This window comes from Acinonyx jubatus, chromosome B3 (genome assembly GCF_027475565.1).
Source record: "Acinonyx jubatus isolate Ajub_Pintada_27869175 chromosome B3, VMU_Ajub_asm_v1.0, whole genome shotgun sequence".
Lineage (NCBI taxonomy): Eukaryota > Metazoa > Chordata > Mammalia > Carnivora > Felidae > Acinonyx > Acinonyx jubatus.
Genome location: NC_069386.1, coordinates 34,808,172 through 34,877,898, shown reverse-complemented (window position 1 = coordinate 34,877,898; position 69,727 = coordinate 34,808,172). Strand labels below are relative to the sequence as shown.

Below are 69,727 nucleotides of genomic sequence, written 5' to 3'. Positions count from 1 at the left end.
GTAGAAACCAGGAACTGTTCCAGGTACTTTCCATATGGTAATGACTGGCTCCTCACAAAAACTCTATGAGATGGATACTCTTACGACAAAGGAAGAAACTGAGGCACAGAGACGCTCAGCATGTTACCCAAGGTCTCCCAGGCGATCGCCGGGAAAGCTACCATCTGAACCCAGGCCGTCGGGCCATTGAGTCCGCGTTCGTAACCACTCGACTCTGCTGCCCAGAGTGTGGCCGTGTCCGAGCCTCCAGGGGCCCCGTGGCTCTGGGGACCACATGGCCTTCCTAATGACAGGGAGAAGAAGTCTACCCCTTCAGCTCAAAGGCCTTGCTGGTGAGGTCCAGATGGGCAAGTCCAGCATTGAGCCGTGGGCATAAAGAGGGAGGCTGCCAACCTGCAGGGAACTGTGTGGCCGTGGCTGTGCACACACTTGTTTGCACGTGTGTGTGGCTGTATTTGCAGATGTGACGCTCAGCTGGCACTAGGAGCCCTAACGTGGGTCAAGGATCTGGGCCTGTACTGTTTCTGGAAGATAAGGGCCAGGTGCGTCTGGCCCATCCCCTGGTGCCTAATCGCAGCGCACCTCGCTGTATGGCCCTGGGCAAGTTACTTAACCTCTCTGGGCTGGAGTCGTAGAAGGATCTGACGAGACAGTGAAAGAACCTCGAATGCAATCCGGCATCCCTCGGGCCCACAGAACGTCCAGGCACTCAAAGACTGGCACCTGGGGTCCTCCTGGCTCACCAGCCACCAGGGGAGATGGGACTTGTGATCCTAGAAACCAGAACCATCATCAAAAGAGAAGGTCAAAGGCACCGGAAAACCCGAAACCTGGGGAAGGTTGTTTACCGAGAACCCCTCACGAAAGTAATCGTTGTTTTCTGAGAAGCTGTTCCCCAAAGGGCACTTGAAATACCTTCCCAAGAAACCCTCCAAGAACAATCACCGGGACTTGGCTTTGAGGGCTGTCTCAGACAAAGGGACTCACAAACCTCGCCCCATCGAGATCTGGAGAGGTGAATGTGGGTCCAGGCCAAGGACGGGGCCAACTCCTTCCAGAGAGCTCAGCTTCAACACGCAGGCTTCAAGGCACTGAACCTTCTCTTTGTGAATGGATTCTAACACGTGGGGGTAGAAAAGTACCCTCCTTCGTCACCGAAGGAAAGAAACAGCATAGAAGCCTGGTGCTTAACATATACTAAATCTCAACAGATGTCAGCTATAAGAATAATAGTAACTATTATTTATGTGTTTTATACTTCTTTTTTTAAAGATTTTTAAAAAGGCTATTTATTTATTTTGAGAGTGGGGGTGGGGTGGGGCAGAGAGAGTGGGAGAGAGAGAGAATCTCAAGCAGGCTCCACGCTGTCGGGACAGAGCCCAACGTGGGGGCTCGAACTCACAGACTGAGAGATCGTGACCTGAGCTGAAACCGAGAGTCGACTCTTAACTGACTGAGCCACCAAGGGCCCCTATTATAAGTATTACTGATTTATAAATATATAAATACAAGTAATACTTCTTTATGATACTATTACCGTGCAATAAAAATGATGCTCCCCAGAAGAATGGAAGAAACAATCGGGTGCCACCCAAGCTGCTCATTTTGGACGTGAGAACAGGGCCTCAGAGAATGAGAAAGAATTAAAATTCTGGGGCCAGCCTGACGTTTCTCTGGGGCATGAGGGGGCCTGCGGAAAGCGTAGGACAGAGGGGTGTTGAAAATCGGTTTTATCTGGGTCCCTAGCAGGGGGCCGACAGATTCAGACAGGACTGGGGTTGGAAGCCGGGTGGCCCACGTACTGGCCGCTTGAGCTCGGGAGGTCCTGTAAGCTCTGGGAGCCTCAGTTGTCCCCTCTGGACAATGGGGTGACTGACGCCACTCCTGTAGAGGTGAGGAGAAGCTTCGACCATGCCCTTAGCACAGACTCCCAGGCACAGTGACGGCTGCCGGGTGGCAGGTGCCGCGATTCGTCCGGTGCCTATTGGCCAGACTATTGGCCACAATGTAAGCGGGCGTGGGAGGGGGGCGGTTATCGCCGAGGGGCAGGATTTCTGCCACTCGGATCTCGGTTCTTTTCCCTTTCTTTTTGCTTATCTGCCTTTTCCACAGACACCACAATGCTCCTGAACTCATTGTCCTTTGAAAATGGTGATAAAGCGAGAAGCACCGGGGCCGCCCCGGGAGCCGCACCCCCCCCCCCAACCCAGGAGCCCCGGGCGCGGCGGGGGGCGACGTCCCCTCCCCGGTGGCGAGGACCCCCCAGCCCCGCAGGGCGGGCCCAGCTCGCTCTGCTCACGCCGGGCTCAGACAATGCGAACACACAATCATTCATTATAACTCAATTACAGTGATTAAAGCTGGTGGCATGCAGAGGCAGGAGGGAGTGTTGCCAACAAAATTTACACTCCGTGTCATCAGCGAGAGATAACAGCAGCTGACGCGGCCGCTCGCCTCCCCTGCCATCTGCTCAGCGCGTGGCCGCCCAGGGCCGAGGGCCGCGCGCGAATGGCGGTGGCGCGCCACTGAGCGGCCACGACCCACGATGCCCGGATGCCAGGCGGCACTGGGGGTGGGGCGTGGGGGAGGGGGTCGCCTGGGCCCTCCCTGCCATCGGAAACCCCACCTCTATCCGGGAGGGGCAGGGGGAGGCAACGGTGCCCGCGGTTCTGGGGTCGTGTGGGTTGTGCCCCCGTGTTCCGGGTGAGAAACTGAGGCACGGATGCGGGAGGGATCCCACACAGTAAGTAAGCCTGGCAGATGGCAGGGGCCAGGCGGAGCGCTGAGACCCTGGGGGGCCCAGAGTGAGTCGAGGATGGGGCAAGGCAGGGGACGCTCAGCCCCAGGGCAGAGCTGCTGGGGGGATGCGAGGGGCAGGAGCCGGTCACTGATCAGCAGATCCAGACAAGGTCAGCTCTGGGTGAGGTGACCGAGAGGGACAAGAAGGAAGAGGGAGACAGAAGCCCATGGCTGCGGTCCGTGCCACCGTGAGGCAGAGGGGTGGCGAGGACAGAGCCTTTCAAGCGACAGCAGTGGCACCAGCCATCCCACAACACCACGCCCCCTTGTCGGCGGGACGAACCAGGACACCTGTGCGCCGGACCGGCACTCGGGTCACGTGTGTCGGTCCCAGATCCGGAAGAGTCTCCCTTCTGAGCCTCCGTTGACTGGCGGAGGGGGGAGGGGAACGAGGAGGGTGTGGAGGTAGGTCTCTCTTCCCCTGGTTATTCCTCACGCTCTCATCCAACGTGTTTTTCTGGCGGTGCCCACTGCTGAGGCCACAGTCACCCTGGTAGCGTCCCTGCTTGCTGCCTGCCATTCCCTCCCTGACGCCCTGTCCAGGGCTGCAATTAGAGCTCATCTCCTGAGGCTCCAATCCCACTGGAAGTGTCCTTGCTAAAGTGCCAGTGGCTCCCTGGCTTCCCCAGGACACTTCTTGACCCCTCGGGGGCTCTCCTTCGGGCCTCATCTGTCACACGCACCCCAGGGCCTTTGCACCTGCTAGTCCACAGATGTACCGCCCCTCTTCCTTTGGCCTTCCTCATCTCTCTTGTCCTTCAGAGCCCAGCTGAAACATCCCCTCCTCCACGAAGCCATCCTGACCTCGAGGCCAGGCGGACACCCCTCCTCTGGGCTCCCATACCCCCACGCGGGTGCCCTTGGAGCCCTGGCCATGGAATATCGGGGTCCTCTGGGGACAGGCCCATGCCCTACCTTCAACCCTGGCAGCCACTTGGGGGCAAGGGTTGGGCCCTCTTCCTCTCTGAAATCTTGGAGCTGCCTTGGATAGATGCCGCATGTGGATCGTGGATGCATGGCCCGGGCGTGAGCTACTAAAATGAGCTGCTGGGGCGCCTGGGTGGCACAGTCGGTTAAGCGTCCGACTTCAGCCAGGTCACGATCTCGCGGTCCGTGGGTTCGAGCCCCGCGTCGGGCTCTGGGCTGATGGCTCAGAGCCTGGAGCCTGTTTCCGATTCTGTGTCTCCCTCTCTCTCTGCCCCTCCCCCGTTCATGCTCTGTCCCTCTCTGTCCCAAAAATAAATAAAAAACGTTGAAAAAAAAATTTTAAATGAGCTGCTTCGTGAGGACGGGCTCAGGAGAGCACAGAACCCAGCCACAGGTGGGCCAGAGATCAGTGTCCTCAAAGTGGACAGCAAGGGAGGGAAGATGAGGAGACACGAGCTGTACCCCCAGCCAAGGCCTTTCCTATATCCCTTGGAGGTCCCTCCCCGAGTCCAGGCCTGACAAGCCCCCTACCCACTCCCTGGCTCCGGCTCCCAGCCCGGTCAGATGTGGCAGGGCTGATGGCCCAGGGTCGGCCTTGGAGATGCTGACCACTGAGGCCCGGGACAGGGAGGGTGGGGCTGCTGCCTTCTGTCTCCTGCACATCAGGTACCAGGACACCTCCAGGGTGGGGGTGGGGGGGGGTCTAGCCAACCCCAGAACACGTGGCGACACAGTACAAGAGGGTGCTCTGCCCTCGAAGCACGGTCCTTAGAATTCCCCCGTGAAGAACCGAAAGGGAAAGTTGAGGCCCGGTGGGGGAGTCTGGCCCGGTGGGGCCTCTTACTCGAGGCCCAACCCTGGGTTTTAGTTTCAATCCTGACTCAGGGCTGTGGGAGGTTATTCATTCGTTCATTCAGCGAACAGAGCTAAGGACACAGGGAGCCCAAGGTTGGTGGTGGTCCTGCCTCCACTAACTTCTATCACAAGTCGCTCCTGCCGGCCAGGTCTCCGTTTCCCCATTTGCATTGGGTGTGTTACATTAGCTCTGGATTCCCAAAGATGGGGTGGGGAGGATTTTGTAAGTAAGACAAGGAGTCATTAAAAATCATTGACTCACAGCAGGAAAGCTGTTCTGTTTCCTGTTTTCCATCAAATACGCTGATCAGACCAGGAAGCGAGTGTCATGTGGGTGCTGAGGGGCCCTCACACCTCTCAAATACTCCCTTGTGTAACAAAGAGGGAGTAAGGAGGACGGGAGACACAGCCAGCAAGATTTGTTCTCGTTGCATGTACTTGTATGGAGATTTTTATTTTATTTTAACATTTAGTTATTTTTGAAAGAGACAGAGACAGAGCATGAGCAGGGGAGGGGCAGAGAGAGAGGGAGACACAGAATCCGAAGCAGGCACCAGGCTCTGAGCCATCACCATGGAGCCCGATGCGGGGCTCGAACTCCTGAGCTGTGAGATCATGACCTGAGCCGAAGCCGGACGCTTAACCGCTTAACCGACTGAGCCACCCAGGCGCCCCCAGAGTTCCCTTTTAAAATACTTATCTTTAGGCTTAAAACGTGAATTTATTTAAACAGAAACTACGAATTAACTCAACAGGCAGGTGGGTTTTAACATACCAAGGCAAATAGCCCTAGGTGATGACTTACAAAGAACTGAATTCCTTTGATCCTTGGGTTCAGGGACCATTGCTTTTGGAGGGTAGTGCTGTTCGCTGTTTGTGTTAGGGGACAGGACTCAGACCTGACAGCCAAATGACTCCTGGAACTGGGCCAGCAGGCCCAGGGGAGGGTGTCCCACCCTGATGAAAAGGTGACGACGACAATGACAGTGAGTCAACTGGTAGAGGCTTAGGTAACGTGTGGACACTTGGGGCTTCCCAGGGACTAGGGAGTAGGTCTCCAAACAAGCCTGAATGCAAATGACTGTCATTGACAAGCTGATGTATGTCCTGGGCGCGGCAGCAGTGGACAGCAGTTTCCAAACAGAGGGGCAGCCTCTCTGTGTTCTGAAAGTGACTCAGACCCTGGGGCTCGACTCCTCCCTTCCTCTCTCACTGTCCCTGCCTACCGTCCTGCACACCCTTCAGGGGAGACACCGGGGGTTCTCCAAGAAGCAGCCTCCAGCCCCAGCATAAAGGATTTGCAAAATCTTCAGCCATCCAGGCACAAACTAGCTCAGCACTACAGACTTCGGCTCAGGTCATGATCTCGCGGTTCCTGGGTTCAAGCCTTGCATTCGGGCTCTGTGCTGACAGCTCGGAGCCTGGAGCCTGCTTCCGATTCTGTGTCTCCCTCCCTCTCTCTCCTCCTCCCCATTTATGCTCTGTCTCTCAAAAATTAAATAAGTATTAAAAAAATTTTTTTAAACTAAAATGCCTTTCCTTTTCTCAATCTACAACTGCGATGCATCCTTAAACACCCAGGACAAACAAGATTTCTGCAAAGCCTTCATGCATACCTCTCTTTCTTTCTTTCTTTTTTTTAATGCTTACTTATTTTTGAGAGAGAGAGAGAGGAGAGAGAGAGAGAGCGCGCGCACAGGAGCTGGGGAGGGCCAGAGACAGGGGAACAGAGGATCCGCAGCAGGCTCTGTAATTGCCAACACAGAGCCCGATGGGGGCTCGAACTCATGAACCGTGAGATCATGACCTGAGCCAAAGTCAGATGCTTAACGCACGGAGACAAACAGGCGCTTCAGATACCTCTCTTTCTGCCGCTTGTAAAAGTTACCGGATCCTCCCTTTTCACAACCCCCACAACACGCTCTCCAGCACACTATTTATTCATAACATTGTTTTATAGCTGTTCTACTAATTTGAGTTTGTTTTCCCTACTTGAGTGCATTGCTTGAGGGCATGGACCATTTATCTCTATATCCCTCGTCCCTAGCCTTCAACACTGGGTCTGAGCTGTCTGTTTCTGTTGAATTAATGGATGGGTGAATAGCCTTGGCTCAAATTTCAGAGCTAGTTTTCAGATTCCATTCACTCTACTCTTCTCTTTAAGGATAGTTTTCATCAAAAGCATCACTTGGGGATTCAGTAGCTATTCATTAAGCACCTAGCATGGGACAGTTATTCCGTTAGGAGCCAGGAGCACGGAATGAATCAAACTTGATCTCTGCCCTCAGGAAGTTCACAGTCAGGTTGGAGAATGAAGCAAACAGCAAACGGTAACAACAAGAGGTTTGGAACTTCATTGTCACTTAGAGATAAACCATTCAGAATTTAATCAACTTTGTGAGGAAATTCAGATAGAAGATCAATGAGGTTAAGCAAAAACCTGGAACCCTGAATTTGAATTAGAAATACTGGAGAGCGCCTGGATGGCTCAGTCGGTTAAGCATCCGACTCTTGGTATCAGCTCAGGTCATGATCTCATGGGTTTTGAGATCAAGCCCCGCGGTGAGCTCTGCACAGACAGTGGGGAGCCTACTTGGGATTCTCTCTCTCCCTTTCTCTCTGCCCCCCCCCCCATATGCTCATGCGTGTGCGCACTCTCTCTCCCTCAAAATAAATAAAGTTAAAAAAAAGTATCAGTAGATTTCATGATGTAGTTCATCTTTAACAAATACACACACACACACACACACACACACACACATCTTTGTTCTGCTACTGAAGGGATCTAAAAACAATGAATGACCAATCCATTAGCACCAAGCACCCCTAGCCCACAGATTATGGTCTCTAAATACCACTTCCCACTAAAAGGAACTCCTTGGAGAAATGGCTGACTCCAGATCTAGGACAGAAAATGTACAAGATGAGTCAGGAACATGATCTTATGTCAGAAAGCAACGAAGTTATTAAAACCTACCAAAGTCATGTCAAAAAAACTTAGGAGGCATCTTGAAGAGGTTTTCTAAAACAGGATGATTTAAGAAACAGTAAGGCTAACTCCACGTGACTAAAGCATATCAAACATGTTTAAATCTACAAGTTCATAATGATATTTTTTAAAAATGTCAGCTGTTGAGGATACTAGTTTAGTACTTTAAAAGCTGGCAGATAAAGCAAATGAATCAAACATTTTTCCTGCATTTAAACTCTATTTCAGGATAATCACCTGGTTGATGAGGGGCAGTTTCTCCTCATACTAGCATTCAAGCAAATAGACGAAGGAGTGACGGAATTAACATATCACCATTTTGTAGCCCCTAGTGAATTCATGAATCCGAACAATGATCATCAGTGGCTGCTAACATATAAAAGGGGAAACATCTAGATAGGACGTGCTTCCTAATGAAGTATTCTTGAACCCCCAAAAATCAAGCCATGGGTTAATCAAGCTCCAAGATCTAACAATTTAGCAATCAGCAAAATTCAGACTGTGAGAAGCTCTAAGGACAAATAATTTTGTTTCTAAATAAATAAGTGTGTGTGTGTGTGTGTGTGTGTGTGTGTGAGAGAGAGAGAGAGAGAGAGAGAATGAGACACAAAAGAGAAATCTAAAAGACCTATCAATTACAGTTGCTTTGAATGGACCTTACTTGGATTCTAATACAAATAAACAATTTTTTTTTTTAAAATTATGAAACACTTGAGGAAATTTGAGTACAGATTAGGTATTTGATGACATTGGAAATTATTGTTCACGTTTTTGGTGGGTTAGCAGAATTGGTTATGTTTTTAAAATAGATCTTAGCTGGTGGAGATACTGAAATCGTTACTAATTAAATGATGAGATCTCTGGGATTTGCTGCATTAACACCCCACGGGTGGCAGTGGCCGGGTAGAAATGGGCACTGAAAGGTGAAACAGGATAAGCCCTGAGTTGGTAAATGCTGAAGCTTGACAATGAGCACATGAAGATTCACCGTGCTGTTCTCTCTAGTTGGTATCTGTTTGGCATATCTCATAATGAAAAGCCAAACTAATTTAACTCCTGTTGTCTCTGCATGAGATAGTTGCCCTTGCGCCCCTACAAAATCATTAGAATCACAAACATCCAGGCTGGAGAGGGGCCAAGGATTGCTTATCCCGCCTCCGAGCATCGGTCCATAGATGAGAAGACCGAGGTCTGGAGAGGCCCAGTGACATGGCTAAGATGACATGGTGAGCTTGGGACTTTGCTCCCACGCCACCGGGCATGGGTACCCCGACCTGGGCCCCGGCCCCCACCGCCCCCAATGCAAGGTGGTTTCTTTCTTTTTTTTTTTTTTTTTTAATTTTTTAAAAATGTTTTTATTTATTTTTGAAGGAGAAAGAGAGACAGAGCATGAGCGGGGGAGGAGCAGAGAGAGAGGGAGACACAGAATTCAAAGCAGGCTCCAGGCTCTGAGCCATCAGCACAGAGCCCGATGCAGGGCTCGAACCCACAAACTGTGAGATCACGACCTGAGCCGAAGCCCGGACGCTTAACCGACTGAGCCACCCAGGCGCCCCGCCACGCAGATTTTTAAAATGGGAACATTTTAACATTTTCTTCAGATTTCTTTAAAGGTAATAAAACGCGATAGGTGTAACTGAACTCCCACCTGACCCCCATTTCCCTTCCGTCCCGCCCCACAGGTAACCACTGTGCTGGCAGGCCCGGTGTGTGCTTTCCACTCATGCTTTTATGCCTGGATTTATCTACTCAAATTTAGAATTTTATATTGATAGTTGCCATGAGTAGTATCATATCATATATTTCCTCCTGCGACTTGCTCTTTTCACACGACTTTGTGTTTCTGAGATCTAGCCAAGTTGATACATAAAGATCTAGCTCATGTATTTTAATGCCCACATACAATTTCATCATAGGAAAATGCATAGATTTTTTTTTCTTTATGCATCCCCCCCTGCCCCCCAATAAAGGACAGGTTCTTTTCAGCTACTCCTGCTACTTCAAATAACGGGGCAATGAAAATTTCCATGTACATTTCTTTATGTACTTGCGTAAGAGTTTCCCTAGGGTATATACCTGGAAGTCGAATCACCAGGTCGTAGGGGCGAGTTGCTCCCATTTTACTATCGCCAAAGGCTCGGCAAAGTGGGTGACCCGACGGTGCCCCCACAAGCGGTGTTTGACGTTGCCAGTCATTCCTCATGAGTGTTATCAGACTCAAAGACTTGCTGATCCCTGGGGGATGAATTCCTCTGTGTCACTTTGCTTTTTGCATTTGCGTCGGTTGATAGCTAGAGAAGTTTTCACAGGTTTCCCGGCCATTCATTTTGTTTCTTTCCCGCAAGTTGCCTGTTGCCTCCATGCTGTCAATGTAGAGCCCAATGTGGGGCTCGAACCCACGAACCGTGAAACCACAACCCGAGCCAGAGTCAAGAGTCGGACGCTCAACAGACTGAGCCACCCAGGCGCCCCTTGTTGACCTTTCTTTTTCTTCATCATAGCCTTTACTTTCTGCGTCCTGTTCAATCATCCTTTCCCTCCTCGCCCTCCTCCCCTCTACTATTTTATCCCACAAGTTTAAAGACTTTAACCCCCTCTAGAATTTAGTTTTGGGTAGTGTGTGAGGTAGACAGCCATCTTCCCTCCATGAAGAAAGCCCATTCCTAGCACTACCTGCTGAATCCTCTTCTCCACTGATACATAATGCCACATGGGTCATAGTTGGATCATTATTTATAGGAGGGTCTGTGTATGGATTTTATTCTGCTCCATTGGTCTGTCAATTCACGCACCGACTACTGACTGTAGCTTTTACTTAAGTCTTGATATCTGGAGGGCAAGGTCTCCTTTCTTATTCCTTTCCAAATTTATACTTGTTACTTTTGGTCCTTAACCCAGTGTTGGTGTCTCAAACTATATAGAAAATACCCTAGTTGGATTTTGCTTAACACTGTATTACAGGTTTCTGGGAAAGACAGCATTTGAAATACAGTTGGATTTTCTCACCAATGAATGTGGTATAACTTATGATCCATGTAGGTCTTTTTCAAAAACATTTCCTTCAATGAAACTTTATATTTGTCTCCATAAAGGTCTCGTGTGGCTTTACTCAGATCTATTCGTGGGTAGCCTTTGTTGCTATGGTAAATGCATTTTTTTTCTTCATATTACATTTTCCTGATTGGTCGCGGCTTATGAATAGGAATGTTATTGATTAATGAATGTCGATTGTGGATCCAGCCACTTGACTGAACTCTCATATTTGCTTTGCGTGTACATTTTCTAATGTATATAGCCATGTTATCTGCAAATAATTACAACTTTGTGTTTTCTCACTGCAATCATTGTACCTTGTTGATTTTTTATTTTGTCTTATTGCATTGGCCGGGGCCTCCAGAACTATGTTGAAAAGCAGCAATAGTAATGATTATTCTTGGGGGTTTTGTTGGCTGATTTTAAACCAGTACTCCTAAACCTTTAAAGTTTTTAAATTTATGACATTAAAGTATTTCCCTTCCTTCCTTCTTTCCTTAAGCTTATAAAATGGTTTTAGTTTCATCTTGTCCAAGACGTCTCTGTGTCCACATGGTTAAAGGGAATCGAACCCTTGCACAGGACAGCTATAATACCGAGGAGAGACAAGGTCCCAGCCCCATCTGACTTTCATCTGGCCTCTGCAGTCCAGGAGGTCCCAGGAGCCCACTTCTGAGCCATCACCTGCCCTGTCTCAGCTGCCTGGGAGAGAGCTGAGTCAGGGTCAGGGTGAGCACACCGTAGATTTTTCTGGGCACCGACTGAGGTGCCCTAATGGACGTGAGGAAGGCCTGAGCTGGGCAGGGGTGGAGTTGGGAGGGGGCTTCTTCTTTCCTTTCTCTCCTGGGCCCGTCCCTTTGAGATCACGTATCTCCTCCTCTGCCCGTGGGATCCATTCCTTCCCACCTCTGGCTGAGAAAGTTCTGTGAGGACAAGCACTGTCTTATTGGTTTGAGCTTTGCACTCCAGCACTTAGAACTATGCCTGGCATATTAGATTTGCACTCCGTAAATGTTGGTTGGATGGATGGCTTGACAGATGGGTGGATTGGTGAGTTCTAGGTTCTCAAGGCAGGAGCCTGGTTTCCATGACTTTTCTTGGCCATCTCTTTCCATAAGCAATTTTTTTTTTTTCACCAGTACTGTTGAAGGGGCAGGAGCCCTCATCCTCTGGATTCAAAACGTCGTTCAGTCCTGCCCACCTCGAGAGTATGCTAGTGATTTAAGGGGGAGGGAGATGTGATTTGTAATCCAGTTCAGGCTGTGTGACTTACTTGCCCTTTCTGGGCCTTAATGGTCCCATTTAATCAAGGGCTCAGTATAGATACCTCTTCAAATACAAAGGGTCCAATTTTAGCGTAATGTTTAAAAATGCTTCATGGGTACTGGAACAGAGCACATTTTATATTAGCATAAGAAAAATAAAGCGGTGCCTAACTGTGCAAGTTTTCAAAGGGTTCATCAGGTTTGTTTGCTATACTTCACGTTAAAGATAATGTTCTTTTTCAAGTACCGTGTTCTTGAAAAAAAAAATACACTTTGTCATCATGAAACATTTGATGGCCAGTTTCTAATATTTAACAGTCTTGCTAAGGATCTTTCCAGCTGCAGTATCCAGAGGTCCGTATCTCTGAGCCTTCTCATGGACGCTCAAATTCAGAGACTCACTGCCCATGCTGGGGTTGAGCACCTTGGGGGTGGGGAACCGGGATGGGCAGTGGCTCAGAGGGACACCAGAAGGGCTGGCCTGGTCAGCTGTGGCTTGGAATGGCCTGGGCCCACAGACTAAAATCATGAAAGTGGCCTTTTGACAACCATACTCTCCCCACTTTTAAATACGGCTCTCCTTGGGGCACCTGGGGGGCTTAGTCGGTTAAGCGTCCAACTTCGGCTCAGGTCACGATCTCGTGGTTCGTGAGCTCGAGCCCCGCGTCGGCCTCTGTGCTAACAGCTAAGAGCCTGCAACCTGCTTCGGATTCCGTGTCTCCCTCTCTCTCTGCCCCTCCCCTACTCACACTCTCGCTCTCAAAAATAAGTAAACATTAAAAAAAAAAAAATTAAATGCAGCTCCCTTGCTTCAAGCAACAGCAGAGCTTAAAGAACTCCAGAAGTCAGTTCACGTCTTGGCTTCAGTTCTGAGAATCTAGATGCCCAGCTCACAGAGAACTAGGGTCCCCTCCAGCAGGTTAAGAGCTCACCATTTACTCACCGGGGCTGCCCTGGGCCCCTGAAGCCCTGAGTGCTGCCCTCCAGGGAAGCCGGTCAAGCCGGACAGGTGTGGTGAGGTGTGGCCAACGCTAAGACTGCACGGGCCTGCGTCTTTGCAGGAAAAGAGCAGTTCCGGTGACTTGGAAAAGGCCAGGAAATTGGCATGGAGACCTTCTGCCGCCCTGTTGGAGAGGGGGCAGGGGCAACCTGGGGGTATTGAGGAAGGGAGGCGGATTATTTGCTGCAAGCAGTCCCCTCTGCACAGACTAGAATCTGAGCACCTCACAAAGGTGCCAGCAGCAGAGGGGCCCTCAAAATGCAGTTTCAGGGGCCCTTGGGCGGCTCAGTCGGTCAAGCGGACTCTGGCTCAGGTCGTGATCTCACGGTCGGTGAGTTCGAGCCCACAGAGCGTCGGGCTCTATGCCAAAGGCCTGGAGTCTGCTTCCGACCCCGTGTCTCCCTCTCTCTGCGCCCCTCCCCCACTCGCACTCAGTCTCCTTCTCTCAAAAATAAAATAAAATAAAATAAATGCATTTTCAGCTGCTGCTGGCCTGAGATGCTGGGTTTCCAACAAGCTGGGTGGAAAGCAGAGGGGAGCGGCCGGTGAGGCAGCACGCAGTGTGACAGTCGTCAGGGAAAAGCTTGGAGAGCTGGCAGAAGGGACAGCGGCGGTGACCACAGGCAGGAAACAAGGCGCCAGCGGCTGGTGCCCAGGGATGTGTCGCCAGCAGGGCTCACACAAATGAGGAGCTGTGCTGTCCCCCGACCTGAACTGTGAGCGTCCGTGGCTGAGACTAAATCTTGGTCGGCTCTCCATCCTTGACTGTGCCCAGGACGTCTGGGTAGGGCAGTCTTTCAGTCTTGTTCCCCTTTTCAGAAACGGTAGTAACCACCTCTGCCAGGGCAAGACGGGAGGCAAGGATTCTCCGACAGGCGTGTCTCATGGGGCCTGCAGTCCCCAGGCGGGTCCGGGGCACACGCAGAATGTTCTGGCCAGATAGCCCTTGGCTTCAATGCACAGACCTGGATGAACAAGGTGGGTGAGCTTTTACTAAAGTCCATGCAGCTCCGATGAACATTCCTCCAACCTGCTGGAAGCTTCTCCTCTAGAAGCCCGAGGGCATCCCTCTCCAGCTGGCCCACCCCTCTGTGCCTGCGGTCCGTTTGTCCTTCCTAGGCTAATAAAGACTGTGCTGTATTCTAATTGTAAACTCCTTTTAAAAACCGTTAAGTTCTTCCTTTTTTTGTGTGCAGTGACAGCGGGCCGTTGTGATTTATTTGGGACAACAGTGATGGGACGATTGTGACCAAGTACGGGGTTGGAAACCATGCTAGTCCCCAGCTTGAGGAGGAAATCCCAGAGCCCAGGAAGCACCGTCACCCACCCCCGCCTCCCTGGGGGCACTGGCCTGCATTTCCTACCCCGGCCCTTCTGCAAACCCTTCCTCTCAAGCCTTCAAACACCTCTGTGAACCAGACTTCAAGTTCACCGCCCGTAACATCTAACTTGAAGCTTAAGAAGGACGGCGGAGGCTTTCAGCGTCCAGATGGTCCTAGAACCTTGCACATGAAGTTTGCGTTGCATTTTTTGCCCCAAACTTTTGCACTCACCGCTAAGACTTTGGTACAGATCTGTAGTCCTCCCCTAAGGAACTCCGTCCCGCCCCTGTGTGCAAAGGAAATCCCAGCTCTCACCCATCACTCCCTGGTGCTGAGACCCGGGAGGTATGGAGCCCACGCCCTTTCACTGTCCTGCAAGATGGGACTTTCAGGGGTTGGGGACAGCATGTGAAGTGCTCAAAAATGAGAAGAGCCTATGTTCAGGGAGGACAAAGGGCATCACCCAGAACCCAGGGCATGAGGAGGGACAGTGGCCCCCAGTGGCTCTTCTTGGGGAGGACTGACAAACGGGTGGGTAGGGGGCGGGGGGAGGAGGCAATTAAAACACAACAATCAAGCCAACCTTTAAATAGCAACTTTTAAAAATATAAAAACAGCTCATTACAATGACTTTTCATTTTCTTTTTTTTTCTTCAGGAAATCAGCTTTTTCTACCCTCGCCCTCCCTTGCGGCTGGAGCCTTCACAAGACGGCAGATGAACCAGAGAAAGAGAGAGAAATTCTGTAGACGGCCCCTCCCCCACCCTTAGAAAGGTACAGGGGGGGCCTCACCAGTCTCCATGGCCCCTGGGCCCCCCCCCCCCCCCCCCCCGTCAGGGGAGCTGCTCGCCCAGAGCAAGATCACTGAAGACCAGAAGTTTCCACTGGAGCCCCTCCTTCCTTCTCACCAGACAGAATCACACATTATAAAATAATCCATAAAAATGCAATATCAAAATTATCTTCCATATGCTACATCCACGGAGAGCCCACCATCAGGGCTCACATCGGCCTTTACCTTTTCCTTAAGAGACGACGACGAAAAAAAAAAAGACCAAGGGAGGGAGGAAAAAAACCAAACAAAACAAACCGACAAACCCAAATCCTAATACCTCAGAACATTCTGGTACCAACATGTGGTACCTGCAGGAGACCACTTGCTACCTGTCATCTGTTGGGGCTCAAAAGAGAGAGAGACTGCAACCGCGAGAAGTCGCCACAGTGTCGGGATCAGGGTCCCCACCCGAGCCCTGGTCCCCCAGCCCTGCTGTGCTGCCCAGGGTGGGGCTGGGGGAGCCGATCCCTTCGGACTCCCAACCCTGCAGGTGGATTACACTTTGCCCCTCTAGGGAGAGAGGAAGGGGTCAGAGGCAGGAAAAGGGGGAGAAGGCGTTTTATAAAGGACGTCAATTCTAATTCTTTTTATTCAAATAAAAAAAAAAAAAAGCACCCACATCAGTCGCTATTTTTCTCTGGTAGCTCCCTGAGCTGAGTTGCCATATGCTTTCCGCTTTTTGTCCTTTTTAGGTCGTGTCCGAAGATCAAGGACCAGGGATGGGGCTCCTTTTGAACCTCCATTTCTCCTCACCGTAACCAAGTGTGCACCAAAGAGAGAGAGCGAGGCAAGAGGGAAAGACAGAGCAAGAGTCGGACCCCTGAGAGAGAGGGAGGCGAGCGCAGGAGGCCACAGAGAATCAGACCTTTGTCGGCCCAGGCTGCCACCAAGCGCGCGCGGCCCGGCCACCGCCGGTGGGTCCTGCCGGCCTCGGGCAGCTCCCAAGTCCACGGGGAGGCGCGCTCGGCCCGGGGGGTGGGGGGGGCCCTTTCCGGTCAGTCTGGTCACCGGCTGTGGCTCCCTTCCTCTACCCCCTCCACTCCCTCTCCGTTTGGCTCCCCCTCCCGGCCTCCCCTTCCCAAATGGGGATGTCCCTTTAAAAAAAAAAAAAAAAAAAAAAAGCCACCACCACGAGTGGGTTACAAATACAGCAGGCGAAGTACACGGCTAGCGTTTTCGGTGGGAAGGGGCCCCCTCCCCCACTGACCAGTCCAAGATAGAGGAGTCTGTTATTTACATTTTTCACAAAGGTTGTGCGCTGCACAATCGGGAACAGGAGATTCCCTCCCTCCCCCAGCATAAACACGTGGTCCGCTCCAGTGTCCCCAACCCAGGGCAGGGGGACCGAGCAAAAGAAAGGGAAAGGAAAGATGGAGATTCACGAGGGTGTCCGCGGGGGTGGGGTGGGGGGGGTGGGGCGCTGGGGCCCCGAGCCTCCAAATCAATCTACTTGTAGCGTCTGCCAGGGTCGCGGAGGGGGAGGAGGAGGGACATCCATCGGAGTCCGTGAGACATGGGAGCCCGTGCCCAGGAGTCCAGACCGTGGCGGGTGCGCCCTCTCGGCCTGCCGGAGCGCAGCCCTGAACCGCTCGGCTGCCCGCCGCCAGCCTCTGCCAGCCTCGGGGCCCCTCGCGGGGTCGCCCTGTCACCGCCGAGTCCGTTTCTCCCAGAGTCTGACAGCCCTGTTAGAGTCCTTGTTTAGTAGATGACCTCATAAACCGTGGCCTTCTTGTCACCAGAGCCCGTTACAATATATTTGTCATCCGCCGAAATGTCACAACTCAAGACAGACGAGGATTCCTTGGACTGGAGGAGGAAGGCAAGGACAGGCGGGAGGGAGGGAAAAAAAGGCAGAAATTCACTTTCTTGGTACTCAGCACGACCGCAGGGCTATCTGCACGGCACCCCCTCTCCACGGCCCTGGAGCTCCAACCTCGGCGCACCCCGCGGGCCCTCCCAGCGTAGCCCGGAGAGGCACTTCCGGGGACAGATGCCCCTTCCCCCCCGCCGCCCCCCAGGAAAAGCTCATTAACAGGGTCCAGCACGATCTCGAAGTGGAATGGCTCGAAAGAGAACGCTGGAGCGTGAGCTTCTCCTCGGAGGTTACAGACAGGAAGGAGCACTTCTGAGCAGGGTGTGAGCATTCTGAGAAGTGCTCAGAAGGAGCACTTCTGAGCGGGCCAGAGCCTCAGCCTGCTGAGCTGGGGAGGGGTCCACACCCAACCTGAAGCGTCCAGCGTGACTGGGGAGACTCTGAACGTTATGCCGGACACCAGACCTTCCCCAGCACGGATCCTGGAGGCGGCTTGACAGCTGGGAGCACGGGAGCACATTGTATGTGTGTGCTGTGTGTGTGTGTATAAGAGTGCGCATGCTGTGCGTGTGATAGTGTGAGTGAAATGTGTGCTACGTATGAGTGTGCGTGTGTGTGTGCTGTGTGTGGGGGCAAGAGTGTGTATAATTGAGAGGGCAGTGCGTTGGAACCCAGATCTTCAGAAACCAGGAAAAGTCCCTTCCCCCGCTCGTGTCTTTGCAGACCCTTCTTCCTGCAGCACCTCTTTCCTTACACCGAGGTGTCGACATAAAGGACAAAGTCACCTGAATGCGGGCTAACGCTGCTCTGGAAAGATCTGTCCAGTTTGCTCCATTGGCCGGTGCACATCCTGTGACCGCCCAGCGCAAAGGCCAGAGCCAAGAGCATGACGGGACTCCCCCTGGCTCTAGAGATCCTATGAGAACCCCTGCCTAAAAGCCCTCGCCCTGCAGGGTATGTCCCGCTGCCGTGTCCAAGGCCTTGCCTCCGGGGAACCCGTCCTGGACCGCCATCCGGTGGGGGCTGGAAGGGGCCGGGGCAAGTCCTGCGTTGCCTCCCACCAGCCCCATCCCCGTGGGTGGGTCCCAACTCTGGGCAGAATTCCGGGCGCTCGGATGGCGGGCAGTACCTGGAATATGCTGGCTCCGTACGGGGTCCTCCAGGCGTTGAGGAGGTTGTCCTTCCCAGTGCTCACGAACCACTTGCCTACGAGAGGGAGGCAAAGGGGGCGTCAGCTTGTGGCTTGCTGCCCCGGATGGAAGGCAGGACCCACCCCAGACAAGGCTGGCTGCCATGGGAACGCGGCGTGAGCGGCCAACCAGTGCGTGGTTAGACCCTCGGCCGGTGGGGGGCATTCGGTCAGCGAGACCCGTCACCGGCTCACACCCATAGAACACCTTTCTCTGCGGTCAAGGGCGGGCGAGGGGAGCAGCTGGATGGGCAAAGGTAGGATATGCAGTTAACTCCAGACATCACACTTCCCCCAAAAGATTCTTTTTAAAGCCAGTAGTCGGCTGACCCTTCTCATTTTTACTACGGGAAGGCGGCAGGAAGTACCAGAAATGGCGAGGCCCTGAGGTCTGGAGACCCAGCTGAAGCCAGTGGTCAGCGGGCACTCTTCCTCTGCAGGCCGCCCTGCCAGGGCCCTGCCCGTGCTAATGCCAAAGCCACGCAGGGGCCCCAGAGAAAGACCCGCTGGGGTTCAGAGAGGATGAGAGGTGTCCAAGGCAGCAAAGCTAGTCGGGCGCGGGGGAAGCAGATGTCCCAGTCCGGGGCCATCGGCCATCGCAGCCCGCGGTCTCAGACGCCTGGAGGAAAGGCTCACGAGGCTGTGAGCATTGTTCCTCTGGCCCACAGGCCTGCAGGGACTGGCTCTGGCCGGGCGCCATGAGAGCTTGGCACCCTGTGGCAGTATCTGCATCCCCGGGATAAGGATGGGGGGGCGGGGGGAGGGACAGTGGTCGCGATCAGGAGGTCCGATTCCAGGACGTGGCTCACTCCAGGGCTCTGACTTTCTATAAGCTTTAGGGGCCCTCCTCTGCGCCGGGCTCCCGGCTCCCCGAGGCTCACCGCAGTAGGCGAACTTGAGGGAGAGCACGCAGCTCTCGTGCAGGTGCAGCTGGTACTTGTCGGGCTTGGTGTGGTGCAGCACCTCTACGTTGCTACTCTCCATGCCCACGGCCAGCCACTCCCCGGTGGGGCAGTAGCCCAGCGAGAAGATCTGCGGGGGGGAGGGGCCAGACTCGGTTCAGCTCCTCTGCCCTTGGGGCCCCAGGGGGCTCCCCAGAGGCCTGCTCGGGGACCCTGAGGGCAGGAGCCCAGCACTCCTGCTCCCATCGCCTCCCCACTTGCGATTTATTTGCGAGGCGGAGCCCCTCTCCCTCGGCCCTGGAGTCCCTTTACAGGCGAGGAAGTTGAGGCTCAGAGAGGCTGCTGACTCCACAAAGTGGTACAGCCAGCATTCCGGCTCCGAATTTCACTTTCAAAGTGACTCTGTCTCTGGGATTCCTGCCTTGCCTTGAGAAAAAAAAAATGAACACACAGGGGCGCCTGGGTGGCTCAGTCGGTTTGGGCGTCTGACTCTTGATTTCGGCTCAGGTCATGATCCCAGGGTCATAGGATTGAGCCCCACGTGGGGCTCCACGCCCAGCTTGGGATTCTCTCTCCCCCTCTCCCTGCCCCTCCCCTGCTCGTGCGCTCTCTCTCTCTCTCTCTCTCAAAAAAAAAAATAAACAAGCATCAACAAGTAAAATTTAAAAATTGAAATAAAACACTAAAATAGTAAATATATATGGTTGAAATATTAAGATAAGTAATACAAGTAACAATGGGAAATTAGGATACCTGGCATTTATAGAGAATTTTCTAGGAGCCAGGCTGTGGCTAGGCTTTCAGAAGAGGGACCACTTTCGCTGCCCACATCAGACCTATGAGGTTGCTACTGCTGTGCTCATCCCATAAGGGACAAGACCAAGGCCAAGGTGCTCAACAAAGTGCTCAAGTGAGAACCAGATCTGAGCAGCTGGGTCAAGTACGTCCAACTCCAAGGCTCTGTCAATTCTATTTTATTGCTGCTTCCTCCAAGAAGCCTTCCAAGGCGGCTCAGGTTGGTCTCAGGTCCATTTGCAACGGTTGCCTGTGAGGGCTCCCTTGTCCCCTGACCCAGCCATTCGGAGCCCGGGAGGGAAGGGAGCGCGCTGTCCTGGGCGAGGGGGAGGAGAGCACACACCTGGGAGGTGAAGTCGTGCTGCTGCAGCTGGCGGCCCTCCCGGAGGTCCCAGGAGCGCACAGTGTTGTCCAGGCCTCCGGTCCACAGCTTGGTGCCATCGTGGGAGATGTCTATGCAGCTGGCCCCGTCTGTGTGGCCCTGGAACTGCCTATGAAAGCCAAGTGGGGAGAAGGGGAGAGCCACTGAGTGCCAAGCGGGCAGCTATCCGAGGAAGCGGGCCGGCTCCGTCTGTGCAGAAGGGGAAATTGAGGCCTAGAAGGGGGTCTACCACGCACGCATGGTCCTTCGCTGAGCCGCCGGGCTGGGCTTCCGCCTACCCAAGAGTCTCCCCTACAGGTGGGTCCCGGAGACAGGTGCATAACGGCGGGGGGCGGGGGGGGCAGTGGGGGGGGCAGGGGGAGAGGCTCCTGCTTCGTTCTTTATCCACATTCTCCTTCCCCTGCCTGAGCTATGGGGCTGAGGCCATCAACAAGCTGCAAGCTATCAGGACCAACACACACAGCCAGTCCTGCACTGCACTCTTATCTCCGAGGACGGGCTTCACCATGCCCGCTTCACACAGGGGAAACTGAGGCACGGGGTTGAGTGGCTTGCACAAGGTCATAGCGGGGGCAGGATTCACACCCAGCAGCGGCTCCCGAAGCCCCATAAGAACCACCAAGTGACACTGCTCCAACCTTCTGGTCCCGAGGCCTCCTCCTTCCTCAGTTCTCGCCCTCTGCTCACCTCTGCCGCTCTGAATCCCCCGTTCCCTGACCTGCTCCAGCTCCCCGCTCCCCGGAGCCTTCCGTGGGGGGTGGGGGGATCCTCTATCCTCTGGCACAAGGCTGTCCCCTCACCCGCTCTGCCGTGGCCACCCCACGGAGCCTCATAGCACCTCCGACGAGCCCGGTTACGACCGGCGCAAAGCTTCCCGAGGGGGAGGCTCCCCTGGTCCGTCCCGCGGCCTCACCTGACCAGGGTCTGGTTGTGCAGGTCCCACACGGCAATGTTCCCGTCACTGCAGCAGGAGAAGCAGACTTTGGCATCGGGGCTGATGGCCAGGGCGTAGCAGGCAGGAGCCGAGGAGGTCAGCTCGGCCTTGATGCGGGGTGTGGGGGAGGCCAGGTCCCAGATGGTGAGCGTGCTGGCCTCCCCGCCCACGATGAGCGTGCGCCCGTCGGGAAGCAGCTTACAGGAGCGGATGTAGTTGTCCCTGTTCTGGGCAGAGAAGGGACAGTGTCGAGCTCCGTCCGCCTCCCCTCGCCAGGGACCAGAGGGGTCTCGTTCAGCGACGCTGAGCGCCCTTCGCCACCCCTGCTCACGTCCCGCCCTCACTCGTTCACCACCCTTCCATCTTTCATGCACCTCCTCACGAACCCCAGGAAGCCCGGGATCATCGGCACGTCGGGACGTTAAAACCGGGGCTCGGGGACGTCAGCCAGCTCGCTCGGTGGCCCGGCCAGTAGAGGGCCGCGCCAGGCTGCCCCTCCGCCCGCTGGCGGAGAGGCCTACGGCCCAGGGTCCTCACCAGGCAGTCCAGCTGGGAGATGGGGCTCTTGCTGCCCGGCTGGCTGATGTCCCAGATCTTCACGCAGCCCTTGCCGCCTGTGTAGACGTGCCGCGTGGGGTTGCTGATGGTCACGGCGCACACCACCTCCCCGTGGCTCAGCGTGTTGATCTGCCGGGCGTGCCGTGGGATGCCGGGGCCCGCCAGGGCGTCATGGGGGAAGGGCACAGGCTGCATCTGCCCATCGGCGCTCACGTGGAACGAGTAGGCTCTGAAAGGGAGACGCGGCCCTTCCGTCAACCCCCGCCCCCCCACCATCCTCTCTCTGTTCCCACGAGTCCTGCCCGGGCCGGACGGCACCAGCCCGCACACGCTCCCCAGCTCTCAGGGAACCCAGTAACACCCCCCAACCTCCTTGGTTTGGCTCTACCAAGGTAGGGGATTTACTCAGTATCCCAACCTTGGCTTCCGCTCCTGGTCACATACCCTCAGCTCCAAGCCAGGTCACCAGCACCCCAGCCCCCCACCCCGGCCCTCCCTGTGCCTCAGAATGCCCTCTCCTACCATTTACCAGCTTGGATGTTACCTCCTCCTTTAGAAGCCCCGGGATAACACGAGGGGGGACATAGGTCTGCCCCCGCTGCTGATGCAGCTCCCCTCATTTGGTTATGGAGGCCCCCTGGGCTCAAGTGCTCCCCATGCAGTGGGAGCCCCAGGGCTGAGCAGGAGCTGTCTCCCGGGCTGCAACCTGATCTATGAGTGCCTCTAGAGGGGAGACCCTTCCCAAGGGGACATCTGCCAGGGCAGGGGATAGGGGCGGGGGATGACGTGCTTTCCCCAAGAAGCATGCGACACACATAGCCAGAGCGTACGGTTTTCCACCAGGAATGGAGGCCAGGCTTGAGGGCAGGCCCGTGGCCCGCATGGGAGGGTGAGGGTCAAAGCCAACCTGAAAGGCAAGACGAGGTCAGCTCTTAGTGAGGGGCGCCGCCACCCATCCCCCTGGCCTCTTCCTTCACCACTTCCGACGTCCTGCCCACACAGCACCGCCCCTTCCCAACCCGGAAGCCAGCCGCGCAGAGCCCGCTCTTTCAGAGGAAACACGGGCCCAGCGGGCCCAAAAGTCTTGTCCAGGACAGTGGCAGGGACAGGGTGACAGTCCAGGCCCACCAACCCTGAGCCAGTGTTCTGGATCCCCCCCCACCCCACCCGCTCTCCCGGCTCCACGAGGCACAGTCCCACTCCATTCCCTCCCCTGGTGTCCGACGGGCCCGTCATGAAGACAGGAGGCCATCCCAGAAACCCCACTGTCCCCTGAAAAAGCACCCCTCTCTGCTGACCCCAGTCTGAACCCATCCTCGGTACGGCAAACAGCCTCATTCACCAAACCCATGCCACGCGGAAGCCACTGGCCTCCTTTGGGGATTCCCATCCCCCCAGGGCCCAGAAAAAGAGGTAATCGCCCCACTTCCCAGATGGAAAAAGACGGCCCTCGGAGGCTGAGCTGCACAAGGTCACGTGATGACTAATGGGCAAAAGGAGGCGGGAACCACGTCTGCTGACCCCAAAGCGTATGTTCCTTCCGCTTTCTAAGAAACAACCCCACCGGCTCCCCACTCCTGGCCTACTTCCACCCCCCAAAAGGAGCCAAAAGGTCTACGTACAGCTCCAAAGCTCACCATTGGCGATCGGCCATAGGCGGCGGCGGCCGCGGCCGCGGCCGCACTCATCTGGGGTGGGATGTTGTGGAGGCCGGCGTAGGCGCTGGGGCTGGTGAGCGAGCCGTTCATCTCGTGGTGGCTCATCATGGCAAAGGGCGCCGCGTAGGAGCTGGTGATGGAGATTGGAGTGCGCAGGGCTGAGGCTGCAAGGAGGAGGAAGTCAGCTGGGGGAGACCCTCAGGGGGAGACCCTCAGGGGGAGGGGGCCCCCCTCCCCCCCTCCGGGACAAAGCTCAGGCCACCAGGCCGCCTTGCTTCCTGCATTTCCTGCATTGGAAAGCTGCCGGCTCCAGGCAATCCTCGGGGACTGAACCCCCCCCCTAACTGGGATCCTGGTCTTCACGGCCCAAGAAGGTTCAAGCTGAGAGATGCGCCCACCTCTTTTTATAAGGCAGGACTCAAGAGGCCCAGAGAAGGAAGTTTGTTGAGAGTCTCACAGAACTAATGACAGAGGTGGGGACGGACCACAGGTAACCTGACTTGTCTGAAGCTCCTCCCATGTGCCGAGTCCAACAGGGGCCCTCCCAGTAAGCCCTGCCATCAGTGTGGACGCAGCCGGCATCCATGTCCTCCTCTGACCTGACCGCGAAGTCCCCCTGGAGGCCCGGGGAGAGCCCCAACTCCCACACGCTCCCTGGTGCTCTGGCTCCAGCCCCGCCCCGGGGCACACGCCTCCCCTCAAACACGGTCGACCCAGCCTCATCGTGCCTACCCATTATACCTATCGGGTCCATGCCTGGAGGTTTGCCCGGCATCGACCGGAGCCCTGGGGTGGTGCTGGTGCCTGGAGTCGGGGCATCGTTCCTCGGAGTAGGCGTGTTGGACTTGAGCCCAGGGGTAGAGGATTTGTCATTCTGAATAGGGAAGACATGAAGATTCCTTTCTCCCCAGAGCCGGGCCCTTGGAGCTGGCCACGACACCCAGCTGCCCGACAGCCCCTCAATTCTTGCCCCACCTTGTGCGGCAGGGACTTGGGGTGACTGACTGCTCCCATCGTATGGATGCGGCAAGCAAGGCTCAGAAACATTAACTGGCAGCCCGAGGCCCAGCCGGTAAGTGGTAAAGCCAGGACTGGCACCGGGGCCAAACCCCAATCCATGGTCTTCGTACTCCACCCCTCTGCCCTCCAGTGATCACCGCTCCGGCCTCTTTTCCAGAGACTTTTGCCCCCACCCCCACCTGCCCCAGCCCCCTGCTTCTGGGGTGCCAGTGGCAGGCCCCACATACATGACCAAGGTCTTTGGTCTTGGAGGAGGGTGTGCTGCTGGACGAGGCCACTGAGGCGGGGCTGGTGGGGGCATCCTTCTTCAGGCCTCGGGCCTTGTCCAGCCCATTCTCAGGAGGGGAGTGTGCCGGGCTGACCCGCGGCGTCGCTGGGTCCTAAAAGCACAAGCACAGAGATGCGTGGAAATCAACAAGCAGCCTGGAGTCCTCCCTGCTCTGGGAATGGGAAGGGAGTGCGCCAGCTGTTGGGGAGAGGAGCTTGGCTGGAAGAGACTGGGGGCCTCAAAGTGGGGGCGACTCGTTCTTAACGATCTGGTCTCACCCCTTCATCTCACAGATGGGGAGACAGGGGCCTGCGCGGGGGTGGGGGGTGGTGACCAGCCCAAGATCAAACACAAGTTCAGGACTCATATTTGGGCGGTGGGGTCTCCTGGCCTCGGGTAGGTCGCTCCAGTCCTCGTCCCCTGCCAAAACTGATCCCGAGGGGCTCACGACCCCCTACTCTCGAGATCCCAGGGGTGGTGGGGATAACAGATCTGACCTCGAGGACCTGGCCCTCCCCTGGGATCCTTGGGGCACACCTGCACTGTCCAACCGAGGTTCCCATCCTAAGGAACCCCAGCCACCCGGCAGCAAAGCCCTGTCCTCCTCCTCCTGACCAGCCTGGTGCCCCAGCCCCGGAGGCCTCGGTGCCCTGCTCGGGGCATGTCAGTAATGTCTGTGCAGCAGCTGAGACACAACAGCTCCTAGGCAGGAAAAGGGTTCCAAGCCGAGCACGCTGCCACCTGGGCCTGTGCTCACCTCATTGGAAACATCCACCACCAGATCATCACTCTTGTCTCCGTCACTGTCCTGCAAGCAAGAGACAAGCCAGTAAGGAGGCCACCCCCGCCACACCCCAGTTGGGGCGCGAACCACCGCTGGTTTCCAGCATCCAGGATCTGAACCTGGGCCAAACCCCAAAGCCCAGGCTCTTGTCTCCCAGCCCAGCCCCCCAGCCCTGCTCCGGGTCACTCTGCTCCGTGCCCACTGGCAGCCTGACCGATACCTGCCGATACCTGTTATGGTATTTCTAAGCCCCCCCTCCAACGTGTCTCTCTGGAGCCACACAGCTCCTTGCAGCCGGCTTCATACCCACCATTGTGGACAAGGAAGTATGCTAGGCTCATTGTATCATTTCTGCTGCTGTGTGTGTGTGTGTGTGGGGGGGGGGGGGGGGGAGGGTGATCAGCCTCTTGCCCGGAAATGTGGGCGACATATCCAAAGCCACAAGCAGCAAGGTGACCAAGTGGAGCCCAGCACCGCACGGCCCCCTTCTGTCGGTCCCAGCTCTCATCCCGCACAGCTTGGCCCGGAGCAGATACCATGACCACGCCGCTCGGCCAAAGTGTGGGGGTGCCAGCGAGGCCCCCGGAGCAGACCGAGGATTCTGGGAAGGCCGTGATAGCAGCATGGAGTCGCTGGCCCGGCTGTGGGAGGCGCCTCTGCTCTCTTCATCCATTCCCTCCTGGCTGTGGTGGCCCATGTGCACAGCGTGTGTGTGTGTGTGTGTGTGTGTGTATGGTCTCCACCCCCCCCACACACACACCAGACAACCCAGCCTGTCCCCACCTGTGCCTCTGAGTCACCCACAAGTCAGGCCTGTGTGTTCTCCCACAACCCCAGCTCCCAGCACAGACCCAGTGGTGCCCACTAGGCCCTTAGACGTACGTATCGGCTCAGACTATCCTTCTCCTCTGCTTTCCGCTTCTTGGATTCCATGCTGTAGTCTGCGGAGCCCCGGTGCTTCTCACTGGCCCGGAGGCTTTCCGAGGGCGACACCGAGTTATTCTGGGAACGAGGAGATTCAGCGTGAACGTTTCGTGCACACCAAGACATTAGCTGAGTGCAGGTGGTTCAAGAGGGCAATGTCCTGCACCAATGGCCAGGCCCTCGAGGTCAGCTCTGTTCCATCGGGGCCTTGCCAGGGAAGACTTCCCAGCTCTCCAGACTGGGTCCCCCCCGGGAGAGGCCCGGGGAGCACAATTCCCTTTTGGAGCCGTGACGCTGCTAGTAAGTAAACAGGCTCGCACGGAGCTGTCTGCGTTCCGGCCTTCGAGACTGTGCGTTCCATGAGGGCCGGATCACACCGCTCTCCGTCCACACCCATCCTGGGCCGGCCACGTACATTTGCTCAAAGAAGGGATAAGCCAAGTCTGCACTGAGTCTTGAAAGACGGGTCTCAGCCGACACACAGGGGCTGTGTGCAATACGTCATCAGCTGAACCCCACTGGAATGGGGGGACTGACCCGGAAGGAGAATGTTGGGCTGCCGACAGGCCTTCTAAGGGTACGTGGGCAACCTGGCATTTTGTGTGAACACCCTACTCCTCCACTGCAGGGCCTCCAGCAACTTCTGAGAAAGAGCAGTGTTTTAAAGAAACAAAAATCGCAACATCGGGAAGCCTTTCCCTCTGAAAGGTGGGAAAAGGTAGGAGGGCAGGTGGAATCATCCTTTCTGTAACGGTGGGAATGCAGGGGCCCCAAGGGGTTGGGAAACGTGCCCGAGGTCCCCCACTGGAGGCAACATAAAGGAAACCAAGGTTTCTCAAGCTTGGAAGGGCCTGATGAGTTCTCCCTTCAAACTCTAAGGTGAGAAAGCACAGCTATAGCTTGAAATTCCAGGCCTGGGAAGAGGGCCAATCGGCAAAGCGGGAACAGCACAGGCAGACAGGCCTGGGAACGGAGCTGTCCCAGGGGCGGGAGGGCGTCCTGCAGAGGAAGGGATCCCTCGGGCGGGTGGGCGGGCGGGCGGGCAGGCTCGGGATGCTGCCTGTGGCCACGAGCGGAACTGGTTCGGTGGCTGTCAGCACCAGGCTGGGAAGCAGGGAGGGAGGAGCTAACCAGCAGGGGTACCGGCCAGCAAACCTGTGCCCTTGCCCTCCGGGGGGCCGGGACAGATTCAATGTCCCTCGAGGGGGCTGCCGAGTTCACTCCTTTCCGAGAGACCCTCCTTCACTCACCACTCACCCACGCTTTTCTGAGCACCCACCCTGGATCAGGCCTGGGGCTTGGAGGAAGGAGCAAGACTCAGTCCAGCTACAGGCCGGCCCATCCACGGCCCACGCATCAGACGCGCAGGCCACACAGGGCCACGCAGGGCCACGGAGGGACCCCCGCTCGGCAGGGAAGGGTATCCCAAGGCGGAGGCCGGGTGAGCCTCTGCCTCACGTCTCCCCACTTTTCTGGAGGCCAGTGCCGGCGTTTGGGTTGGGGGGGGGGGGTGGTGGCGGAGGGGCCGGGGGCGCGGGGCACGGCGTGGGGACCAGCCACAGAACTTAATTTCCTTTTCCTAAGCCGGTTTCTGGGCAGCCCTTCCCTGCCAAGTTTCTGCCTGAAGCAAATTAAAATGGCAGAGTTATCAAGCCTTGGAAGGAAAAATGGAGGTTATAATGGGACTGCAGCTCAGCCTTCCCCACAGCCGTGCAGGAGCGGCGGCGAGGCGCACACGGCCGCAATTCAATTAGCCGCTGCGAGCGCCGGCAGGAAAATCACCGCCATTTCATTTCATTTCCTCCGACGGCGGCCACCCCGTGCTAAGCAGAATCGCTTCCAGCCCCTCTCCTCTCTCGGGGCGGGCGGGGAGCGGAGCCGAGGGGGGGCGTGCGGCGGCTCGTGTTTCTCCTTGCGACCCAGTCCGTGGCTCGGAGAACAGCGAGCTCTTTCTTCTCATGCAGTCAGGCTGAAAACCCTCGCTGCTACCGGAGAGAGTCATGTCAGGCATTTAGCGGCATCGATCCAGCCCGCCTCTGGCTGGCAGGCGGCCAAAAAACTAAGTATTTTTTATTGCTTCGGCGAGGCAAGGAAATATGAATGAAGCTACCTCTAATTGGACTCCAGACTAAGCCCTCTGGGACGGCTTCCAGCCCGTCCAGCCGGCCCCCTTCCACCCGGCCGCGGCCCTGTCCTTCCTGCGGGGGCCTCATCTGTTGACAACCTGGTCCGCAAGGGGCCGCACACTTCCTCGGACGCCGCGGCCACAGGCACACGGCCCTACGGCCTCGCCCGCCCTGAGCCGGGCGCCCGGGCCCCGGGCCGGATGGCGTCTCGATTCGTTCCCACCGGACTCTCCCGGGGCCGGAGCGTGCCCCCTCTGCTCGGAGTCTGCCGTGCATGCGTGTGGGTGCTGCAGGGTGAAGAGCTCAGCTCTTGGGGGTCCCCCCGGGGAGCTTCTTTGCGCAGAAAGCTTTCACAGACGGGGGCACAAAGCCAAACGCAAACAGCAATGGGGAGGAGGACAGAGGGCGTCGGGCTTCAAACCCTCGGTTCACGCCGCGGCAGGTGCCTTGTTCACCGGGTCATCTCCTCGATGCCACGTTCTGTGCCGAGTGGGCTTCCTAACCAGGCTGAGAGGCTGACTGGGCGGGAATATGCCCGTGTCACAGGTAGAGAAACTGGCGCCCAGAGAGGCCAAGAGAGCTCCCCGGTGTTGCGTGAAGCCAGGACCAGCCCCGAGCCCTGAGGGGTCCAGTTCTATCTAGACAGACCACCTCTGCAAAAATGGCCACCTTTTGGAGGATCAACACTAAAGCAATCGAGACGGATTTTCAGCTTTAGTTGTTCCTTTCTGAGGTAGCCAGCCGTCACTGGGCCCAAATGTGGACCCAGAGCACACGGGCCAGTCGCGGGGGGCCGAGAGCACCGTGGCAAATTGGATGGTTTATAAAGTCAGCCGGGAGGAGGGCCGGGAGGGAAGGGGGTCGGAATGGAGGGGCTGCCCGAGGAAGCTGCCGTCTAGATGGTTAGTTAACTGCCTGACCTTCCAAGTCCTACTTAACACGAGGTAATAACCAAAGCCATCCTAACAGATTAGATGGCCCCAGATACAAGGACAGCGATGAGGAATAAAATAGCTTTGCTAATCGCTGCAGGATTTTTTTTATCCAGACTCCACTGCGCTTATTCAGAAGGCTTATTCACTTGAAACAGAACCTCTGAGCCTCAGTGTGATCAGAAAGATTTACAGCAAATCTCAGAGCTGGCAGACACGCAGACAGCCTGGCCCTGATGCCTGCTCGCTAGCACTTTCTTAAACCGAGTTAAAGCCCAGAACAAGGAGAAACCTCAGGCGTTCGGAGGAAGCAAGGAGAATACAGGATCAGGTGGGGGGGGCGGGGGCAGCCAACCTGGGAGGAGGGAAGCAGCCCAGCCCAGGACGCAGGACCCCCCCCCCCCCCGCCCCGGGGTTGCCTGTGGGGGGCCCAGTAACTCCACGGGCTGGCCAGCTGACCTCTCTGGTTAATCACCTCTCATAAAAAAGAGAGTTAGAGCTCACTGAAAACTATTCATCTGCCAAATGATGGACAGGAAGGCTGGAGAGATGACAGCTTCCCCAACCGAAGGTCACTCTCAACAGGTGCAACTCCTGTTTCGTAACAACAACCCCCACCAGGATCCCACGTGGTCCCCTCCTCCTCCCGCATTACCCCCCCCCCCCCCAGCCCAGATGCCAGCGTGCTGACACTTACCGCGCTGGATTCTCTTTCTTCAGGGACGGAAGAGCCAGACGGGAGGAGGGTCAGGCCCCCCAAGACAAAGAGACAAAAAAAAGGGAGAAGGGTCAGTCTCCTGCAGCTGGTTTTTAAGCTTTGCTAGTTCACAGGTTTTAAAATGGGCCGCAGGCCTGGCTCTCTGAGTCACCGTGGGTCAGCCAAGGCAGGGCCATGAGGTGACATCTCTCGCTTTGAAAATTAACCTCCCCGATTCCAATGCTCCCCACTGGCCACCGGTCCCGGGTGGGGCGGGGGCTGTGGCCCTGCTCTCCCTGATGTGCCAAGGAGGGCACCGAGATTCCTGCTCAGCAGTTTTTAAAGTCACAAGGTTTGGAAGAGGATCCTGCTATGCAGGCGACCTAGCGGATCTGGGCGTTGAGACCATCATTGTTTAAAATGAACAAGCAAGTAAATAAAGGAACTGTGGGAGCGGTTTTTGTTGTGTTTCAACTAACACCGTTCTCTCTGTGTCTTTGCACAGCCAGGCACTAGCTCCCTGATTCTCTTCTCTGCTGTGAGGAGACCCGCCTCCTCTCCCAGGTGGGGCATCCTTCTGCAGGGACACACAACCGTGCCTCCGTCCACTTCCCACAATCTGCTACCACCCTGGCGCCCTGGCCCGAGCCGGACGGCGTGGCGCCCGGGGAGGGCTGGGAAGGCACTGGCCATACGCCCTGGTAAACAGCTAAGAGCAAATCAGACCACGTGTATACCTTCGACTTACACGATTTTGTACGTCAATTGCATCTCAATAAAACCGGGAAAAAAACATCCAAGGGCAGAGCGCACGAGGCGGCGGTTTTTGAAAAGGGTCTGCCAGGGAGCCACGACTCTTCCTTTCCCGACAAACTAAGCCCTCCTGAATGAAGCCCGGGCTGGGTGCAGCTGCCGGGGTCCTCACGGTAAGGGCTGGTGAAGGGGGGGCGGGGGGCGGGTTCTCGTTCCAAGTCCTTCCGGTGATCTCCCTCAGTAGTGTGACAGCTACCTCCGCTTAAAGACAGTCTACTAGGGTGCCACTGTGCACCTTGCCCAAGGCATGTGCGCTAGTGAGACATACACGCTAAGTTAAAAGCCGGGGAACCTGGCCCCTGTTCTCGAAGGACTACCGATCTCGGTGAGGACCTAACATTCTCCAGGGGGAGGATTAAAGAGGACAGCGACCAAAGGGCTCCTTCTTGGGACCCCAGCTCTCCAACTCTCCTGGGAACTGGAAAAAGGCCCCCAGCCCAGACTGGAAGGCACACTTTTGAAGGAATGGGACTGGGGCTGACCCTTGAAGGATGGGCAGCTTGTAGCTAGGATAACGGGAGGGTGCCTGCACGACAGGCTTCCCAGGGCAGAGCACGCCGGGGCCACGTCAGGCATGGGGGGGGGGGGGGGGAGGCAGGGTGGATCATGTGGGGCGGGGCTCTGGTTGCCACAGACCAGGAATTCAACAGATGGCACCAAAGCTTTTGCTAACTCCTGACTCCAGGGTGACGACGTTTGCCGTGTCCACGCACAGTAGGGCCCGCGGGAACCGGGAACCCCCCCTCCCCCAGCCCCCAGCCCAGCCCCGCCCCCTGCCCCAGCTCTGGGCCGCACCTCTGTGGTCCAGCTCATGGTGATTCTTCTCGTCCTTCACCGTCAGGTGGGCCTGGCCACCCAGGGCCCCGAGCGCCAGCAGCCCGGAGCTGCTCCCTGTCACCGGGGGGATCCCTGGAGGCTGGAGGCCTGACGGGTGGGGTGGCAGCTGGACGGGGGGGCCGTGCGTGGCGTGGGAGAGGTGCTGGGCCTGGAGCTGCTGTTGCTGTAATGAAGCGGGTGGTGAGCGCGGGGGAGCGTGGACGGCGGGGGAGCGCCCTCCGAAACCTTTACCCCCAGCCCGGTCCACACACGCTGTCCGGATGAAGGCAGTCTGTTAACGGACCCGCAACCGAGGCACCAAGATTGGGGTCCTCAAACTCCCCGCCCATCCCCCCCCCCCCCCCCCCAGTTTCAGGACAGAATTTCCCACAGTCCATTTGCGAGCCCGGGATCAATAAAAAAGCACGCATTTAAAGACCAAGCAGCCCTCGGGGCTGCCTCTCTGTTGAGCAGGATCCACTTTCAAGCTGGCGGTCATGTTTGCTCACGCCTGCACGCCTTCAACATGAGCAGCCGGTGGCTCCCACCCCGAGCCCATATCCCGGGAAGCCTCCCTCGTTTCTGACGAACTCGAGGCTGGCTTACTGAGCCCGGGCAGGCCACAGCAGAAAATCCCCGGGCAGGCCACAGCAGAAAATCCCCGAGATCAAGAGGAGGGAGCTTGGGGCCAGTGGAATGAGAGCTAATGGCACGGGGACGTCAGGGTGGAGAACGGTTAACAAGGACTTGGGGCTTTGGGACGTGACAGACCAGGTTTCGAATCCCAGCTATCATTTGCCAGGGGGCTTACAAGGGGCTCCCCGCTGTTCTCAAATCTACACCTGCTCATCGTCAACAGCAGTGGTAACAGTGCCCAGCCAAGGGTTCTGCTCCCTGAAACCCCAGACGTCCCCTGCCCGGACTAGCCTCAGGGTGTTCTCTTTCCAGTCTGCATCCTACGCCCAAGGGACCGGTGTGGGTAGCCTAGTTCCCTCCCCAGCAGCCACTACAAAATGCCCTTTATCTTATCATTCCAAACTTTGCGCCGAGAACCACAGGAACTGTGGGGCGGGCTACACCACGGCCAAATATTTCTGGAGAGTGGCTGGGGCCTTGGCTATGCGGATACCCACCTATAAACACCTCTCCTCAACTAAGCACAAGAGAAGGGAACCAACGTTTACTGAACGCCTGGCACTTTCCAAATCTGACCTCTGACCCTTCCAACCAGGTGGCAAAGGAAGGGTCAGGCCCATTTTACAGAAGGCAAACTGATACTTGGCGGGCTGGACTGGGCAGCCAGTGGCTTGCCAACTCCAGCCAATAGAGTGCCATCTGGACTCCGCTCTGTCAACCGCCGGTCTTATCCAAAGAGTGTCCCTAGGGAGACCCTCAAGGCAAGAAGGGCCAGCGGGGGCGACAAAGAGCAAAAATCTGACCAGCTCGCCTATCAGTATGAACTTGGCTTTCGGGCCACAGCTGGCAGTCAACAGAACACAGGGGGAAGGTCTATGGTTCTGGTTGGAGGCCTCAAGAGGCAGTAAACGTGAGCAACCGGGGCTTAGGGGCCCTGCTCTTCCCCAACGAAGCTGCAAATGGCAAACCGGGCTCACCCCAAAGTCAATGGCAACCAGAGCCACCGCCACGCTGGTGGCCCCCGAGGGTTTGTTTCTCAGCTCTGTGTGAAAGGCTGGGATCCACTGGTGGTCACATCAGCTGGATCATCTACTGGTAGGTGGCTCATGGAAGCTGCTGGTGGGCAGTGGTCCCCAGTGCAGCCTAACCCCAGATGCCCCGAGATGCCAGAGCAGAAACAAAAGCCCAGGGGTCCCCATGCGGAGACCCAACCCGGCTCAGCCCGGTGGCTCGGGCTCTTTTAAAACACGGGAGCTCACAGCTGATCTCCCCTGTCTTTCATTTTTAAAGAAATTATCATCGTTAGGCCTTATTACGAGGAAAAAAATGATACATGGTCAGAAAATATTAAAAATGAGTACGGATTTACAAGTTTTTCTTAAAAGATTACCCTTCAATCCCACTCTCTAGAAGATTCCACTCTGAGTCGCTTTAGACTTTCCTTAATGGAGATCTACAAATTGTGACTCTATTCCTAAATAAATAGGCTCTCGCAAACCTTACTACTAGACAACTGGATTTTTAATCTAAGACTGTTAGGCACAAATCAACACATCCCTTCCAATGGCTACCCACCGTTCCCTGGTGTGGGCCAACGATCCAACTGTATCTACACGCCCAGTTTTAAGAGGAGTCTGAGCCAGCAGCCCTGTGGTTTTAGACCAGTTGCTGGCAGGCCCTTTAATTCTGCCAGCGTTAACTATTTAGTAAAATCCCAGAAAGCAACGCGTGAGGTATTTAATCCACTTTTTACAGTGCCTGGCCAGTAAGATCGCCGGAGGGAGCGGAGAGGAGAGAAAACGGCTTCAGAGAAGGAGCTGCGTGGGTACAAGGCTGGCTCCTGCCATGAGCAATTCGGTTTCTGGAGAAAGAGCTTACGAAGGATCTGTGCTCGGGAGAAGAGGTCGTTGAAGAGCTCCAAACACCCTGATTCGTACCTTACCAGGTAAGCTCGGCCCTCTTACCGAACCTTCTAGGCTGCCCGGCCAGTTCAAATACCACCTCCTCTGGAAGTTTCCCCCAGCCTCCTGGTCAGGACGCATGTCTCCCTTCTGAGTTCTAACAGCTCAGACACCAGGGCCAGCGTGGACGTCCTGAAGGGTAGAAGCTGGACGTCTACCTTATCAGCCATGAGACCTTGGTTGAGTCAGTGGACCTCTCTGGGCCTCTGTTCGTGGTCTCATCGTGCAAGGACCCCATGCATTACACTACGTGTCAAGGCAAAGTAGGTCCTCGAGAAACGTTAGCAAGAACTGTGAATGGATCACAAATACAACCATTTCGTTCGTCTTTATGTGATGCCTGGCAGCTTGGGAGCTCCAGGAAGACAGGGACCTGGTGTTATCCGTCCCCGCACCGCTGAAGGTGCCCGGCAGGTTGGCTCAGTGCACAGTTGCTGGGTAAATAAGTGATAATGTTGAGTAGACATGCAGAGGAAGTCAACCGAGTGGCTCTGTCCGAACGTGACCACCTCCCAGATCCGCGCCTCCTCTCCAAGGCCCAGTGAGAGGCAGCTGGAACGGTTTGTGGGGACAAGGAGCACCAGTGGGGTGCCCTGCTTCCTGGAAGCGTAAACCAGTGAGCCAGCATCAGAAACAAAGGCTATGGTGGCTGCCTGGCGATCTGCCATAGCACGTCAGGCGTCAGTGTCTTCTCTGCAACAGAGGAAAGGAGATTTCCATAATACTTCTCATCTTTGAGTACAAAAGCACTCTCTGCACAGCCAGAAAGTCGCGCCAGGTCTCCTCTGCATGGTTTGAAGGCACGGTCAGGAGTGGTCCAGAAGGTTCCGGGAAGCAGGGACTTCAGGAGCCGACCTCCAAGGCTTCTCTCGCAGGGCGAGGGCAGATGTCAGCGCTTGCTGGGCGTAGCATCTGCTAATGGCAGTCTCGGTTGCAACAGAGAGCGAAACGAAATTCTCTCCCCAACATGGCAGGGGAAGCTGGCTGGCGGTGAGCCACCTGCCTTGCCGTCCCGTGTCGCAGCCCCAGACCCTCTGCAGGCGGGACGGCAGGCAACACTTCTGTCCCCTGTGGCATGTCCCTGACTTCAGAGGACGATGTGCTGAAATACAGTGCCCCGTGAGTGGAAGGGTGGCGGCTGGGGAGAGAAGGGAATCAAGTCCACCGTCCAAGAAGGGACTGCGCTCACCGCTTTGCTGCAGCCTGTCTCCAGTCTCTACCATTCCTTCCCATGCCGAGACTTCTCCATCTGGGATGTGAAAGGAAGTTAGCAATCCCCCCTCCACCCCCAGCCCCGAAGAGGGACTCAGCGTCTGGAACCAAGCCCACTCAGGGGTGCTCGTTCACGCCAGAACACGAGCCCGTCACAGAACGCGTCCCGCGGGCTGTAAGCGAATCCCTTGTTCCACACGTGTGTCACGTGCCCGCGCCCTGGGCTCAGAAGGTATGGCCACTTACAGGACAGGCTGACAGGGAAGCTCGTCCTTGTAGAGGATATGTAATTGGATTATGCACATCACGCTTTAATGCCTCTGCTGGCTGATTTAATGCTTCGCTTCTCAGGTTCACGGTTTGGGTTGAACTTAGTGAAGTTGTCTAAGCACCTGCTGAGCCAAAGCCCACGGAGGACGCCCACCAGAGGAAGAAGCACAGAGGCCGAACTGCATTCAATGAACGCTTGGCACCCTCCCAGAATTGCTGGGAGAGCAGCCCTGGGCCTTCCCCCTTCCTTCTAATCGCACACGGCCGGTGGGCCCCAGGGCTCCACGCCGAATTGAGCTTCCGTGCTCCGTGATAGCTTTCAGAGCCCCCAACAACCCTTGTTATCCTATTTCAGAGATGGGGAGGCAAGCAGAGCCAGGACTCCGAGCCAGCGTGCCCTCTCCCCACCGCGCCGCCGGGCCGAAAGAAGCTGATGTATTCTAAAGCACGATCTCTGCACCTTCTTCCTCGTGGAAAATTCAGTCAACTGAATCCTGCACATCTACATCCTGGAGTGAATGCAAAAAACCTCAGGTATGGCTTCCAAATGCCATGTCGTTTGTGACAGGCTACAATCTCCCTCTTCGTCCTCCCCACCGCCCACCCACCCCCCCAGCCCCCCCCCCGCCCCGCCCCGCTGAAAACAATAAAAAAAGTCAACGCTTTATCACATGCCTCCCACGAATACATTTCCAAAGGAATGTAGACCACGCTGTCAGCGTGCAGATGAACCCCCTCCGCTCGTCAGGTTCCATTACCATGGGCCAGTGCAGAACGTAAAAACAAAACAGAACCACCAACAAAAAAAGGAGTCTGGGAACGGTTGCTAGGTCAGCTCACAGGGTCTTTAATCTGCCTAGGGATGCCTTCTGCAGGATACTGCTCAAGGGACAAAATCCGCTCCCCACCCCGCCCCGTGCTTAGGAATCTTGACCCTTTCAGCAATTTGGATCCAAGAAAAAACGGGCCTGTAACAGAACGGGGTCTACGATAACTGGGTCCTGCCAGGCCCCGGCTGGCACAGAGACATCTTCCGGCCCATCTTCCCTCGAGGATATCTGAGTTCCCTGGAGAGGGGGGTGTGCTGAGCCAGCAAGCCTGGGCTCCCTCCTCCGCCCCTCTGTCCCCTTCTCCCTTTACAGCAGCCCGATGTTGGATCCGAGTCTCTCTCGCCAGGAGACCTAGAAATACTCTACTCCGTGCAATAAATCTGCCACGACGGACACCCACCCACGCCAGACACATTGAACTGTCAAGCCAAGACACAGACTCAGAATCCTTCAACTCCATGCCCAAGAGAGCCTCTCACACCGCACTGAAGCAGGCACCTCACAGCACACTTACCTAGCCCGCCTCCGTCTTTTCACAAATGGAGAAACTGAGGCCCGGAGGAACCTTGCCCAAAGCCCCCCTAATTCCCAGACCAGGGGGCCGGGCTACTTCTCCCTCCAGATGGGCAAATCGGACGGCCCCACGGGGGTAGAGCCACCAGTTGCCCTTCACTGCTGGGCCCAGGACCCCTGGCGGCCCCTGCGCCCCCGCCCTCCCCCTCTACCTCGCCTTCCCCAGTGTGCTCAGCTACCAGCCTGCTCTGCCCTCTCCTCCCTGGCGAGACGAGCCGCCCCTTCACCGGAGTGCAGTCAAGCCCAGCTCCCCAGTGCGAGCATGCAGCGGCCGTCCTCAGCCGTCCGTAATTCCTGCCTTGTGACGCTCTGTCAGGCGCAGCGATTAGACGGCCGCCTGCTTAATGACAGGGCGACGGCTGCATTCACTGAGAGCCGGAGAAGCAATTACCTTGAAAATGGGGGTCACAGGCCCCACTCGTTGGCTTTAATTGAATTCCAATATCTGCCTCGAGCTGCCTTGACCTAACTTGTAGCTTCCTAAATACTACTTAAAGGAAGTGGAGCTAATCCAAGCAGCGTTTCTTCCCCAATTTCGCTCTTTTCTTAGAATTTAGGAAAAAAAAAAAGTTATTTTCATAAGAGGATTTTCGATGCCAAGGAGGGAGGCGGAAGCGGGGGAGGGGACCCACTGTGGCCCCGGTGCGGGCCGGGAAGGCTCGGCCTGGAGAGGGGACAGGACGCGAGGGGCTGGAAGAGGAGAAATTTCGGAGGGCAGAGCTCACGGTGCACTCCCCGTCCCCGCGTCCCCCTTCTACCACTATCAGCCACTGAGCCGTGAACGGGTCACTGAGACAGAGGCCCCAGGCCCCAGATGGGCTGAGCGGGGGGAGGGGTGACACTCCCGGACACTATGTGACCATCCATGAATCACTTCCCCTCTCTGTAAACCAAGGCCGTTGGTTACGCCGGTGGCTCCCCACCGGAAGCCATCCCACCGCCCCCAGGGACATCTGGCAATGTCTGGAGACAGTTCTGGGGGTCACAACTGTGTGGGGGGGCTGCTATGTGCATCCAGTGGGTTTGAAGCCAGGCGTAGTGCTCAACGCCTACAGTGCCCAGGACAGGCCCCCCAACAAAGTGTCTGGCCCCAAACTTCACAGGTGTCAGGGCTGAAAAACCCCCCGCCGGCTGATCTCAGAGAAGACAGCCACTTTACGGTGCTAGGATTTCACCCTCAGGAGCACTGCCTCCCAGCTCCACGGCTGAAGGCACTGACCACTTCCCCACAGTCCCTCTTCCGGACCCTGCTCTGCCCCACCCCGGCGCTGCCAGGGTTTAGACCACGCTCACGCCTCCGCCGGTGCCCTCCCGCAACAGCACTGCGTGACTGCCCCGGGACTGACCCCAGGACACAACCGACACAGGTCCCAGAGGCGGGACGGGAGTGTCGGGAGCTACCAGCATGCTTCTGCCCCTCTGACCCCAGCCTCCCAGCGCTTTCTGGCCCAGGGAGATGGGCTGGTCTACTCCCTCCTTTAACGGATGCAGAAACTGAGGCCTGGGCAGAGGCAGGACCTGCCGAGGTCACACAGGGAAGAACTATGGCTAGAACGCATGTCTCAGGGTTTCTGCCCCGGGCTGAAAACCCAGGAGTTCTCGTTTATTCCACCAGGCGGACCACCCTGGGGCCTTCGGGTCGGGTCCACCTTGAAATAACGGCCTCACATAAGAACAAAAGAGAAATGAGGACCAAGCAGGGTCCCAGAACGTCAGGGCCAACGGGACCTCAGCCCTTTGGGCCACTGCTTCCCACGCCTGACTACCTTTCAGAATGAGCTAAAAAAAACTTCAGAAACACAGATTCCCAGTCCCACCCCCCAGACCTATGGAAAAGAACTGCAGAGAGAGTGCCTTGAAATCTACATTGTTCAGAAGCTGCCCTTGGGGACCAAGAGCCAGCTGTCCTTGGATGGGAAGCATTGATCTCCCCCACCCCCTTCATTTTAGGGACCAGAGGCGGACAGGTACGCCTGAGGCTAAGAGCCTTGCCCAAAGTCACGGGAAAAGAGCTGTTTTTCCTCAGCTGCTTATCTTAAATGTCCTCAGCCTCACTCAAAGCAGCAGAAAGATGCTTCGTGAATCCAAGATGCGAGTCAGGGACGCAAAAGGGGAGGGATCTGGCTTCCTCCCTCCACTGAGGGGTCCCACCGGAAGCAGACCTCCCAAAGCATTCTTGGATGCTTTCCCTGCTCCTGGGGAGATAGGACTTCCAGAACACCCCCCACTAGAATTCCTAAGGGTGCGTGACCAACGCCCCGCCAGGCGGCTCAGTGCCCGGCACGACAAAGCCCAAACCCAAATTCCACAGCACGTTTCACATCAACAGTACAGCAGAGACAGTTCTGATCCCAGGTGGCCAAAGAAGGGCAGACCCTTGCCAGGGAGGGGACATAGGGTGGACAGCCCCCCCCCCCCCCCCCGGGAGGCCTGAGGAGGAGGCTGGGTGTGAGGGTGACCTCAGAGCCCCACCCCCTGGGGAAGCTGGGGGCTGATGAATTTAGAGGTGGAGGCATGTGGGGCACTCCCTCAACATGGGGAGTAGGGGGCCACTGGGGAGCTGATGGGGAGAGAGCCCCCAAACGGGGCCAAGCCCACGGGAAGCCGGAGCCCTGGGGCCGCCATTCTTTGAGGCCAGCTAAGGTCAGGGTCCATCTCTGGTTTACGGTTAAATGAGAGGAATTAAAGGGCTATACACACGGTGAGAGGCAGATTGGGGAGTCCACGTACCCCGATGATGGCGTTTAGCTCCGTCATGGTGACCTGCTTGGCACGCTCCACGGCCTGTGCCACCTGCTGCTGGTGCTGTGGGGAACAGGGGGTGCGTGAGATGCGGCTGCCTTGCCAACACAAAGGGCACAGGGAGGGCCGCTCGGGACAGGCGGGACGCGCCCCCCCCCCCCTTCACAAAGCAGAAGAGGCCCACTAAACAGGCGGGGCAGGGCATTTTCACCTTCTTTCACCCCTTTCCAGCGAGCGTGCATTACTCGTGCAAACGTCCCATGAACTGTTTCAAGTTAAAATAGGGATGCGCCCAAAGACGGCCATCGGTCAACCGCCTTCCTCTACCACACATACAGAAAAACTCCCTTCCACGCCTTTGAACAGGAGCTAGACAGGAGATGATATTGCTCGATGATTAGTTTTCTCAGTGCGGGTAACGGCTGTCGTGTAGGAGAACCTTCCCACTCGTAGGCGGCGCAGCTAGGGCACTGAGGGGTTGTCGGGGTCTGTGCAACTTGTGTTCAAGGACCTCAGAAGCAAGTACGTGAGGGGCGCCTGGGCGGCTCAGTCGGTTGGGCATCCGACTTCAGCTCAGGTCATGATCTCGCGGTTCGCGAGTTCGAGCTCCGCGTCGGGCTCTGTGCTGACAGCTCGGAGCCTGGAGCCTGCTGCGGATTCTGGGTCTCCCTTTCTCTGCTCCTCCCCCACTCACGCTCTCTCTCTCTCTTTCTCTCTCAAAAAGAAATAAAGCTTAAAAAAAAATTAAAAAAAAAGAAGAACCTTGGAGAATCCCGAACAAAAAATATTAAAAAAAAAAAAAGGAAAAAGTATGTGACTCTATATACGCTCAATCCCTCTCCAAATAGGGGGAGGAACAAAACCGTGTCTAGAGAGAAAGGGAACGTGAGAGCGGTGTGCGGGCTCACCAGCTGTGACCCAACACCCCACTCTGGTGCGGGATGCTGAAAACAGGCAACCTACGGGACATCTCTGTGCCTTCCACACGTACAGGTCGCCATGAACCTAAAGCCGCTCTATAAAATCGGGCCTAGTTTAAAAAGGGTTTTCTTGGTACGTCCGTTCCCTTCCACCTTGGGATAGTACCTGCTTCCTACGCAGCTGTCTACCTCACTGGGCTGCAAGCTCTGAGGACGTCACCTATCCTGTTTTCACGTAGATTCAATCGTTTACCAGTGGCTACTCTGATTCAGAGACCTAGGAGTCCAGGGGGGAGCGGAGGTGGTCCCAGCCCCTCGCGGGGGGGGGGGGGGGGGGGGAGGGGGGGGACAGAAGGCAGGACCTGCCCCAGCTGGAGGGAGCTCTGCTGGACGGAAACAGGCCCCTCTCAGACAGCTATCCTGTCTGCCCTGCACCAAGGGGTCTCCTTGGAGACACAGCCCTAGTGTCTCGTGTCACCCACTAGCCCCGTCCAGGCTTCAGGGGGTGGTCCCTTGCAAAGTGTGCTTGGCGGGTAACAGACTGGTCATGCCTCTAGGGAGGACACTCTGTCCTAGGGGCTGGGGTCCCCCTTGGGAACTCATTCCCTTTATAGGATCTGCCCCTTAGCACTATCTGGCCAGGCTTCTTGCTTCTAGATGTTTCCAGGAGTGGGAGGCGGGGCACAGAGAAGCAGTGTCTGGGAATGTCTGTTTGGATCGGCGGGGGGGGGGGGTGGGTGGGTGGGGGGCCCGAGTGGCACCCACTGCTAGCCCCATCACAGGCCAGGACCCTCCTCTTTGGTCTCAGGCAGCAGCAAAGAACCCGTTCCACTACAAGAAAGAGCAAATGCTCCCCCTCATGTGCTGGAGAAGTTTCCATAAAGCCCCAGGTTGCCAACTACAGACAGTATGAACGGACAGGGGCAGGGGTCCCTGGACTGCCCTGGAAACACAAGGAGGACACAGTTAAAGGAGGTCTTACCTCTTGTGACAGAAAAGGCATGATCTGTGCTAAAATCGTGTTCAATCTCTTCGCGATCTCTGTCTGCAAAAGAAGAGAGACCGCGTGAAGCCCAGGCGGGTCGATCAAGTCGCTGAAATGTCACACAGGGGGGAAGCACAAACTCCCCCTCCACCGCTCCCCGAAACCACAGACCCTCCATGCTTTCTCCTCGCCCCCCTACCCGTCCTGCCAAGCTGGCCTCCCGCCAGGAGGCCTTGCTAAAAGTCCACAGCACACAACGTGAAGAAACTTCTTCCAACTGCCCCTCCCCCCCCCCCAAAGGCCAGGCTGCCCACATTTTGCAGAGCTCCGATTTCCTATCAGAGGTGGTCTATGTGTTTGGGTCAGAACGCAGTCTGCCTGCTCTGGATAGAAGCCCTAATTAAAGCAGAACGAAACAAGGACCTCCCCCTCCCCCACCGCACTAAAACCTAGAGCAAGACAGGTTCTCTGGCTCTCAGAGCGGGAAGTGACAGGGAGCCCCCAGGGCCACATGTGCCAAAGGGATATGTGGATAAGGGGACCCGCTTCACCCCCCCCCCCGCTTTTCACTTTGCAGCTCCCCAACCAGAACGATCCCTCCCCATCCCCCCAGTTGTGCTGCCCAGCCCGAAATCCCACCATTAAGGCTTCACTTTTTAGGGTAAGGCACTGCCTTCTCGAAGAACTGCTCAGGAGGTAACTGGTTGGGACCCTGATCCTGTACATGGGCCACTCGTAGGAAGGCTTGACCAGTTCTCTGCTCCACCGCCAACATTCCAGAAAAGCTCCCATTTAGATGAATATCAACCGCTTCTGCCACCCTGCCCTATGTCAGCCCCGGATGAAGAGTGGTTTACAAAAAAAAACACAAAAAACCAAAAACTTGTGTCACATGGTTAATGGTGACCAGGCAGGAAGGCCGAGCGAGGCCCACTGATAGACGCACACGTCTCGCGATCGCTTTTCTCCGCTCGCAACGAATCCTGAGGCCACCAGGACTGAGGGGGCCCAGGGCGGGCTGCAAAGCTCTCATCAGCACACTGCAAACCATGACAACAGCCTTTAAAAACCTGTGATCATCTGCATGTCAAACGATTCTCCACGAGAAATCCTTGTGCACTTAAAATAAAAACAACGCTGTCTGAAGGCTTGCAAACAGACCCCTATTCCCGGAGCTCGCACCCCCACCACTAATGAGGATGTCTCTGATTGGCGAATCAGGCGAAGACAGGCCACACCCCCGGGAGACCCGAGGGGGCCCAGGGGGCCCCCGTGCGGCCCTACATCCAGGGGCGCCCGCCAGAGACACAGACAGCTTGTCTTCTACACCAGGGATTGCTACACTCTGCCGATCAATCACTCTGATCCTCAGGAACCGGGGCCAGGGTTTCCCACTGTGGGCATTTGGGCGCAACAGTTCTTTGCTGCAGAGGACCGTCCCCGGTATGTGAGACCCACTGAATGTCAATAGTGGTCCCCGCTTCCAAATTGCAGGGTAGAGAGGCAGTATCCAGTATTCCCCTGGCTGAGACCTATGGGCCTCACCGCTGCATCTGCACATTTGAGTATACACTCCAGTGAAGGTCACTGGACGTCAGACTTTCTCAGCCCCCGTGCCATTGACATTTGACATGTGTTCCGTGCACTGCAGGGGTTTTAGCAGCCACCCTGGGCTTCACCCGCTAAATGTCCGTCATTTATAACGTAAGGAATCTGGGAAGATTGCTAAGTAATTGCTGTATAAATTATTAACTTAAGGAAGTGGGAAGAGTTCTACCCCAAACCAGGACCCTTTCTCATTTCTGTTCCTTTTTTCCTCGGTTGATCGTGGGGAAGGGGAAGGAAACAGGAATCAGGGCTGTATGGGGCGGGAGCTCTAGAACAATCAGTCTGCATCTCCGTCCAAACCTGCACAGACCAACATGGTCACTCAACTGTCACACGCTGATGTGACAAATCAGAATAGAAGGATATATTAAAAACATAAAAGAAACAGAAATAAACTAAACAGGGCGCCCGGGTGACTCAGTTGGTTGAGCGTCCGACTTCGGCTCAGGTCATGATCTCACGGCTTGTGAGTTCAAGCCCCGCGTCAGGATCTGTGCCGACAGTTAAGAGCCTGGAGCCTCCTTCCGATTCTGTGTCCCTCTCTCACTCTGATCCTTGCTCGTTCACACTCTCTCTCTCAAGAATAAAATAAAACATTAAAAAATTTTTTTTATGTTTTATTTTATTCTTGAGAGAGAGAAAGAGTGCAAGTGGGGGAGGTGTAGAGAGAGAAGGGGGGAGACACAGAATCCAAAGCAGGCTCCAGGCTCTCAGCTGTCAGCACAGAGCCCGATGTGGGGCTCGAACTCACAGACGGTGAGATCACGGCCTGAGCCAAAGTCAAACGCTTACCCAACTGAACCACCCAGGTGCCCCAAAATATTTTGGGGGGGAAAAAAGAAAGAAACTAAACAAACCAGGCTCAATGCTTAGGAATCTCATTGGTCCAAAGCCTCTTACCTCAAATGACTAGCACAGCAGTGCGTGGCACGTAGTAAGTGCTCAATGAACACTCAGCCAGAAGGATCTCAAATAGCCTCCCTGCATTTATTTTTCAAGGCTTCCTATTGCAGGGTCCCCGTGGCCGCAGATCAACACGGGCAGGAAGGGCCCGGTGGATGAAATGTTGGCATACAGCTGGGAGGGGAGGTGGGTACGCCCTCCGCCAACAGGATGAGGCAGTGCGGTCGAGCCAGACCAGCTGCAAGCCTTCTCGGTGGGTCTCTGGCCGCTGCCCCCACCCCTGAGCCAGGAAGGCAGGCGGCAGGCAGGCTCTGAACCCCCACAGTTACTGTGGTCTATGTGTAGCTACAGCTCTCGGGGGCGGGTGGTTATAAAAGGTTTCCCACCTGCCTACTTCCTCTAGCAAATAGGCCAAGTGTCAGGGTCTTGCGAGTTCAAGGCAAAAAATGAAAAGTAGCTGTCCTTCCCCTTCCCGATACCCTTTAGCAAACATGCGGCCACAGCCTCCCCACAGGTGGGCTCTTCCTTCCTGCAGGGCTCGGTCCGGAGCCCAGCATCCTCTGGTTTTGAGGAAAAGGGACCTGCTGAGAGTTCACATAGCTGTGCCCGGTTCAAGGTTTGGCATCCGGGCCACCAGGTGACCACGGCTCAGAACAAGTTCCCAGTCTCACCCTTCCACCCTACTGGAAGCAGTTCGTGCCTCCTTCACCCACGTCCCAACACCGCAGGTATCCATCCACCAGGGGCCATCAGAACAACTCCACACAGACAAGGAACCTTCTGGAGGCCTGGGGCATCGGCATTCAGGCCCTGTCCTGCGCCCGAACCCAATGAAGGTCTGGCAGCGCGAGATAGGATGACGCAGGGCAGAGAGGGGAGGGGTGGCCGTATACTTGGAGAGCATTTATAGTAAAACAGGGCTTCCCCGTGGCTGGGTCTGGGGTGGGAGGAGAGCACGCTCCTTCCAGCCCCCCTGGTCTCCACCAACAGCAGAAGCGGGACTGAGCCCCACCCATCTCTACGCTGGCCGCCCAACCCCGGGAGTGGGCTCACCACACTGGTGAGTTCACTCAAAGACTGTTTTCACATTTTTTTTTTTTTTTTGAGGGCGGGGATCGCAGGGGGGGAAGCTCCTGGAAATAAAAGCTGGCCGGCCAGAGCCACTCGTAACAACAAGAGTAACAGCTAACACCCACCACCCCAGCTGTTCCCAAGCACGTTCCATGAGTGAGCTCGCAGTAACCCTGTAGGGAAGGCACTTAGAATCACAGTCTCCATGTTTCAGATGGGGACACTGACGCTCGCTCCGCAGTGAAGCAACTTCACTAAACGCCTTCCTACCAAGAAGCCAAATTTTGACATTTTGAGAGAGCCTGGAGAGTTGAAAGAAAAACTACCGTCGGGGTTAATAATTGACAGCATTTCCGATTCGAACAGCTGTTAAAACAGCATTTGGTCCAATTCAAACAAGCCCTAAACATCAGTTCCAAGAAAGGCGGGGGTGGGGGGGGGGGGGGAAGGAAAAATCCAGACATGTGGCTTCAACAATTGGGACAGGTCACAAATCACCAACTGGAACTAGATCACACGTCGGAAAACTCTCGGCGATCCAGGGAATTGTTATCAATAAGGCAGCCGTGGTCCGTGTGAGGCTGGCCCCGGTCCTTCCCTCCGTGCGGGTCCCGCAAAGTCACCGCCTTCTTTGAGCCAGATCCTCAGATACAAACCCAAGAGCAGGTAGGTGCCGGTGGCAGGAAGACGGCCGCCTTTGGAAAAAGGTGTTTGGGGAGGCTGGTGCGGCCTTTGAACATTGCTTTTCAAGTGTGGTTCAAAGCAGGCAGCTTTGCTGGTGGAAAAACACTGTTCCTCAGAAGGCACTAATCTACCAGACACAGACAGAAGCAGTTCAGAGACAGGTGCACAGAGACCCCGTGAGATGAGGAATCTGCGCTCCCGATTGGGCGTGGGGAGTAACGTCTGCCCCGCGTCCCTGTCGAGACTGTTAGGCTAATAGACGACGGAAAACAAGATAGTGGGGGGCAAGGGTAATTTCCCAAGGAGCAAGCTGCTCAGCGTGCCTTAGTGGCTCCCGTCTGCGCGATGATCATCTCCTCATTAAAAGCAGGACCTCCGAACATCTTGCTGTAAACCGAGGGTACCTGAGCATTCTAGAAGGCTGCGTCTCGAACCGCGCTCCCGTATGCACGGCCCTGCTGCTTAACCAGCCTCGGGCCCGGCACGCTGAACGAGGGGGGCCCCCACCTGCTCTTGCTCCCCACCCCACCGCCTTCCTGCTCCTGGCCTGCAGCATCCAGCCAGCGTTTGGCCCTTTTTCTTTTTTGAAAATGTGGCTGACTGCTCGACACAGCCCACAGCCACGTCCACCTGACCCTCTCCCGGCCATTTATTTTCAAACCGCCTGGTCGTCTGTACCCGTGGGCTTTCAGGTGCTTCATTTTCATCTCAGCCAAATGGGAAAAGGGGAGAAGGAGAAATCTGCCACTTTACTTTTTTGTTTTAATTTTTTTTTTTTTAGCATTTGTTTATTGTTGAGAGACAGAGAGGGACAGAGCGCGAGCAGGGGAGGGGCAGAGAGAGAGGGAGACACAGAATCTGAAACAAGTTCCAGGCTCTGAGCTGTCAGCGCAGAGCCCGACGGGGGGCTCGAACTCACGAACTGCGAGATCATGACCTGAGCCGAAGTCGGACGCTTAACCGACGGAGCCACCCAGGCGCCCCGAAATCTGCCACTTTAAAGAACATGTTATGGGGGCGCCATAACATGGTGGCTCGGTCGGTTAAGCGTCCGACTTCGGCTCAGGTCATGATCTCCCGGGTTGTGCGTTCAAGCCCCACAACTCTGTGCTGGCTGCTTGGAGCCTGGAGCCTGCTTCGGGTTCTACGTCTCCCCCCCCTCTCTCTGCTCCTCCCTGCTTGCTCTTTCTCTTAAAAATAAATAAACATTAAAAAAGGTAAAACAAAGAGCACATTATGACCCAAAGGCACGCAGGGCTGGTTCTACCCACCCCCCAGCTCTTCTGCCTCCATCTATCTAGCCGTGTGGCTTTGGGCAAATCACTTCTCTCCCCCAGGTTTCAATTTGGTTGTCTACACAACAGTGGCCAAGTGGTACCTTGTAAGATCTAGGCGAGGTCACTTAGTTTTAGCCTGCGGGGTTCTTGAATTTTAGCCGGGTTTGACCTGGTTCTCGGACTCAAGTCCCGGGGTGTTCAAAGTGAATCTGCTTCATCTTGAATTAAAATCAGAGGGGCACAAGGGGAAGTTGGGGGCTGTGCAGAAGAGGGAGGGTGCAGCAGCCGGGCACCACAACCACTAAGCAACCAAATGCTGGAAGGTTCTGGAACAATGCGCTGGAGTAATTTTAACTTAAAATATCCCATTGCTTTTCCCAGGCAATTCTAAATTGATAGGCCCTCAATTATTGGACTGTACCAAGAAATTCCTTGCCAGGCAGTTTCTGCTCAGATCGAGCTTGGAGAGAACTCAGATAAAGCAAGTGGGTGTTTTATCACCAGCGGGAAGGAAGTCCAGGCACGAAGCGGGGTGAGACCTCCAGCAAAAGCCGGTGTGGGGAGCCCTGGCCCCACAGGCTCTAGGGGAAAATGGCACCCCCACCCCCCCCTTTAAGAAGGGGGGCAAATAAATGATCCACTTAGCAGCTGAGGGAGATAATGACCCCTGCTTCTGGAGGGGCTGGCAGGGTTTACATCACAGATCACTCAATGATAGGTGAGCCTCCTTAAAGGCCCTTTTAGCACTGACATATTGATCAAATTATATATAACTACAATGCCATTAAATATTTATGCCTTCCGAGGAAGCCTGCTGAATTCTTTATGCCGGGAGGGCTTGGTACAAGAAAAGGCCCAGCCTGGTGTGACCCTGACGATCTGTCCCCCGAGGGAGGGAACAGGACGCTGGCTGGGGCCGGCTTATGCCAGACACTGTGTGTGCTAGTCCCCGTGTCCTTCACACAGAGAAGGACGGCAGCGAAGATCCAGTACCCTTGCCTTCATCCAGCTAAGCCCCACGGAAGGGAAGAGTCTGGGGTGCCCGGGGTTGTGACAGGACCCTCCCCGTGCTCCCCGAGAAGGAATCCCGCCTTCTTCTTCTCTGCCTGCTAGAAATCTCCGGCATTTCCTTCGGAGTCTAGGGAGTGAGTGAATCAGGAACAGTGAGCTGAGTGAGGAAGGGGAAAGAGTGTGTGTGGGGACTGGGGGAGAGGACGCACCTAGGCTACTGGCCCTGGAAAGAGTTGGCAAGGCGAAGTCTAGGGACTTGCACGCCAGCCCCAGGCCTGTCCTGCACTCGGGCTTCGGTTTCCTTTGCATGAAGGAGGCAGATTTGGGCCCGGTATAAGAACGAGAGCTCTCAAAAATGAATCAGGCGCTGCGTGTGGGTGAGCGCCCCGTCCTTAGGAACATTCAACGGCGACTCAACAGGGACACGGGGTTAGACGCCACTCCATGGGAGTAACCTGGGCCTAGGTGACAGCCAAGTCCCTCCCCGGCTCTAAGACTCTATGACTTTCATTTCTCAGACTCTCAATCTCCATCCACCGGGCTTCCTGTTAACAAGATCCAATAATCTTTAAATATTTGTTCACTTTAATTTCTTGGTTCCCAAACACATTAAACTCTCCTTGCCTCCCACCCCCACTCCAGGGGATGGCCCTCAAAGAGCTTGCTTGTGTAGACAGAACAGGGAAAGCCTTTTCAGATTAGACCTTCCCCCAACACTGCCCATTCATCCCAGGCGCCACCACCCACCCGCCCCCCCCATCCCTTGGGCCCTCCATCCCCTCCCTCCCCTCAGATAACCCTCTGCCTCCCTCCCCCACCTTCCCAGACTCCATTGGCCAACTCCCACCAGGAGGAAAAATTCTCAATTCAGCCCTGTGGGGTTGCCATGGCAACCCCCAGCCACCTAATCCCCCTTAGAACATTATGCAAATCTCCCCTTGCCCCTCAACAGGCTGTAAAAGTCACATTACCCTTGCAGAGGCAGCTCGTTAAATTTTGGGGGTCTCCCCATAAGGTCAGCACTACAAATGAAACACTGGCTAGGACTTTTTAAGGACAGAGGCTGCCTGGCAAATCTGGGTGGCAGGAAAGGAAAATGAGGTGTGGGGGGTGGCGGGGGGGGGGGGGGACAGGCTGACTGTGGGCAGACACAGAGCCCCATTCTATCCACCCACCACTGAGTTCACCACCAACAAGCTGGTGCCTTCTTAGATTAAAGGGGTCAGAGGGTCCTCTCTCCCGAGACAAGAATGGCAGGAGGGGCGGCATTTCATAGGCCATAAAAATCACGATCGGTTATTTACCAACTTGTTTATGGATCAGTTCCCTCTCAAACAGACCTCCTCCCAAATCACCACCACATTCAACATCTCATTTTACAGATAAGGAAAATGAGGCCCAGAGAGGGCAAAGAGCCGTTCTGGGTCACAAAGCGAGACGGTGGCGACCAACTCTCCCTGCTCTGCAATCGAGAATCCTTCCCCCTACACCAAGGGTTCACAACCAGGGGCAACTGTGCTCCCCTGGGGGGGGGGGGGGGCTTTGGCAATGTCTGGGGACAGGGGTGTCACAACTGGAAAGGCGCTACTGACAGCTAGTGGGTAGGGGCCAGGGAGGCTGCTGATCTTGGGAAACACAGGACAGCCTCACCCCAAAGAATTATCCAGCCTCAAATGTCAAGAATGCCCAGACCGAGCCACCCTGATCTACACGTGGCTGCACACGTTTCACTGGATTCTTCAGAGGCGTTGTCTGGGGCCTTCCCAGCCCCGGAATCAAAGTCTGGAAGTACATATGGGTGGGTCTTGGGGGGGGCCATGCAGGGAGACCACAGAAGACCACGCCTCAATACAGCCTGTGGGAAGAGTCATTGGTTCCTGATTGAAAACAGACCTTAGTTTCTCGTTCTGAACCTGCCTCTGGTCCACCTGAGACCACGAGCCCGTCACTTAACCTCCCCAGATGGCAGTATTCCAGTCAGTGTTCCTGTCAGGGAGTGCTCGGAACACCTACGCTGCTATGCTGTGGGGCTGGGCCTGTGGGGCCAACAAGCAGCAAATGGGAAGGGGCCCTGGAATGTTCCACCGCATCCACAACCCCACGACTCTTGTCCTCGCTCTTTGAGGCCTTGGCAACGCCGGGGACTCTGTCCCATTGGGAGAATACATGGCCGAGGCCTTCCTACATGCAAGAGACTGTACCGAGCAATCAAGAGGCATCATCTTATATGATCCTTGTAACGCTCCCTATGACCGCACGGTCCACCAGATGAAGCCACGAGCCACGGGGGGCCAGTGAACGTTAATGAAAACTCAACGTAAAACTCAGATTCTCACAGCAGCCACATTTCAAGGGCTCCATAAACACGTGCGGCTGCTGGCTACCATACTGGACGGTGAGCTAGACCTTTCCGCCGTTGCAGAAAGTTCTACCGGACGGCACTGCTCTAGCAGGTAGGTGTTATTATTCTCCCCCGCATCAACTGAAGTTCACAGGAAGTCTACGTAGTCAGCCCCAGGTCGCACAGCCAGTTAAGTCCCGACACGGGACTCAAACCCAAGGTTCTCTGGCCTCCAAGCCTGTCCCTCGGCCACCAGGACTTAGCCCTCCCAGCTCCTGATGCTCTGCACCTGACCGGCCAGGATGCCCCTCTGAAAACCAGTGGCTTCTGACGGAGCAACTCGGAGCCCTCCGGCACGGAGGAGCCAGTAAAAAGTCTCATCAGGGACCTGCCCCTCTCCCCACCGGTGGGGCTGGGCAGGGGGGCAGTGAGGGAGAGCCACGTGGAGGCCCCTTGAGAAGGGAGGTCAGACCCAGGTGGGAGAATAGAGAAACTCCAACAGGCCACGAAGAGAGAATTATCTAGACCGCACCCCCACCCGCCCCCTTTATAAGTTCCTACAGGCTGGATACCGCACGCATGTATCGGGGGACACGGAGGCCAGCATCGAGCCGACGGTGAGAGGACTCTGGCAGGGGCGGGGCTGCTCTCTGGGGGCGCTGCTGCTTCTCTGCCCACTTCAGGCTGGCTTCGCGAAGATTCCTTGTTCCTCTGAGATGAAGTGCGAGGGCCTCAGGACCCCAACTGCCAACCTCAACCCCTGCAGAGCCTTCCCCCCCCCCACCCCCCCAGGATGTCTGCCCTGAGGCAAAGCCAGGTAAGATGGCAAGATGACAGCCCTCTCCTGGGGTGGAGGAGCTCAGAGGAAGGGGCCCGTTCCAGGAAAAGCAATGGGGAAGGGTGGAAGGAGAAGGGAGAGCTCTCCTGGACCCATCAGTCCTGGCCGACTCACGGCCTCCACCTACTGGATCTCAGGCTTGCTCTGTTTCCACGGGGGCCACTGAGCCTCTCAGTCTAGACCGTCTGGGATCACCTGTGGCTTCTCCACCGCCCCCTGCGTCTGCCCTACCTCTTTCTGGGCAGGAAGTCTGATAGTTCCTGTCCCCCACCCTGGCCTCACCCACTAGTCCCCCCCCCGCCTGCCCCCACCAGACTGCTCCGCTTTTCCCAGCACCGATCGCCACTGACTCACAAAGCACACCCCCGACAGGACAACCGGTTTCAGACTCCGGGCTCTCCCGAGACGCGTATCTGGGGACCAAGTAGCAGGCCCCCTCCTCCAACCTTCGGGTCACAGACTGGCTGGGTGGTGGTGGAGGAGTCTAGAACCAAAGCCTTCTCGACCAGTTTAGGAAGAGTCCCCCTCCCATGCCCCCAAGGTGCTCTTGGCATTCCCAGTGCTACAGGACCGGGAGAAGGATTCCTGCTCCTTGGAGTCTCCCGTATGAAGAAACAGGTAGCTTTCCTGGGCACACTAAGAAGGAACTTCCTCTGTTGGGCTAGTCTAGTTTTCAATCGGAATTACAAGGGCCACAACAACAGCAACAAACAGCTGAAAAGCTGCGCACGATGGTTACCAAGGATTTAAAAGGACAGCAGGACAAAGTCCTGGCATCTGGAACATTCCATGCCCAAAGAGACAGCCAGGGCATGCCGAATTTGCCAATCTACCCCCAAGCCACTGACCCTCGCGCTTCCTTCTCATAATCCCAATTCAGCCTGGTTTCCCTTCTCTCCCCCCTTCCTAGCCACCCTTCCCCAGTATCTCTGCTCCATCATCTCCCCTCCCAGCTATCTCTTTCCTCACCACCTCCTTTCTTCCCTTTTCACGTTTAAACTGTCCACCGTACAAGGTGAAAAACAAAACAAAAAACTTGAGCTAGATTAAAGACGCTTTAAGATAAAAAAAGAAACTCAGGATGCTTCTCCGTTCCTTCCTCCAATCACAACTTTGCAGCCAAAAGACGTCTCTCTCAGAAGCTGGAGAAAACCTGTATCCTTCCCAGAAAGTCCATAATGCTCTCAGGGTCAGGGACAACCCCCAACTGGAAGGTTACCCTCTGTGAGTCTCCCCTCCCCCAAAACGTGGCCCAGCACCACGCAGGGCTCAGGGGGCCTCAGTGAATACAAAATGGTCCTATCCCTTGGGGGACTCCTGGCGTCATCCTTCCACACACAGCCAGCCCCTGCCCCTGCCGCCCCGTCCAGTTTATGAACACAGCCCTCTAGTGCCCTGGATGTATACAGGTCATTTTCACACCCCGCACTCTGAGGCTTCTGTCCTGCCGTTTGTTTGTCCGACGCCCAAATGCCTGTCGTTTTAGGTTCCTAAGATGAAAATGTCTTCGCTGCTTTGTAAACAATCAAGTGCTACAGAAACACCAGAAGTCGATGTTATCATAATTATGATATGTGGAAGAACAAAATTTTCAAAGTCTGTCCTCCATAAAGGTCTTCTCCTGAGGTTACTTAGTGGTGGTGGTGGCAGCTGCCCCAGGCCCCCAGACCCCGGTCTGTGTCCCTCACTCGGTGGGTGGAAAGGAAGAGGCCCCCTTTCGACACAAAAGCCAAGTCCGTCCACGCTCCCAGCCCTAGTCGTTCCCAAGCTCTCTTTTCACCCTTCAAAGGATGCCATTGGTGAAGGGGAGCTTTGGTGACAGCGGGGACAGGGGAACCTCTTCCCGAAGGGTTGTGTTGCTTCTTCAGAGTCGGCTGGGGTGAAGGGGAGGGAGGTGTTTGTTCTCAGGCAAATCTCCAGGGCTGAGTTAAAGGGTCTCCTGGCTCATAAGCCCCTAAACCCCGCATGAACCTCCACTTGAGAATAAGACCCTCCCCTCCCCACCCTCATGCTTTCCAGAGCCCCCCCACCCCCGCACAGTGAACAGCCTCCGGAACCTGAGCTGAAAGGGCCTTCGAGGTCCCAGGTCCGGGATCTGCCTCTCCAGTAAGTGGAGCCCTCCCCCTCAGTCCCCACAAAGGTGGCCTTAGCCTAAACATTCAGCTAAACATTCAGTGACAGCTGGGCCCCACCCTCAGGCTGACTACAAACAAAAGAACTCCACAACAACACCGGGTGAGAACAGCCCTCCCATCCATTCCTCCAGAAACTCCAGAAAGGCCAAGTCCTAAGAAGCTCCCCCCACCCCCGCCGGGGTTGGGGGGAGGGGGTGCTCCTGTCTGCAGTGGATGCGGGCTTACATCAACCAGCCCACCCTACAGTCCTTTCTTAGGCTCAGGCAGGAAATCCCCCCCTGCCCTAAGTTTCTCCCCGGCCCCCACCGGAGGGGGAACACTTTACCGTGTTAAGGCGAGAGCCAGAAAAGAAAAAGCCGGGAGAGAAAAGCAAGAGAGTGAGAGAGAGCGAGAAAGCAAGCATCTTGGCCCGGGAGTCGCAGAGAGCATTTGTTGAAAACAAGATATTGTCCCTTTAAGCATATAAAAACAAGGCCCTTGAGCACGCAGTTCTCACTCTGGTACACAATTATGGGTGCTTTCAGCTGTCTAGCACTACTTCAAGTGCTCTCTTAAACCAGACTGTCAATGGCATGTTGAAAGCTATTTTGCTGGCTGCTATCATTAATAGCAAAGTGGAGAGAGCTGGCTGATGAGAATTAAATATGGGGGAGGGGCGGGTCAGAACCAGTCATTACAGAATTACCAACAGGAGCAAGGAGGCAATGCCACTTTGGGGAAGAAAGTTCAAACCGGCATGTGGGGGTGGAGAAGGAGGCCCTCCCGCTCCCTCCGCCAACGCGGGGCGTCCCCATCCCCCGCCCCCCACCCCCCCCACCAACGCCCGGAGGGGGGTGGGCCCCGGATGGCCTCGGGCCAGCCCCGCAGAGCCATATGGGGACAGAGGGAGCCACGGAGTCGGGAGTGTGAGAGCAGAGAGGCCTTGGAGATCACTTTGCTGCAAAATGTCACCACCTCGCCTGGCTCCCCAAGCGGAGCCCCGCCCCCCCCCCACCATTCCAGCTTGTGGATGGTGCTTCCAATTGCCTTTCCAAGAGCGGTTGCCACCCAGATTGAGGAGCAGCGTCCTCCCCCTCCTCCCCCCAGGCTGGCTTTCTGCTGGCTTCTGCCTCATAAACCCCTGCCCTCCCTCTAAGTCTCGGCTCAGGTAACAGCTCTTCGGTGTAGTCTTCTGTGCCCCCCCCATCCCCCTTCCCCTCCCCCTTTCCGGGGAAGCATAAGCTGTTCTGTCCTGGGTACTCCTCCTGTGACACTGGGGCCGTATTAGCACTTACCTCACTGCACTGCCATGACTTATTTAGATGCCAACTCCCCAGCGGAGGGAATGGTGTCTGATTCGGCTGTGTAACCAGCCCCGGCCCACACCCAGCACATCCCAGGCCCCTAATAACCGTTTTGGAACAGCTCCAACCCCCTCATTTTACTGATGAAGAAACTGGATGCCGAGAGCCATAGGAGGAAGCCTGCAGAGCTGGTAGCCAACCCACAATTAAAACCCTCACTTCCTACTCCCAGAGCTCAGGGAACCAGAATCCCACCCTCTGATGACCCCAGTAATTCTGAGTAAAGGTAAACCAGCGTGTTTGCTGAGCACCTGTTACGTGCCAAGCGCCCGTAAGAGACCCCAGCAGAGGGGCTTCCTCCGTGGCCACCAAAAAAGGAGATGACAAAGTGTGAGAAAGGGCGCCATGCAGGCCAGATCGCAGGCGGGAAACCCCACTGAGGTTTGGCCTTGACTACCTTTTGGTCCCAAGTGTCCCAGGATTTTGTGCAAACGGATAGGGATAGGAAAGCAGTTTCCCACGCAGGAGGGAAAAGGGAGCTCACTCCTACAGCGGAACGGAAACCGAGGGCCTCTGACACAGACCAGACCCTCTCTATACTAAGTGGAGGAGAAGGACCCCAAGGAGAAAAAGAGCTCCGTGCCCTCCGGGGGCCCCTGGTCCAGAAGAGTTCATGGAAAGAAGGAAGAGTCAGGCTCAGTTTCCTCGGATGAGCCGAGGCCATCCCAATGATCAAGCGTATGAGAAGCAAAAGAGCACACGAATCTCACTCCATATAGCAACAGCAGAGTGAAGAACGGGGGTCCAGAGAAGGCTAGGGTGGAAGGCAGTCTGGGGCGGGAGCTCCTCGCAGGTGCACAGGACAGGGGGCAGGGGGCTTTGAGCTCGGCAGACCCCCAAAGCTGACCATGGCAGGCCCTCGGCGCAGTGAGAGAGGAGCTAAGTGACTGTAGAAAGACTCTCCTCAGCAAGAGTGACCAGCCGGGAAAGGTGAGGTGGAAACCAGGGCCTAGGAGGAGTACTTGGATGCCAGCAACCACCCTCCCCCCCCCCACTCCGGAACTCTTCTTAGCTCAACCCAGACGCACCCCACAAACAGGAACTCCTGGGCAGGGTCTTTGTAACCTCGCCACCTGCTGGCTCCCTCTGGCCACCCGGCCTTCAACACTGATGGTCCCCAAACTTCAACTTGTACCTGGACATCTTCCAGCCAAGCCCCTAATTACTTAGGTGATGAGAGGGGAGGGGACAAACGGAGATCTCCCATCTCCTTCTTCAGCCCCGTGTTCCGGCCACGGCCCGTGGCCTTCTGTATCCTTGGGTAAAAAGGTCACAGGCCTTACCTCACCCATGAACCTGACCTCTGGGGTCGCTAGTTCCGCACTGGGTTTATTATTACGCACATCAAATCATTAGATGTGCAAATAGCTGGCAATTCAGAAGAGGACAGTGGGCAAAAAGCATCCAGCTGATATGGTTATACAACCCGAAATGGGGTACTTTGTACTTTGGTATAGCCGGGTTCGCAGGCATCGCCTTAGCCTCTTGACATAATGCAGAAAGCGGCAATGACAATTAAAGCCACAGAGTGCTATCGGTTAGTAAACAAATACACCTCACCTCTGGAGTCTTGCTAAACAGAGACCTGGGCTCGGGACAAAAGGTTGCATTAGCAGCCCCAGCACTAATGCGAGACTGGGTAACTGGGTATCTCAGCTCCCCTCCCTGGCCTCAGTTTCCTCATCTGCAACCTGGAATGGTTTGCATAAGAAGCCAGAGGGCTCCCCCCGCCCCCCCCCCCTTCTAGGATGCCAAGAGAAACTTGGAGGAAGGGTTGCTCCTCTGGGTTTATAGAAAAAGGGTGACCGTAAAAAGGGTTGGCATAGCGCTGCCCCAAAGTGCAAATGTCTCAAGTTCTCTTTTGAAACCTCAGTGCTCACCGGGGGATGGTGAAGACGGCCTGACCCAGCTTCTCGTGCCTCAAACCCCACAGCCAACAGGTGCTCTGGGGCGCTCCTTTCGAAGCTGGCTTTGCTGGCACTGGAGAGCCTCGGCAGGGACAGGACAGGAATCAATGAGCTGGCCAGCCATCATCGCCTCCCTGGCCTCCCTGAATCACCCTTGACATTCTGCCTGGAAGCAGGGGCTTAGAGGAGGTGGGTGACCCCTTGAAAGCTCAGGCCAGGCCCGTGATTCTGTAATCTTTGCTTTGCCATAATTAGGGAGGTAGGCAGAGGCGTAGGAGGAGAAACCATTTATTACTTCTGTGGGATTTGACAGCTTGAAAGAAGAACGAGAAGGATACAGGGAAACAGCCAGCAGGAGCCAGCCACAGTGAGCTTAACCTCTCGGTAAAATAAAAAACGGGCTGGACGCACCTCGTCAGCTGCCCTCTGTCAATACCCAGGGCCTATCGGGCAGACCCGGAGGTTCCCAACTAACAGGCATTTCCCCAGAGACAGCAAAGAAGACCTTTTTTTTTAAAAAAAAAAAAGCGGTGGCGGTGGTGGTGGCGGTGAAGGGGGGGCGGGGTGCACATGAGCGAGCAGGCGGAGGACCCCCACGCTTTCCAAAGTGCCAGCTCTGGAGATCACCTATTACATAAAGGTACAGACAGTCCCCACCCCCACCCCTGAGCTTAAAGACGAAGAATCCAGCCTGTTTGTTCCAGGCAGATGTAATCACACGTACAGTCAAGTCTAGAGGGCAGGACACTGCATGAATAATTCAAGCGCTCCAGTCACTTGATGGTGTGTGCAGATAAAACACCAGTCAACCGCTAAACAGGTCAGCTGATAAACTTGTTTGCTCAGGCCTAACCACCATCCGCCAAATGCACCCGAGACCCACACTACAATTAGTGGCTGGGTTTTCTTCTGCAGAACCCCGGCAAGCCTAGGGAGTGGCCAGCCCCATTAGGTCAGGGTTGCAGGTTAGTTTCTTCACCTCCCTGCCTCTTTGTTCCTCCACAGCCTCCGGGCGATTTCACCCAACTCCAGAGATTGCCATAAACCCAGTGAAGGCACCAGAAGGCAACACTCATTCGTGCTGGGAAAGCAAAGGGGAGCTGGCTGTAGGGCAGAGGTGACTGGCAGGCAGGGTGAAGCACCCATTTCGAGAATCCAGAGGCCTGGACTGGAGTCCCAGCCCTGCGCTATGGGCCTCCCTGAAGCCTCAGTTTCCCCGCCTGTACAAAGGGTGCAAACGCTCCGTCTGCCTGCCTCTCGCAGCTGAGAGGATTAAATGGGACCGTGTTGCCAAACCTCAGGCATTCTCCCCCTGAGAACCCTGTCTGGGGAATAGCCAGAAGTCCCAGATGCACACAGCTGCTCTTTGTGCAAACCCCACCACCACATGCGTTAAGGCGGTTAACTCTTCCTGAGTTCAGAGTCTCCCCAGGACTCCGGGAACACCTTTGCTCCACCAGCCAAGGTGGACTCGAGCCAAAGAACCAACCACTCACAGACACGGGGAACACCACCCATGCAGACCTCAACATGCAACGACATATTACGCCTTAATTATGAAGCTCTTAGAATAACTGCTGCTATAAATTTTAAACCTGGGTGCAATTACCCTCTTTAAACACACCCAAGATACTAAGCACCGAGGGAAAAAAAAAAAAAGGAAAAAGAGGAGGTGGAGAAAGGGAGAAGGTGGCACCTTGCCTAACACCCCAAGGGTCCCTGAACACCCGAGGTCCACTCCATGCGTTCAGTCCCACCTAAAGTTGGGCAGCACCTGCCTCCAGTCCATTCTGCCGAAGAGAAACATCTCAATATACAAAGCCGTGGCTGCTTGTGATTTCTGTGGGTTAAGAAGTGAAAACTTGGTAGCCTTCCTATGCTAATCCCTCAGGAAGCCACAAACTGGCTTCCCACATCGCCCAGTAAACTCAGGCCCCTTTCCGGCTGCCCTTCACCCAACACTGGGGCTCCTCCAGGACAGAAAGGAAACCACAGATTCAAAAGGCTTTATAGGAAGCCACCGGAGCAGGCCGCAAGGGACAGGCATTTCAGGGTCACCTGCCCTTCTCACCTGCCCCAGACCCTGCCCCCTTCAAGAGCAGATTTTAAACCCCCGTCAACGACTGTTCATTTAGGGCAGCAAATCCATTCAAGTCACGGTCACCAAAGGCTAGAATGAGTCAACAGTCTTCTGAGATTTCAAGAACACCAATTGTTAAAAAGAACAACCGGCCTGCGCCATTTATTCGTGCCAAGTCACTTCTAATCGCTGGCCAAGCCAAATTACAGACAGCCTCTCCTTGGAACACAAATACACAAACAGGCCTCTCCCACAGCCCAGCCTAGCACCCGGGACTAGTTACTGATATGCACTGAGATAAAGGCTGTTTGTATTTGCTCGGTTTGAGGTATACTGTTATTAGGAGAATGACAATACGAGGTAGTTTACATATCCATTAAACAACACCACACTAGCTAAACTGGTTTGACTTCAGGATTTCAAAGCTGAGCCCAACTACCAGCCACCTCCGAGGTCCTGGCGAGGCAGCCCTGGGCAAGTTACTTCACCTCTCTGCTTCAGCTTCCTTCTCTGTAAAATGGGGACCCGGGCTGCCTTCAAACGAAGATTGAGAGGAGAAAGCTGCCTCGCAAACGTTAACACATGAGGGCTATATTTCATCCTGGCTTCGTATTTTTAAGCAGTTAGTGGCTTGTTCCCTTAAATTTTGACAGCTCAGCCTGGCTTTAAAGACTCTTGAAATTTAATCTTATCAAGGTAGAACATCAAATTGTTACGCGCAGGCAGGCACACACGCGCGTGCCCGCGCACACACACGCGCGCGCACACACACACACACACCCCTCCTGCATTTCCCCTTGAGAATTTTATATTAAAACACTTAAAAGCAGCCAGCTAGCCCCCTCTGGGTTTCAGGAGTTTGTAAAGCAGATCCTGAAGGCACAACGTTTCCTCCGCTCCTTTATACCAAGATCCAAGACCAGGGCTAATTTCACAAGCTCAGGTGCCAAAAACTCATGCCCAAGAAATCAGCAACGCCTCAGACCCTGCATTTCAGAGACCGGATCCACATGCTCTTCGAGGAGAAGGAGGGGGAACAGAAGACGAGGCTCCTTTTCAAAGGGCAGGGGCCATAAGAAACCCATTTATTAGGTTTTTAACCGCTAGGTAGATTTCGAGAAGAAAAGCACTTACCTGCTTGTGCATTTCGATGTTCAAGCCATAGGACATCTCATAGTACTAAAAGCAAAAAGAATTGCCATTAACAGGCAACCCCCAGTCATCTGTTCACTTTCCAAAATCAGCTTTGGGGCCAGGTTTCTGGCCAAATCACACTTTTAGGATACATCTGCTAACAAAGTTCAAGTCAAACCCCAAAGCCTGCTATAGGGGGGTTGAAGGGCTGACCAGGGGTGAATGTGGCTCTCGTCTCTACAGAACATTATCGATGCAGCAGTAAGAGAAGCTGGGCCCTCCCTCCCTTTCACAAGCACCTCGTGGGCCATATATCCTGTTTATACAAGGTTCGGGTTCAACAGGGAATCGTGTGTACGCTGGGCCCCTCTTGTCCTCTGAGAGTTATTTAGCAATGTGTCAAAGGCCTCTTATGTGGAAAGCAGTGCAGGGAGGGCGCTTAAGTGCCTCCCATGTCCTCTCAACAAACAGAAGATGGAAACTCAGGGCAACAGACACTGGGAAAGGGAAGAGAGTCTACCCTACTGCGCCAAGGCTGACGAGGCTGGGGTATCCCTGCTGAGGGAGGGGAGTGGAGGCAGAGAGCTTTGAAAGGCTCCTCCGCTCTCACAAAACCCTGGGGAACGAAGGGGGGGGGCGCGTGCAGGGGATAGGCGGAGAGGGCTCCTGTCCCACTCTGGCTAGATCCCAGGGCTGCAAGGCAGCAAAGTTTCCCAACACTCCCCGGAGGTCCCTAACAGAGATGTTATCCCACCCAGACGTGAGCTGATCCAGTCCTATCTTACTAACCAAGACAGGGGCCACCAGTCCCTCTGGGAAACCTTCAGGCCACAAACTAAAGGGCACGAAGGTAGCGCAAAAGCGCCCCGCCTGGATTTGGGTTTCCCTTTCGGCCCCTCCTCTCACCCACCCTCCTCCAACTGGCCCGGGCTAAGGGGGCGGGGGGGGGGGGGGGGGGAGCAGTGGCGGGTCGGGGGCACACTCGGATAACCCCGGCTCCCAAGGCTGCCCGGCGGCTGGCCGCGGCGGGCCGGGGACTCGGCTGCAGGGTCCCCCAGACCCCCGCCCCGGGCCCGCCCTGGCCCCGGCCCGCGGCCGCCTCTCACCATCACGTAATGGCGCTGCATCTCGGTCTTCTCGTTCGCCAGCTTGTCGTACTCCACTTTGAGGCTACGAGGGCAGGAGGAGCCGGCTCAGGCCCGGGGCCCGCACTGCCTCCTCCGAGGCCCCAACGTCAGGGCCTCTGAGAACCGCTTTACCACTTCCTGAACGCCCCCCCCTCCGCCCCTTGGGGGACCCCTGTCACCCCGCAGCCCCGGGGCGGAGGGGGTTCGGGTCCTCGCCGCGGGGGAGGGAGGGACACAACTTGAAACTTCCGCGGCCGAGCGCGTGGACTGCTCAGGGCCGCGGGGGCCGGGGCGGGGGGAGGGAGGGGGGTGGAGAACCCGGCTCGTGACCCCCGGAGCGGGCCCGCCGCGACCCCGACCCTCACCCCGCCGGCGGCCCAGGGTGCCGGGAGGCTGCGGGCAGCCAAGGGTTAAGGCGCCGCGCTCGGAAAGGGGAAACAAAAGGCGGAGGCCCCGGCTGCCCCGCCGCCCCGGGTCGGGAGCCCCCTCCGTCCCCGCGGGGGGGTGGCAGGAGCCGCGGCGGGGACGCCCCTTCCCGCCGGCCCCGGGGAGGCCCCCACCGGCCTTACCTGTGATATTGAGCTTGCAGGAACTGGAATTCGTCTTTGATCCTGTCACAAGACTCAGCCACCGTGAATTTAAATCCCGGCTGCCCGGGTTGATGGGGAGCCTGGAGCCCGCGAGGACGAGACAGGGGAGGGGGCGGGGGCGTCAGACTGGGCTCCGGGCGGCCCCAGCCCCTCCGCGGCTTCCCCCGGCTCCCCCCGCCCAACCCGGGAGGCCACCCTCACAGCCCAGAGCCTTCCCAGCAAGTTTCTCAGCCGCCCGACGGGGTGGGGTGGGGGGGGGCGCCCCAATCCTTCCCCATTGGCGGCGGGGCTCATCCCTTGCACGAAGGGGCTCCCTTCCCAAGTAAGACCGGCACTGGAACATAGCCGGGTGAGTTGGGAGATTGGGGAGAGGGAGCGGGGGAGGAGGGGGGCAGCGTGAAAACAAACAGTTCCGCTGGAACACAGGCAACCCCCCCAACGCCACTCGGGCGGAATTAACCTCCTCTCTCCACGGCGCCCCCCCATCCCCATCCCCTTTGTGTGAGCGCGCGCGCGCGCGCGCACACACACACACACACACACACGCACGCACACACCATAAAGGTAGCAACAAGCAAAATGGAGGTGCCAGATAAACTGCCTCGTTTACCCTGCCATGATAGATGCTTAAATAAACCGAGTTGCAATTACTCACCGGATGTCTGCCTTGCGGATACATGGCAGGGAGGGGTCGTGATTCCGAGAGCGTGGAAGCGCCGAGAGCTCGGGCCGGGGAGGTGCGGGGGAGGGGGGAGCCAAGCCCGAGCGGGGGGCGGCCGGGAAACCGAGTGCTCGCCCCCGGCCCCCCCAGCCCGCTCTCGCAGCGAAATCCCAGAGTCGGGCGCCCGCCCCAAGTGGAGACAAAGAGCTGCGGAGCAGGCGGCAAAGTCGTCGGCGGGCGCCGAGGCCGGGCGGCGGACGCGGGCTTTGTGCGCCTAGGGCTCGGCGGTCTGCGGCCGGCCGCCTTCCCCCCGCTGCGTGGAGCGCGTCAGGGCCGGGGACAGCGCGGACATCGTCGTCTCCCCGGTGGCTCCGGCGCGGGGTCCCGAGGCCGGGGTCTCCTCCTGGAGCGACTGCGGACCCCCTCCGGATCACTCGGCGAGTCGCGCCGTGAGGGGGGCGCGCCGAGGCAGCCCCAGCATCCGGGGCGCGCGGGTCCGATCCCAGAGGCGGCGCTCGGGGAGAAGAGGAAGGAGGCTAGCACCCAGGTGGCGGCTGGGGGCCGCAGGAGCGCCGGAGGGTGAGGGCGGGAGCCCGGCGCGGGCGCTTAGACGCCCCCCCTCGGAGAGGAGAGCCTGCTGTTCCGTCTGCTACTGCCGCCGCCGCCGCAGCCGCCGCCGCCGCCGCCGCTGCAAGCCCTTCCCAGGGCCGAGGAGGAAACTCCAGGCTCAGTAGGTGCAAATCAGCTGCCCTGGCATCCTAACTCCAGCGGGCACAGGAAGCCTCCGCAAAGGGGTCCTCGCTGCTCCCAGCTTGAGCGCCGCGTCCCCAGCGAGGAGCGCTCGGCGCCGCCACCGCCGCCTCGGAGCGCACAGGCAGGAGAGAGCGCAGCCCGAGACCGGGGAGCTCTGCGGCTTCCTTCCTTCCCCTCGGCCTGGCTCTTCTCTCCGCGCCCGAAAAACCCCCCAACACACACACCCCAAACACACACACACACACGCACACACACACACGCACACACACCCAAAAAAGTGCCCGGGACCTGCGGATACCACACACAGACAGGCGAGGGGGACGAGCACGAGGTCTGAACTGCCGCGAGAGCAGTTCCAAATAGGGACTGAAAAGTAACAAAATAATGTGGCAGCTTCGCCCGGTGCTGGCCAATGGGAGTGCGGGGCCCCCACGTGGGGCTACCGGACTCGGCCTGCGACTGGGCGCCGCCGGGCGCGACGTCACAATGCCCTCTTGTGTCTAAAACTATGCATGAAAAGTAGCAATCAGGCCCTACCCGCTGGTGACTTTCGCATGGGAGTGAAAAACAGCGCTCCTCAGATCAGGAATTAACCGAAAGACATATAATAAATAGATATATATTATAGTGCTGGGCTGCTAGACTTTTTTTCTCCTGCCTCTCTCTTTTTTTTTTTCCCACGATCTACTAGCAAATAATTATTTGGCGGGAGGGGGAAACAGGGGAACCCGAGGAATAACAACAAAAGAAAAAAAGACAAGCCGTACGGTCCTCGAAACCTGTGGCTGGTGGTAATGTATCAGTTTATTCTGCAGTGGCGGCGAACGATTCCTCCCTGGAATCTCATTAGGTCTGCAAAGCAGCCCAATTAGATACTATAAAACAAACAGAATCACTTTGTCACTTTAATGTTTTCACTTCGCAGGATTTAGGACTGAGAAAATGGTGGGTCCCAAAGTTGCCTCCCACCTTAAAAAATTTGCTGGGAACTGAGGGTGTCCCTCTCTTTACCCCTTCTCTTGCCCTCCCTCCCCGTTCCACTGGCCCCCAGCTTTTTTTTTTTTTTCTTCTTTGTTCATTCGTCCTTCTTTTCAGAAAGCCAAATAAACAGCGTCTTTGATGTGCGGCGGCTGCCGGCTAGAAGTCTGAGGAACTCTGGCTTGGCGGGCAGCGCAGATGGAAGGGCCGGCTGCCGGCGGACAAACGGCCCAGTTCCCGAGGTTCCTCACCGCGCGCTGGGGCCAGGGGAGCGGAGGAGGGGATGGGGAGGCGGCCCTGCCCTGCCGCGGCCGGGGAGCTCCCCGTTCCGACCCGGTTTGCCCGGCCTGCTCGAGGCAGTGTTGCGGCGTCGGCGGAAGCCTGCGGAGGGGCTCGCGTGCGGGCCCGTGGGTGTCTCGGCAGCCAGCCTCGACGCCTCGGGAGGCGCAGACGCTCGCCTGCCCCCGCGCGCTCCTCGCGCACCCCCAACCGCCGCGCCTCCGGGACTCCCCGCGCGGTCGCACAGGCCACTCGACTCCGGGGCCAGTCCGCCCCGCAAACGGATAGCCTCGATCTGCTGCTCGGGGTTACGTCAGGGCAGACGGGCGGTGGGGGAACGGCCGCGCCCCGGACCCCCGCGGGCCCCGCCGGGTGGACGGGCCCAACGGGCGCCTGCAGGTCCCTCCCCGGCATCTCCGCGAAAGCGCACGCACCCCGGGGCCGGTGGCGGGCGCGCGCGAGCCGGCCGCGCGCCCCCGGATCTATATTTTCCCCTCATTAGGATCTGGAGTTCGCTCTTTGCATCTTAATGAGGAGCTGAGAGCGAGCGGGCGCTCGGAGGCCGGTGCGCAGGGAGTTACACGTGAGCGCCCGCCTCGGAGTTGAACCTCCCCGCGCCCGCTCCGGCCGCCAGCCCTGAACCGCGCTCCTCTCTTCATTTATTTATTTTCCTAAATAAAAACATAAATCGTGTGCGGCGCGCACCGAAGAGGGGGGTAGAGAGAAGCCCGGGTCGACAGATGCGAGCATCTGGCCGCAGCATTCATTAGACACAAAATGGCTCCTCTTTGGAGCTTCCTTTTCCCCTCCCCCTTCTCTGCCCTCCCCCTTACGTCACGGGTGGGCGCACCCGCTTCCAACCCGCCCCGCCCCTTTCTCGCTCCTGCCCCCCACGTGGGAACCGTCGGCCACGCCCCCTAGCAAGGCACGGGAAACCAATCAGAGGCCGCCAAGGAGGCCCTCCGCCACTGATTGGTGAAACGGTCGGGCGCTGTCAGTCCGCGGCCAGAGCTGTCAGTCAAAACCACGAGGGGTGGGGGAGCGCTGACAAATGCCGAGGCTTCTGAGCCTCCCGCTTGCAAATAGTGCTTGGAATGGCTGCTTAATTAGCTTTGAATGGCTTTTCCTTCCAGCTCAAACAATCTGTCACTACCATGTGGTATAAAGGAGCCATGCATAAAAAAGTAAGCAGAGGCTAAATATCAATTTGATTTTGTGTATCAAAGGAATATTTTATTTTTCTCCCTAGTAATGAAACGTATCAATTTAAATAATAAAAGGTAAAACACACACACACACACACACACACACACACACACCCCGAAAAGGGGGGAAAAAAAAGAAAAAAAGGAAAAAGAAAGAAAAAAAAAAAAGCCCAAACTCCACGGTTCTCTGACTCCTGCGCACGCCTGAAACAGGTAATTTCTACGGCCCACGTTTAGAAGGAAACCTGAAGATTCCCTCCACCCCCACCCCGCCCCCAAACTGCGTCTTGTTTTGTTGTTGTCGTCCAGAAGTCTAGGAGTGATGGGGGAGGGGTGGCCTGTAAAAGGGAAGGTGGGGGCGGGGGGGGCAAACTTTAAAGGAGCTCTTTGAAGCTGCTAATCAAAGTGAAGGGGGTTTTAAGACCCCGTAAACTGGGGATCCCACAGCAGGTCTCGATTTGGGAGCCGAGAGGAGGGGTGGGGGAGTAGCGGGTGTGCGTCTCGCCCGGATTTATTAAACACAATGCCTTCAAGATGCGCCTTGTCCGGCCTCCCTTTCCCGATCTCATTCCGGACTGGCTCCAACGGCGCCCGCCCGCCGTCGACCTACTAGCCTGGGCCCCCAGGTCAGGTCTATGCAGATTGCGACCGTAGAGCACTGCAGCTCCGTCCCCGTCCTAGGCATCGCTCTTCGCTCTTGCCCCGCCGTCCGCGATCCCGGGGACCCCGCGAGCCTGGACGCTCCCACCGGGCCGACTCCCGTGGGGTTCACCAGTGAGCCCCAGCGCCCGCGGGGCCGGGCACGCTGCAGAAGCGCGCGGCTGCATTGATGGACTGGGTTTTGCAGAGCGCCGCCTCCTCTGCAGGGCCCAGCTGGAGGGCCCGCCAAACAGTCTAGAATGATTAGGGCACTGGAGCGCTTACTATGCACGAGGCAGAACACTGCTACCCTAGCGAGAATTCTCTTCTTCACCTCACGCCCTAGGGAAGCGGCCTGGCCGGTAGTCCCCATTTTATAGAGTAAAAAAAAAAAAAAAGAGGCTTCGAAAACTCGGTAAATTGCCCCAAACTGGGCAGAAGCGTCGACATTCGAATCCAGGACAGCCAGCTCAACAGCCAACCTCAGCTGCTCCTTTGCTTGCGGGAGCAGGATCCGCGCAAGCAGTTGCTGAAGGAGAGGCATTGATTCATTCCTTATTCATTCACTCTTTCATTCATTACCAGCTCTTTCTGCGGGTCAGGCTGTAAGGTCACTGGCCCAGCTCGCCCGCCTCCGGCTCCTACTCGCTGCGCACCCAGCGTCACGCCCAGCTCTCCGGAGCCCAGAACTGGGAGAGTGGCGGGAGGTAACTAACCAGGCCAGCACCCCTTTAAGCAAACCCCCGCTCGACCCCCACCCGCGTGACACCCCCAAATTAGAAAAAAAAAAAAAAAACAAGGAGAAAAATACATTTCTTTGATGCTTGAGAAAGAGAAAAGAAAATAAAAAACACGTATACAACACCACATCCAAAGCTCTTGACAATTATTTTTAAAGAAGGAGGGGAGTGGAGAGAAAGAGTTCAAACGTCTCTGTCTCCAGTTCTAATTGGAAACGTTTCAACTGTTTATGTTACAAGAAGTGTCAGGGTCATTTGCTACCGAAGAGCTGACTTTTCATTGGCTGCTTAATTGAGTACCTCGGAGTCCACCCCACGTGGGAGAGGAATTCCTGGCACATTAAAAAAAAAAAAAAAAAAAAAAAAAAAAAAAAAAAGTCACCCGGGTAAGATAGAAAGCCCGGCCTGGATTTGCAGAACCTAGTCTTCTCAACCCCTCATTTGGGGTGCAGGGTGGTTGGTGGGCAGCTGGATGCCAGCTCCAAGAGCCGCCGCTCTGGTTCTTTCAAAATGATTGTCAAATACTTCAGGGAGAGTTTTAATATATGTTTTCTCCCTTTCTCAGAAATTAAAGGGTCTGGCTCAGGTCCGCCACCAGGCTGCGGCCTCCCACTTGAGGAACTGATCCCAGTGCCTTGGGTGGAGTTTTGAACCTCTCCCTGTCAATCCCTTCCCCTACAGCCTCCGTGGGCTTTGATTTTTTTTTTTTTTTTTTTTTTTTTTTTTTTTTTGAGACCTTTCCTTGGGACTGCCCAAAGAGAAAAGAAATCTCCTTCACCCATCGCTTTGGTTGATTCTGTAAGGTCCCTCTGATTATTGGCTTGTGGCTCCACGGCTAAGGCAATTCTGCCCGCCCCCCCCATAGCCTCCCACCGCTCACCCCCAGGCCTCTTCCACAAGCAAGCACCTTGCCATAGAGCAAGAGGAAAGAGAATTTTTATTTATTTAACAAACTCTTACATAGTGCTTAGGCTGGGCCAGACACCATTCTAAGCACTTGACAAATATTAACACGCTTAATCCTTTCACAATGAATGAAGTGGGTGCTCTCAGCCTTCCTCCTATTTTCCGGGGGGGGGGGGGGGGGGGCAACTGACACACCGTAGTACCGTGACTTGTCCAAGGTCACTTCAGTGGCTGCCAGACTTGAGCCTGGGCAATGCACCACCACACCCTACTGGCGTGGCTTTCCTGGGAATGTGGATCAGGCTTCAGGACACAACACAGGAAACTAGAGGGCCCCAGGAAGTCCCAGAGGGAGGCCCTATGGAGCTCATCGGGGAGCCATTTTATTTCAGGGAGCCCGAGGGGACTTCCCAGGCTCTCCCAACCCCTCTTCCGATTCTCTGGCCGGTCCTGGTTATGTGACCTTGGGGACTTGTTTAATCTTGCTAAGCCTCCATTTCCTCATCTGTAAAGTGGAGATAACCATCCTGTCTGCCTCAGAGGATTATTTTGAGAATCGATGGGGCTAATGCGTGCGATGTACTTAGTACCGAACCTGGCACATTAAGTGATCGATAACAGTTAGCCATGGTGGCCGTGATGGTGATGTAGGACCTTTGAGTGATTCCACTCATTTCTGGGAGGCTGCAGAGACAGGAAGGGCTAACATCCCAGCCCTTTGCGGGGAGTAAGCCAGGCAGTAACCACGCCCAGGTGGCAACACCCAGCTCCCTTCCCCTGAGCTCCCCCAGTGCCCTCCTGAGGTCATCGGGTGGTTCCCTCCCTCTCTAGAAATCCCATTCTTTACCTTAGCCCTCGAGTGACTTTGGATCTCCTTATTACCCAAGGACCCCTGAAGTGTGTGTATGTGGAAGAAGGAGGAGGGGCAGTGGGGGGGGGGGGGGAAGGCACGGGATGGAGTGGGGGGGGGGTGTGCAGTGCAGGGGGCTGGGGCGGGAGGGGGGAAATGCAGGCAGAGAAATCTGACTATAACAGCCAGGGAGTCTGTAGCATTTCTGAGAAGACAAACCACAGCAATGAAGTATATATATAACGCAGTCTGGTTCTGAGGGAGAACAGGAGTTGTGAAGAGGTTGCTTCTCAGAGGACTTCCTGGAAGGGTGGAACCTGACCTCAGTCCAGAAGGATGGACAGAATTCCAGTGGGTAGAGGGGGCCCGGAGGAGCAAACAGTTCTAACAGAAACCCTCCCCTCCCCCTCAGCCTGCACCGGGGTGCTTTCTGCTTCCTTGGATCCTTTCTGTGTTTTGCCACCTGATGAGGTGGTTTTGGTCCCTAAAGAAGGGAGCTAAGAACTTGCTTCCCTAATACCTCTGCCTTCACCCCCCACTTCTGTTTCAGGCTCCAGTGAAATCTGTCTCTGAAGGCTCCCCGTGTGGCAGCCCCAGCCAACGCAACGGGAGGCCTGAGGATGTGCAAGGTCTTGGGCAAGACCCTGAAACTCTCAGGGTCTCAGTTATCACATCTGTAAAATGGGAACAGTGGCACCCCATGGTGGCGAGAATTTACAGAAAGCCTACCCTATGCAAGACCCCTTTGGAGATACCAAAATCTAAGGGAAGCCCTTGCTTTGGGGCCGTAGACAAGACCGGAGAGTTCCTACTTACTTTCAAGGCTGTGCGCAGGCCCCAGGAGCCAAATAGAGTCTACACAGGGAGATACTATTGGCTGGAAGGATGGAGTTGACCATCAG

General features: G+C 56.2%; 1 protein-coding gene across 12 annotated transcripts; it reads right to left on the bottom strand.

Annotated features, from left to right (window-relative positions):
• Window positions 1-14,770: 14,770 nt before the first annotated feature.
• Window positions 14,771-63,614, bottom strand: TLE3 (TLE family member 3, transcriptional corepressor). 12 transcript variants are annotated; one of them, XM_027067656.2, is made up of 20 exons: window positions 62,470-63,613; window positions 61,794-61,894; window positions 61,204-61,267; window positions 60,098-60,142; window positions 41,763-41,825; window positions 39,819-39,923; window positions 31,616-31,820; window positions 30,008-30,024; window positions 26,211-26,330; window positions 25,302-25,352; window positions 24,504-24,656; window positions 23,989-24,130; window positions 23,221-23,420; window positions 22,429-22,505; window positions 21,578-21,827; window positions 21,020-21,267; window positions 20,068-20,215; window positions 18,909-19,059; window positions 17,968-18,044; window positions 14,771-16,831 (listed from the first exon to the last, which is right to left on the bottom strand). In XM_027067656.2, the coding sequence occupies exons 1-20, from the start codon at window positions 62,491-62,493 to the stop codon at window positions 16,724-16,726; spliced, it is 2,349 nt and encodes a 782-aa protein (XP_026923457.1). In that variant the 5' UTR covers window positions 62,494-63,613; the 3' UTR covers window positions 14,771-16,723. The 12 variants fall into 12 exon arrangements, with proteins under 12 accessions (XP_026923457.1, XP_026923458.1, XP_026923459.1 ...); XM_027067657.2 differs by having other exon boundaries at window positions 23,236-23,420; XM_027067658.2 differs by having other exon boundaries at window positions 23,236-23,420; window positions 23,998-24,130; window positions 62,470-63,612.
• Between the last annotated feature and the right edge of the window lie 6,113 nt (window positions 63,615-69,727).

What these genes read in the sequence shown, in the direction of transcription:
- TLE3 (XM_053223803.1), bottom strand. Translation starts at nt 62,493, where the DNA reads ATGTATCCGCAAGGCAGACATCCG. An exon ending in TGCCTTTTCTGTCACAAGAG is followed by an intron (nt 39,924 to 41,762) that starts GTAAGACCTCCT and finishes TGTTCCCCACAG; the next exon opens with CACCAGCAGCAGGTGGCACA. An exon ending in AGCACGACTTCACCTCCCAG is followed by an intron (nt 19,060 to 20,067) that starts GTGTGTGCTCTC and finishes TCCCCCCCGCAG; the next exon opens with ATCTTCTCGCTGGGCTACTG.